General features: G+C 49.2%; 1 long non-coding RNA gene across 24 annotated transcripts; it reads left to right on the top strand.

Annotated features, from left to right (window-relative positions):
- The first annotated feature begins 25,923 nt into the window (after positions 1 to 25,923).
- On the top strand, positions 25,924 to 33,597 carry LOC123044904 (uncharacterized). 24 transcript variants are annotated; one of them, XR_006420712.1, is made up of 11 exons: positions 26,523 to 27,026; positions 27,106 to 27,424; positions 27,526 to 27,622; positions 27,715 to 27,997; positions 28,077 to 28,512; positions 28,935 to 29,025; positions 29,104 to 29,163; positions 29,273 to 29,340; positions 30,209 to 30,286; positions 30,386 to 32,297; positions 33,002 to 33,597. It is a non-coding gene; the product is annotated as an uncharacterized lncRNA (long non-coding RNA). The 24 variants fall into 24 exon arrangements; XR_006420703.1 differs by adding an exon at positions 29,423 to 29,468 and having other exon boundaries at positions 29,559 to 32,297; XR_006420700.1 differs by having other exon boundaries at positions 29,273 to 30,286; positions 30,386 to 30,474; positions 31,990 to 32,297.
- The last annotated feature ends 38,492 nt before the right edge of the window (positions 33,598 to 72,089 follow it).

Genomic DNA, 72,089 nt, shown 5'->3' with positions numbered 1-72,089 from the left:
GGCCTTATCAAGCCAAACTCCACATCGGCAGCCAAGCCATCGGACCCTGTCAAACGAGTCTGGACTACCCCGCAGAATGATAGTCCAGCTCGTCAGGAGCTCGATTAGCAATCCGGCCTCTGTCTTTGCCCCAACCAAGTAGCGGTGTATGTACTGCATGCTCATAACTATGCACTAAAAATACCATGGGCGACGATGGAGGCATATCGAGGATAAATTCCACAATAGGGCTCTACCGTACCTGGACCCCCACCTATATTTTTCTTCACTTCATTTTTCCTTTTCAGGTTCTTTACAACCCACGTCACCCTTTTTATGGTGTCAAGGGCACTTTTTCCGGCCCCTTATGAAAACTTATTCATTAATCCTCTTAAAGGATTACACACCAAGGCGAAAGGCAGCGCAAATGTATGGTGGAGTACTTAAAGGATCCTTCAAGATCACCTCCTCCCCTTTTCTAATACCTGTACACAGCTTTCCCTTTTGCTCGGCATGTAAAATAGCCTCGATGCTTATAGCATTATCTGTACAAATATGTTTTGACGTATCAACCAGACTATAATGGAAACAATTTTTCGCCCAAACTATTCGGTATTGGCTTATTCCCTATTATGTATTCCTTCTTCCTTTTCATCTGATTGTCATGTAGACCTCGGCACGACTTAAATCGCCAGGGGCTCTATTTAGCCGCATACATTTCTTAAAATTTACCATAAGTCCGAACACTTTCATAGTGCAATTCGGCGTCCCGAATCTAGCATTATATGCGTCGGCTCCGAATCATGTCTTTGGTCAATAGTTGGATTGCCCGGCTCCTGTGGTTACTACCTTACGTTCCGATTTTTCGGCTAAGGAAGTAAAGGGATAACTACTGCGATTGTGTTTCTAGTTAGCCAGATAAACACCTCAGTAGAGAAAGCTAAAAACTTATTGTCATGATGCAGCGAGAGTTGGTCAGCTATTCGGCAACTCAGCATAAATCTCTTGCTAACTTTTCGTGCCACACGAAGGACTTGTTTTTACCAGTGTCAGATGTCTACGACACCCGAGTTCGGATCATCGAACAATACCAGGGGCAACACCCACAATCTTATTGTCAAACTCCTATGGCTAAGTGGGAGTGATAAAGCCGCATAGTCTAATTGCTTGGTTAGCCGCACTAGCACCTCCTTCAAGGACTAAGTCGTTGGGTTAAGTGTGTTTTTGTGCTGTTCCGAACACCCTCGTAGTATCTACATGAGGGGCTGAAGCCGAGGACTGGCCAACTCTCAGATTTAATAAACAGCCGCAATGGAGGATAAATAATTTCAGATGAAACAAGACTAAAATTATACGAACACTTTGTTTTCATTACAGAGTTTGGGGATCGCAGATACATTCATTCAAAAATGATGTCCTTCGAACACAGGCCCTCTATAATGCTGGACCTTCAAGGACCTTGTTGAAATACTTCTCCTGCGTATGATGCTCCTTGCCTGCGGGCGGCCCCTCGGCTGAAAGACTGGTGGCATTCATCTTTGCCCACTATGCCTTGACACGAGCGAAGGCCATCCGGGCACCTTCGATACAAACTGACCGCTTTATAGCATCAAGCCGTGGGCAGGCATCGACCAGCCGCTTCACAAGCCCAAAATAGCTACTAGGTATGGGTTCAGCTGGCCAAAGACGGACTATGACATCCTTCATGGCCAGTCCGACCACCCTATGTAGCTCGGTCAATTGTTTCAGCTGATCACTAAGGGGCACAGGATGCTCTGGCGCAAGGTACTGCATCCAGAACAGCTTCTCCATTCCCGGGAGAAATCGGCAGCATCTGCGATACTTCGGGGCAGATCCGCAAACACTCCTAGAGAACTCCAAATGCGTGTCAGTAAGGTGTACTTTCTCCTTACATATTTGCTCTGCATATTAAAAGTCTTACCCACCATGATCTTCTTAGCTTCGCGGATCTCCTGACAGGCGCCTTGGGCTTCAACCTGGACTTCCTTCGCACTTTGGAGTGCTACAGTAAGTTTGGATTCTTGATCCGACACCTTGCGCTCCAAGGACTCACATTTGTTTATGGCATCAGTGAGCTCTTAATGGAGATCCTCCAACCTCGCTTCATTCTTTTGGCGGGCGGTCCATTCCTCGTCCGCCTCCTTCTTGGCCTCGGCCAGTGCACTCTTGAGGGCTTCAACCGCAGACGTGTCAACTATAAGAATAAACATAAAGCTCGGCCAGATAACAAATTGGAACTCATATCAGTTCAGATATGCTTCGATATCACATACATTGTTTTGCCTCCAGCTTTCGCCTTAGTTCGGAGACTTCGACAACATGCGAGGTTGCCTCCAGCTTCGTAGCCTGTTCATCCAAGTAGACATATATGTTAGCTCCTGTGAAGTATTATTCGATCCTCTGTTCGGCTTTTCTTCACGAAACGCCAAACAGAGTATCAGGGGCTACTATCTATATACAGGTATTCCTTTTGTAAATAACCAAAAATATATCACTTCACATACCTCAAATCCCGTTAGAAGGCTGGTATAGGCTTGGTTCAATCCGCTTTTAGAGGACCGAACCTTTTCAACCACCGAACCCATAAGGGCACGGTGTTCCTCCATAATAGAAGCACTTTGAAGCGCTTCCACCAGAGTGTCCGGCGCCTTTGGATTGACATAGGACGCTAGTGGAGAAGGCACAACCACTTCCCTCGAAGAAGGCTACTGGTCCAATTCCGGAGCTATATGGGTCTCCGGAATAATACCCGGCTGGGGGCGGAATTGAGCGTTGCCCCCATCGCTGGTCTCCATGAGGGTAGATTTCCCCCTCTCTTCGGCAATAGAGGTATTACCCTCCGCCGCAACCTTCATGGCCTCCTGTACCTCCCCATGACCTGGAGAGGTTCCTTGGGACAACACTTTGGTGTTATCCGTGGCAATGGGTGGAGAGGTCTGCGGAGGCGACTCGCTCTCCATCGCGTTCGTACCTAGCGAGTTCCCAGATGACGATGATTGTTGGGGGAGATCGCGAGCCCAGCTATAATGCGCAATTCAGTATGTTAAAATAATAAGGAATAAAATCGGATCTGTGTATGGTGTCTTCGGATACCTACGATTCAGCCAAGGGCTTCGGCCTAGGGTGCCGCTCTGGGATGGCATCAACATCCGCTTCGGAATCATCCGAAAGGGAGGGTTTTCCCTTCTTGTTCGCCTCTGCCTCCAGATCTACGGAAGCCACCCTTTTCTTCTCCCCCCCCCCCTTAAGGGGGGAGTTACTCTCTTCCTCCTCTACATCTTCATCATGGGAGGAGGAGGTCTCGGAGCCTTCAGACATGGCGTCTGAAGCACCCTTATGACGAAGGCCACCTCTGGTATCCTTGCCCTTCTTCTTGGCCTTCTTCTCCGGTGCCTGATACGGTGCCGGGACCAACATCTTTGTCAGCAAGGGGGTAGCTTGGTCCTCGGGCAGCGGAGCCGGGCATTTGATATGCTCTGCCTTCTTTGTACAGCAGTGTGGGATTCAGAGAATTCAATATACTCCTTGTAATTACAAAAAAGTTATCATAAAACTTACGGGAGTGGCTGGACATGCGCAGTCAAGGCCACGGTCTTCGGATGTCTCCGGCCACGAGTTTTGAGTCTTGAAGAGCAACTTCCATATGTCTTCGTGCGTCGTGCCAAAGAATCGCTACATGGTTTGAGGACCGGCCGGGTCGCATTCCCACATATATTGCGTCCAGCATTGACAAGGGATAATCCGGCGAAAAAACATCACCTGGATCATGCTGGCTAGGCTGGTGTTCTTGTTTATCTTGCCCTTGACGCGGCTCTCCAGTGTCGTCACCTCGTGAGGCGATTCCCAATCTAGGCCCTTATTGAGCCAGGATGTAAGTCGCATCGGGGGCCCAGATTTGAACTCATGAGTGGCGGCCCATGTGGCGTCGCGGGGTTCCGTGATATAGAACCACCCCTGCTGCCATCCTTTGACGCTCTCCACAAAGGTCCCCTTTGGCTAGGTGACGTTGGGGAGTTTGCTCACCATGGCGCCGCCGCACTCCGCGTTTTGGCCCTCGACCACCTTTGGCTTCACATTGAAGACCCTAAGCCATAGGGTGAGATGGGGAGGGACGCGGAGGAATGCCTCGCACACGACCATAAACACCGACAGGTTGAGGAAGGAATTTGGGGCTAGATCATGAAAATCTAGCCCATAGTAGAACATGAGGCCGCGGACGAAAGGATGAAGGGGAAACCCTAGTCCGCGAAGGAAATGGGGTATGAACACTACCCTTTGGTTAGGCTCCGGAGTGGGAATGATCTGCTTTTTGGCAGGGAGCCGATGGACTATGTCCGTGGCCAAATACCCAGCTTCTTGGAGCTCCTTGATGTTCCACTCTATAATAGAGGAGCCCATCCACTTGCCCTGCGCTCCAGATCCAGACATGGCTGGGAGTGTTTGGTGGCAATGGAAAGGATTGAGACTTGGGCGCCGGAGCTCGAATGGCGGATAGGCTGAGGTGGAAGAAGGCATGGGGTGAAGAGATGGATCTTTGTCTTCTCATAAAGGCAGTGGATATCAAAGTCCCCTACAGAGCGTTAAAATCTCGCCTATTCCCAAGGGGGTGTGTGAACGACATGGTTTGATTACCCAAACCCCTATTAATAAGAATCCCATAATAAGGGGACACAATCTCTGCTTTGACAAGACGTGTCAATGGCCATGCCTCAAAATGCAAAACAGGGCTGTAAAACGGTTCAGAATGCTAACAAGGCTAGGACATAACGCCTCGCCGAAAAAATCCCTATGGACGTGACTTTTTTCGTTTCAAATATTTTTGCCCTTACAGCTCAAGGCTGTAATTGTTAAATAAAGCCGGATACAGCTATTTTGCATGGAGAACTGCGTTGGAGTATTAGAAGAAGGAACCTACCTGGCAATGCCGAAGACAATCTATGCGCCTAATACATCGTCATTGAAGCCCAGTTCAGGGGCAACTAAGGGAGTCCTAGACTATGGGGTCCTCGGGGAACCGGCCTATGTTACATGGGCCAGACTGATGGGCCATGAAGTTACAAGATAGAAGGACCTCCTCGTGTCCGGATGGGCCTCTCCTTTGTGCGGATGGCAAGCTTCGCGTTTGGATCATGTATCTTCCTTTCTCTATAACCGACTCTGTACAACCCTAGTCCCCTTGGTGTCTATATAAACTGGAGGGTTTAGTCTTTAGCGATTATCACAATCATACAGGCTAGATATCTAGGGTTTAGCCATTATGATCTCGAGGTAGATCAACTCTTGTAACCCCTATGCTCATCAAAGTCAATCAAGCAGGAAGTAGGGTATTACCTCCATTAAGAGGGCCCGAACCTGGGTAAACATCGTGTCCCCTGCCTCCTTGTTACCTTCGATCCTCTGACGCATAGTTCGGGACCCCCTACCCGAGATCTACCGGTTTTGACACTGACAACAAGACCCTAAGCTTGGGTATGCCCAAGGAACCCCCAAGGTAATATTCAAGGAAGAACCAAGCAACTAAGCTTGAGGATGCCTCAGAAGGCATCCCCTCTTTTGTCTCCAACATTATCGGTAACCTCACTTGGAGCTATGTTTTCATTCGTCACATGATATGTGTTTTGCTTGGAGCATCAATTTATTTTGTTAGGATTTTCTGGTTGTAATTTAGAATAATGTTTTTCATATTTTATTTCAATAAAATTGACAATGATAGCCTTTGCCATGCTTATTTTTCAAGTATACATGTTGCTGTTTCAAAAAACAAAGTTTACCGATGTTGCAAAAATTCCCTAGAAAATTTAGAATATGATAATTTGTTGAAACTTTTTGCAAAATAAGCTCTAATAAATTTCCTTCAGTATGGTATTTTTCTCATATTTTTTGGAGTTAGGGAAGTATGATGAATCTTGCATTCTTTACAGACTGTACTGTTTTGGCAGATTGCGGTTATGGTTGCATTGTTTGCATATGTTTGCTTGTTTAATGATTCTGTTTGAGAATAGGAGTATTAAATATGCAGAGGCATTTAGTATGCCATGCTAAATAATAATTTTAGTGATTTTCTACAATAGAGAATGATAAGGTTATTGCATTGTTTTATACTAACTTATCTCACGAGTTCTTGTTGAGTTTTGTGTGGATGAAGCTTTTGAGATTTAGGGAAACCGTGATATAAGAGGAATTAAGGCGACACAAAATCTCAAGCTTGGGGATGCCCAAGTCATCCCAAGTTAATATTCAAAGAAGTATCAAGCATCTAAGCTTGGGGATGCCCCGGTAGGCATCCCACCTTTTTTCATCAACAATTATCGATTAGTATTGGTTGAACCTAAGTTTTTGCTTCTTCACATGAGTTGTGCTATTCTTGGAATGTCATTTTATTTTCATTTTGCTTACTGTTTTAATAAAATACTTAGACATGATTTTTTTAAATAAAATAGAGTCCTCAAATAGGAGGCTAGGTAAGCAGCATTCACATCCCGTCAACGAAGCTCTTTTCTACGGAATTGCTCTAGTGCTTCACTTATATCCTATGAGTAAATTGTCAAATGAATTGAATATCATGAAGTTGAAATTACATGTTCATATCTAAGGATGGCAATGGGTCGGGTTTAGATCGGGTTGAACAATATCAAATCCATATCCATATCCATGAAGATAGTCTTTACCCGCCCATGGAAAAATCCATGGGTGGAAATTTGTGTCCATGTCCAAACCCGATGGATATCCATATCCACTAGATATCCATTGGGTCCTCTGGAGACATATAATAAGACATAACATAATGTTAACATAAACTCTTCCATCCTTCACCTCGTGGCAGGCTAGGCCTCACTTATGGTGAACATCAACTTATGGTAAATCAACATCCACTAACAACCTAAGATCATTTAGCATTTTTCTAATAGACGAGAATGATAGTCATTTAGCAAGGTGATAAATTAAGGAGCGCTGGAGTATGTTACGGAGGGGATTAAATGTCAACTAATAAAAGTTACGATGGGGATTGTGCAATTTCTTTTGCATGTTTTAGATAACAAGTGTAGAATTGTGGAGTGACATGTGACTGTGGGGTAGAGGGATAGAATTTTTTTGCCCATTAAGTAATACTATCGGGTCGGGTTTGGGTATACTCACTGGTACAAGATTATATCCATGCCCTACCCATGAATAATTGGGTCGGGTTTGGGTATACCCACTGGTACAAGATTATATCCATGCCCTACCCATGAATAATCGGGTCTGGTTTGGGTGCCGCCCATGGACACAAAAGCATATCCAAACCCTATCCATTTGGGTCGGATATCCATGGGTATCCTTGTCCATGGGTAAAATTGCCATCCTTATTCATATCATGCCTAGTAGTGGCTTCACATTGGGTTTAGGAAGTGAAAGCTTTTGAAGCTTGACAATCACAATATGGGTCATATATACAAGCAATTCATGAATAATTAGTTTAAGAGAACTTTCACATGCAAATGCACTATCTTGGAAATCTTTTGTGATTGTGAGCCCCCATCAAAATATTATATGCCAAAATTGTTGACGTTGGACAAAGAAGACAACATAATGATTTATGTTTGTTCATATTCACATAGAAGTTATATTGTCATAGATCCTTCAACATGTGGTGCTTCACCCCTATCTTTCCTAGCCAAATATTCAACACCAAGTAGAGATACTACTTGTGCATCCAAAAACCCTTAAACCAAAATCTTATTTTGAGAGTCCACCATACCTACCTAAGGATTGAGCAAGATCCTTCAAGTAAGTTGTCATCAGTGCAACAAGGCAATAAAAATTGCTTCTAAAACTGTGATGGCAAGTAATAAAAGTGAAAGACTACATAATAAAGGTTGCTATCATAAGGCGCAATATAACATGATGTTCTTTTGCACTAAGGGGTTGAGCATACAAACAAAAGGCGCATGGCAATCTCTGCTTCCCTCTACGAAGGGCCTATCTTTTACTTTTATGTATTTACTTTCATGCAAGAGTCAAAATTTTTCTCTCTATTCCTTTTTATTTTTCTATTTTGGCAAGCATCATGTGGTGAGGAAAGATCTAGGAACATATATCTAATTGGATATGGGTAGCATGAGTCATTATTGTTGACATCACACCTGAGGTGAATACGTTGGGAGGCAAAATTATAAGCCCCTATCTTTCTATGTGTCCGGTTCAAATGTTTTGCTCATGTGTATGCAGTGAGTGTTAGCAATCATAGAAGATTATATGATGGTTGAGTACGTGGATCTCTTACTTAGACTCTGTTGAATAAGTTGGATAGTGTTGGTGGAAACGACACCTATGGGATCATTGGAATCCCTACTACAGTCGGCGGGTGCGAGGTTGTGGAAAGAGCGGGTCTAGGAGACAGCACAAGGATCGTTTACCCGGGTTCGGGCCGCGAGAATCGCGTAATACCTAGTCCTGCTTTGGTGTATATCTGAATGTTCTTGAGCTAGCTACGATGTGTCACTTGCTCAAAAAAGCTGAATCCTTTTCCCGTATGCCTCGAGCCTCCTTTTATAGGAAAAAGGGGACGCCACAGTGGCATACAGGAGGTGGAAAGTGCATGTGGTGGCTGAGCCTATCCTCTGGCAGCGTCGAACAAACGCATTTAAGGCACTGCCGACATGCCCTTCTTGCTGTCGCCGCTTCACCTTGCTGCGACACGCGTCCGGCCCAGCGCGGTGTGCAGTGTCATGTACGCTGGCAGGCTGCTAAGCTGGTACAGTGGCAGGGTCTTCACGAAGATCTGCAGGCCACCACGCATGTGATTGCTGAGTTGGTCTCGGGACCGCACGTCGCCACACAGGTGCTCGCCTGCCTGGCTGGGCTGGCAGCTGCATGGGAACGGCGGTGGAGCCTTGGTGGGCGCGGTCCTGGACGTGGCCCCGCTGACGTCCTCGGCAAGGGTCTTGTCGGGGCCCCGGCAAGGGTCTTGCCGCGGCACTGTTGTCATCCCTGGCAAGGATCTTGCCGGAGGTCTCGTGGATTTCCTTGGCAAGGATCTTGCTCGGGATCATCGTCTTCTGGTCCTTATCTGATCTTGCGTGTTTATGATCTTCACGAAGATCTGCATGCCACCATGGAGGTGCCTCCCAAGCCTTGGTTCCAATGTGGTTGATGGCGTTGGAATCCTTGGGCTCAAGGGCGGTGCACTATGCTGGCGTTGGACAAGTTGCCCCGGCAAGGCTCTCGCCGGGGCTGCGGTGGCTGCCCCAGCAAGGGTCTTGCCGGGGGAGCCTACCTCGCCCTCTCTGCTCCTTGTGTTTCTGGTCTTGGTGTTGCTTGATTGTCTTGTGGCTTTGGCTTCCCTCTTCTGCCCCGCTAAGTGTGGCCGTGGGCGCGGCTCTGACTGACCGTGCACAAGTAAAGGGGTCCAAAGCAGAGCCCCTACTTTTGTACACCGACAGGAGCCCCCGGGCCTGGGCCACACATAAGCGCGATGCGTTGTTGGGCTAGGCCCAGAATGGTGCGCGGGCAGGCGGGGCGGATTTTTACCACAGTAACTTTTTCGCCCACTCCTCTTCCCCACGACCCGCATTGAATGTGCAACATGGAGGGTTGTGCATGACATGGGGGGCATGCGTGGGGCACCTGCTGCATGCAGGCGTCATGTCGCAGTAAATGGTAAAGAGGCAGCTCGCGTCTTCTCCATAAAAGGAATAACCACAGGCGCGCTGCTCATTTACCCTCTGCGCCTTCTCCAATCTTAAAACTACCGTCCCTATCTTCTTCCTCCTCGAGCTCTCTCTTTTTCTCGTTGCCGCTGCGCCCCCATTTCTTTCGATCCTTCGCCTCCTCCCAGCCGCCATGGCGCCCAAGACTGACAAGGGCAAGGGGCGTCCAAGGATGCCATGGAGAGGGAGGCGCCGGAGAATGAGGGGGCGGTGCGGCGGGCTCAGTTCGCCTACTTCCCCACGTGATGGTGGATGAGATCCACCTCAGAGACTTCTTCAAGCCTCTGTGGGGGGCGGAGACGACGGGGCACCCTGCCACGTGCGTCATCCCCGCCAATTGCGTCAAGGCCGGACCGAATCGGTACCCCTTTTTGGTTGATTTCTTCTCCTGCAGGCTCTGCCCCCCTTTCTCTGATTTCTTCAACGACGTCATGCACACCTTCAGCTTCTATCTTTTGGATCTTACGTGAATGCCCTGGCGTGCATGGCGTTCTTTGCCCACCTCTGTGAGGGCTTTGATGGGGTGCTTCCCAGCATGGCACTCTTCCGCCACTACTTCTACCCTCGCCTCCAACCAGGGGGCGCCCTCTCTGGGAGCATCTCCTGGATTCCAAGGGTCCAAGAGAAAGGAACGTATCCGAAGGGTGCCCACAAGGAGAGGTGGGAGGAGTGGCAGGGGCGGTGGTGCTGGATCAAGGAGAAGAACCCACCGGAGTTCTGCCGGGTTCGTTAGAGCCCGCCGACCCGCGGCAAGGACTGGAGCGACCTCGATGCCAACGACGGGAACCTTTCGATTGCCACCATGGTCGGGCTCAACCTTGAGATGATTGGGGCAGACTTCATCTGCCGCCAAATCGCCCCGTTGCATAACAAGGGGGGGCCGGCCTGGGACTTCAAGAATGCAGCCGACATCATGAGGCTCCGCCCCGGCCTGAAGCATAATTTCACGGTGATGGGACACACCCATTTCTGTCAGAGGCTCTTTCAGCTTGATGTGTTCAGCGACGGCAGGGTGGAGAGGACCGGCAAGGCCGCGAAGGCCGGCAAGGTCATCAAGGGGGACCTGTTTGGGTTGCCACCGGGCGTGTTCCCGCTGAGCAACAACTCTTGCCAGTCTGCCATCCTCGACATGATGCCGGCCTTCAACGCGCACGGCCTCGACCTGTCCTGGGCCGAGCCCCTGGCATGCGAGCTACATGAGTTCTTCGACAACTTGTCGGAGGGCTATGACCACGACGAGCCGCTACTCATCGAGGACACCATCCAGGCGGAGCTGGACTGCATCACCGCCAGTGTGGCGGAGGCGGAGCTCGCCAGGGTGGCGGAGGCGGAGCTCGCCAGGGAGGCCGGCAGCGCTAGCAGCGTGGAGGATGAGGCCAATGCGGTCGCGGAGGAGAGGGAGCTCGCCAAGTGGGTGGGGGCTGTTGGGGACGCCGGCAGCATCCACACCAAGGCCCCCCTTGTTTAGGAGGTGGTCGAGGATTTGATCAAGGAAGAGGCCGAGGTCGCCAACCCTTCGGCCAGGGAGAGGGGCGTGTCCAACGGCGGGCCAACTCTGGCGAGTCGGTCCGGCCCGGCAGGACCGAACCGCGGCAAGGGGCCCAGGGGGAGTCCGTGCGCCAGACGAGGGCCGCGACAGCGAAGAAGGCAGCGAAGACCGTGGTGGCAAAGAAGAAAGCGACCGCCTCTTCTTCGTCCAAGAGTCGCCGGTCCCCTTCCCCTCCTCCTGCCGATGTTGACATGGAGGTCGTCTTCGATTTTGGGTCTCTCGGCCCAAGGAGGAAAAGGAAGGCAGCGGGAGAGGAGGCCGAGGACGAGTAAGCATATTCCCTTCGTCATCTCCGTCCTTTTAGACCGCACCACTTCTCTTGATTTGCTTTCACCTTCGCAGGGCCAGGGATACGCTGGCCCAGAGGGTGGCGAAGAGGCCAGGGCCTCGTCAGCGACCAGCCCCTGGCAGGCGCTTCACGCACGCCGGTGGTGGAGATCATCCCGGACAGTAGCCCCCGACACAGCCCCCAGTGTGCGTTCACCATTCACTCAAACGTCAACGTGCGTTGGGGTATTATCTTTTGGCACTGACCTTTCCATGGCTGCAGGAGAAGGACGGAAGCGGGAGGAGCCACCTAGAGCCACCCCCAACATGTCGTCCCCATCAACCACACCACCCCAAGTGGCGTCCCCGGCAAGGGCGCCAAGCACTGAGCCCATGCGCACAGAGCAGGAGGAGGTCAACTTGGGCGGCGGGGGCTCCGTCTCGGCAACAAATGTTGGCGGGGAGGGGCCGCTTCTTCTCAGCTCGGCACCGGTAAGTCCTCTGCTTTCTGTTCCTTCTTTTCCTTCTTTCTTTTTGAAACTCGGTCTTGGCCCCGCTGTCGGTGTCAAAACTGGCGGATCTCGGGTAGGGGGTCCCGAACTGTGCGTCTAAGGCTAATGGTAACAGGAGGCGGGGGACGCGACGTTTACCCAGGTTCGGTCCCTCTCGATGGAGGTAATACCCTACTTCCTGCTTGATTGATCTTGATGATATGAGTATTACCCAGGTTCGGGCCCTCTACGTATCCGAATATCCAAGCTTGCCTTCCACGCAAAGGAGAGTCCCACCCGGACATGGGACGAAGTCTTCAATCTTGTATCTTCATAGTCCAACAGTCCGGCCAAAGTATATAGTCCGGCTGTCCGAGGACCCCCTAATCCAGGACTCCCTCAGTAGCCCCTGAACCAGGCATCAATGACAATGAGTCCGGCGCGCAGATTGTCTTCGGCATTGCAAGGCGGGTTCCTTCTCCGAATACTCCATAGAAGATATTGAATATGAGGATCGTGTCCAACTCTGTAGAATAATTCCCACATACCATCGTAGAGAGCACAATATTTTACAAATCTAATCTGCTGACAACTTTTCATAGCGTGACATCACGCCACAGCCCAGTCATTATACGAACCATTTTTCTCAACTAGCTACTGCACATATTGCGAGGCGGTTTCCTTGGCACGTCTTGTCGAAGCAGAGATCGTGTCCCCTTATCACGGGATTCTCATCAATACGGGTGTGGGTAACCCAACCTAGCCATCAACGCAGCGCTTGGGGAATAAGCGAGTTTATCAGGCAAGTGGGGAGGCGCATGCTTTCTATCGCCTTTATCAAGAGATAAGGATTAACCTTTTTCCACCCACGCCTTCTTCTTCCCTCGCTCATCCATTCTCACACGCTCGTGCTCCAGCGCCCAAGTTCTCACCTTCTCTGTAAAGCCATTCCAAACATGTCCAGAGCGGGAGGCAAGTGGATGGTCTCCTCCATTACGGAGGAAGACATCACAAAGCTCCGGGAGGCCGGATACCTGGCCGCAGACATCGCGCACCGGCTCCCGGACGCAGGGCAGATCGTCCCTACTCCGGAACCCCAAGAGAGGGTTGTGTTCCTTGAACACTTCGTCTGTGGACTGGGATTTCCCCTCCACCCATTTGTCTACGGTCTCATGTTCTACTACGGGCTAGATTTCCATGATCTGGCCCCCAATTTCATCCTCAACATCTCGGTGTTTATCTCGTGTGCGAGGCCTTCCTCCGCATCAAGCCCCACTTCGGCCTGTGGCTGAAGACTTTCAACATGAAGTCGAAGATAGTAGTTGGCCAACAAGCGGAGTGCAGTGGCGCCATGGTGGGCAAGATGCCCAATGTCACTTGGCTTGAAGGATCCTATGTGGAGACCGTGAAGGGGTGGCAATCAGGGTGGTTCTACATCATTGAGCCGCATGACTCCAAGTGGGCAGCCGCCCTCGAATTTCAATCTGGCATCCCCATGCGGCTCACCTCCTGGAAAAAGAAGGGCTTAGCCTGGGGTGAGCCGGCGGAGCTGACCGGACTCAAGAACTGCGTCAAGAATATGATAAGCAAGAAAATCAAGCTTGTCAACATGGTCCAGGTCATGCTCTTCCGTTGGATCCTCCTGTGTCGAACACAGGCATTAAATATGTGGGAGTTCGACCCGGCCGAACACCAGACGTTGTGGGAGCTCTTCGACACGATGCACAAAAATGTCTGGAAGGTGCTGTTCAAGGCTGCCGAGGTACCTCCTCCCATTAACGAGGATCACGGACTCAGCGCAAAGCGCCGTGCCAATCCGGTAAGTTATCCATATTTTACAAGATGCTCCTTTCCCAGTATATTCGTGGGAGGGATCTAAGCCACCACACCAATTCCACAGGACTGGGTTGCGATAGCGGAGCGGGTCGAGTGTGCAGCCCCACTGCCTGAAGATCCAGCAATGGCTCTCTTAACGGAGATGTTGTTTCCGGCGCTATACGAGGTGCCGGAGAAGAAGGCCAAGAAGAAGGCCACGGGGACTAGAAAAGGTCTCCGGTGCAAGGTTGTGTCGGATTCATCGTCCGAAGACACCGAGGCGCACTCCTCCAATGAAAACAAGGAGGAGGAAGTGGAAAGTCCTCCCCCCAACCCGGGGGACAAGAAAAACAAGTCCGCCCCATCTAGGGAGGCCGAAGGGTCCAAGAAGGGAAAGACCCTCCCTCCGGACTACTCCACAACACCCGCCTACAGCGATGAGGAGTGGCTGCCGAGGGACAAGCCCCTGGTGAAGTCATAAGTATCCGGACGCTATAATACTTCCGGTATGTTTTGCTTTATTGCTTCTTATCATGTTAAATATGATCGTGCAGCCCGTCCAAAGCCCGCATTGACCTATCCTTATCGGATGGGTTTTTGAGCACGTCGGCGATGAACAGCGATTCGCTCCCGACGGCCACCACCCCTGGCCCGCGGACGACACCGAGGTGTTGTCTCAGAGGATACCGAGCCAGGGGGAGACATTTCTGGAGGCGCCCCAAGGTGAAATCCCCGACGCCGGGCACATGGGGAGGAAGACCCCCATGGATTCTGATGAGAGGGGCCGCACCAGGTTTGGCCCCTAGTCAGATACTGCGCTGGAACCTCTAGTGGTTCCAGACTCAGGCAGGCATCCCCTCGCTAAGGGGGGCGAGCCACCTGTGCTGATGACCTCTGTCCATCTAGAGGCATCGGACAACTTGCTGGAAGCACTTCAGGGCGCTTCCATTGATAAAGAAGGTTCAGTCCGCCTAAAGCAGACTGATCGAAGCCTGCGCCAGCCTCCTAACGGGCTTTGAGCTAAGTAATTAAATTATGAGAAAATATCACAGTATAGACAGTAGCCCCTGATGCTTTGTTTGGTGTTCGAAAAGAAAGGCCGAATAGAGGATCAAATAACATTCACAGGAGTCTAATCATATTATGTCTATGTGAATAAGCAGGCGTTGCTGCTAGCCACTGCCGCCCGCACTGCGGAGGTCTCCGGACTGAAGCAGAACCTGGGGCGGGCCTAGGAAGATCTCGTACTCGTGAAGAGGTAGCTCGAGGAGAACAAAGGTAAGTGATACCCCGTCTGTGTGTTATCTAAAGGAAAAATCCTTGATGCTAATAGAAGCATCATGAATTTTAATAGGGGCCATGACCGAAGTGGCGGCCCTTAAGAAGGTGCTGTCCGAGGCCGAAGACAAGGCGACCAAGGAGCACACCGAGCGTGAGAAACAGGAGGCTTGGGTTAATGAGGTCCAGCAAGAGCTCTAGGACTTCGTCAAAAAATTTGAGTCCTTGGAGCGTGACTCCAAGACGCAAGAGTGCGAGCTTGCGAAGGCCCTCCAGAGTGCGCAAGACGCCAAGGCAGAAGCCCAGAAGGCCCTTCAGGAGATTCAGGCGGCCAGGAAGATAGCGGCGGGTAAGGCATTCATAATAAAAAGCAAGCATGTAAAGGAGACTTTCCTTTTTTCCTACCCGAATTCGGAGCTCCCCGGGAGCATTGTCAGATCTGCTGTGCAGCGTCTCTGATGCCGCATAGTTCTACCGAGCTGAGGAAAGGAGCTCGACGAACAAGTTGTTCTGGTCCTAGTATATTGGGGTCGAACACCTGATGCCTTTGAGCGACCAGCTGAAGCAACTGGTCGAACTTCACAAGGCAGCAAAACTAGCCATGAAGGATCTCATAGTCCGGATGTGGCCTGGCGAGTCCCTGCCCGACAGCTACTTCGGCCTGGTAAAGCGGCTTATGAATGCCTGTCCGTGGCTTGAAGTCAGTAAGCGGTCAGTCTGCACTGAAGGTGCGCGTAGAGCCTTCGCCTGTGTAAAAGTGCCCTGGGTGAAGATGGATGCCAAGAAGCTGGTGACAGAGGGGCCGCCGGAGGGCAAGGAGCATCGCCACCCCGAAAAGTATTATGACGATGTCCTGAAGGGTGCCCGCCTTGTGGCGGATGAATGTGCTAAGGAAGTAATGTTTGAATAAATGTACTCATGTGATCCTTGAATATGAAAACGAGTTCATGTGCGCTATATAACGATTGTTGATTTAAAATTACCTTCTGTGCGTCCGTTTATAAAATTTGAGAGTTGGCCAGTCGTCGGCTTCTGCCCCCGTGTAACTAGTACTAGGGTGTTCGGGATAAATCTAAACACTCTTTATCCAAATTTTTGGTCCTTTAAGGAGGTGTTTAGCGCGGCGAACAAGGCAATCGGACTATACGGCTTTATCACCCTCACTTAGCCATAGAAGTCTACAATTTTAAATTTCGGCGAAGCCCCTAGTATTCGGAAGGCCGAACTTGGGGCGCTATACACGCCTAAATCGGGCAAGGCCGATTCCTCGCCCGAAGCAGAAAAATCTTTAAGGATTTGAGACCTCTCGAACAGCGACCAGCTATCGGCGCATCATGATAGTCAGTTTTCGTCTTTCTCTACTGAGGTGCTTGTTCGGAAGAACCGGGACACAATCGCAGTAGTTCTCCATGTGCGACCTTAGTCGATATAGCGGAACGTAAGGTACCAAAACATGGGAGCCAGGCAAACCCAACTATTGACCCAAGACATGATTCGGAGCTGATGCATATAATGCTATAAGTTTGGGGTGCCACACTGTCGAAAGTGTTCGAACTTTTCTTGCCGTGTTATGGGGTACACTGAAGCCCCTGGCGAGGTGAACATACCAAAGTGTATGGTTGCAATTTGTAGTAAATGAGCAGTCATGGAAAAAACATAAAGAAATGTAATAATAAGTTGACGCTGTATATTTTTCAATTGTTATTTAAATAATATGTCAAAGCGTATCTGTACAAGTATTGCGATAAGCAAAATAGGACTATTTGACATGTCCTAGCCAAGGGTAAGCTGCGTGTGGGTATGTAAAATGGGCATAACAATCGTTATCAGAGACCACCTGGGTATTCCCTTATACGTCAAAGCTTCTTGCCTCCTTGTTTTTTCCTTCCCGTGATGAGTCCGATAATCAGGCTATCTGAATGGGCTTCCAGAAAGTAAGGTCCTGAAAGAAAGAAGATGATGAAGGTATACGGGTCCTGGTGCGGTTTAGCCGCATTGTGGACCGCGTCGTAGTCGTGCCTCCGCCTATGCCCATGGTATTTTGAGTGCGTAATTATGTACGCGCGGTGCAAATTTTGCCGCTTGAATGGGACTTGGACGGAGGCCGAATTGCTAGTTGAGATCTGGACATGCCGGACGATCCTGTTGCAGGGTACTCCGGACTCGCTTGACGGTGTCCGGGGGCTTTATCGCCGAGTTGGCGGTCTGCCTAAGAAGGGCGCTTTGTACTTCTGCTACGAGGGCCACAGTGTGCTCCTCCGTACAGAGTGAGTGCTCTGTGTTTCCATTAACTGTTATAACCCCACGAGGTCCTGGCATTTTGAGCTTGAGGTATGCATAATGCGGTACCACATTGAATCTGGCGAATGCGGTTCGTCCGAGTAGTGCGTGATAGCCACTGCAGAAGGGGACGATATCGAAGACTAACTCCTCGCTTCGGAAGTTGTCCGGATATCCGAAGACCACTTCCAGTGTGATTGAGCCCGTGCAACAGGCCTCTACACCTGGTATGACACCTATAAAGGTGTTTTTTGTAGGTTTGATCCTTGAGGGGTTGATGCCCATTTTGTGCACTATATCCTGATAGAGCAGGTTCAGGCTGCTGCCACCGTCCATAAGGACTCGTGTGAGGTGGATTCCGTCAATGATGGGGTCGAGGACCAATGCGTCCGAACCTCCATGACGGATACTAGTGGGATGGTCCCTGCGATCGAAAGTGATTGGACAAGAAGACCATGGGTTGAACTTTGGGGCGACTGGCTCCATCGTATAGACGTCCCTTAGTGCACACTTCCGCTCCCACTTGGGAATATGGGTTGCGTATATCATATTAACCTTTTTCACCTGGGGAGGAAATTTCTTTTGTCCTCCTATGTTCAGCGGCCGGGGCTCCTCATCATCATTGCTATGCAACCCCTTTCCTTGTTTTCGGCGTTCAACTTGCCGACCTGTTTGAACACCCAGCATTCTCTGTTGGTGTGGTTGGCTGGCTTATCGGGGGTGCCGTGAATTTGACATGAGCGATCAAGTATGCGGTCCAGACTGGACGGGTCCAGATTGTTTCTTTTGAATGGCTTTTCCACTGACCGGATTTGGAGCCACTGAATCCGGCATTGACTGCCGTGTCTTCGGCGTTGTCACCATTATTGCGACGCTTGTGTCTATTGCATCTTGGCTTGCCGTTGCTATCTCTGGCATCTGAATTGCCAGAGTTTCTTGATGTGTTGTTGCTACGAGCCAGCCAGCTGTCCTCGCCCGCACAAAAGTGGGTCATGAGTGTCGTGAGGGCTGCCATGGACTTCGGGTTCTCTTGGCCGAGGTGTCGGGCGAGCCACTCGTCGCGGATGTTATGCTTAAAGGCCGCTGGGGCTTCGGCATCCAGACAGCTGACAATTAGGTTCTTTTTAGTGAGGAACCGAGTCCATAATTTCCCGGCTGACTCTCCCGGCTGTTGTGTTATGTGACTTAAGTCATCAGCAGTCGGTGGTCGCACATAAGTGCCCTGGAAGTTGTCAGGCAATGCGTCTTCCAAGTTCTCCCAACTGCCAATGGAGTTTGCCGGCAGGCTATTTAGCCAATTCCGAGCCGGTCCTTTGAGTTTTAGTGGGAGGTACTTGATGGCATGTAGATCATCACCGCGGGCCATGTGAATGTGGAGAAGGAAATCTTCGATCCATACCGCGGGGTCTGTTGTATCATCATATGATTCAATGTTTACGGGTTTAAACCCTTCTGAGAATTCATGATCCATTACTTCATCCGTGATGCATAGGTGGTGTGCGGAGCCTCTATGCCGGGCTACATCACGACGCATCTCAAATGAGTCCGGTCTGTTGTATTCGGCCTGGCTGTTCTTGTTTTTAGTATATCCGGCATGACGGTCGTCATCATGCATTGTGGCGCGCCCCCGTGATCCGTAGATCGATCTGGACTGGCCTGCTTTGTTTTCCAATATGTCTCGTAGGTCCTGCGTGTAGCCTCGGGCCTTAGTGTTTTTGTCTGATTGGCGACGGGGTGCGGGCTGGTGTTTGGGCTCATACACCGCTTTGTCTCGGCCACGAGGTGGCCGGTTAGCCGCATCGTGCGCTGGTAGTGTAGGTTTTGATGCCTCCTCCTCAAGTTGAGGTAGCAACCTGCGCTTTGGGTAAGTTTTGGTTGGGCGCTCGAGTCCGTATTCCTCGGCTGCCAGGACCTTGGTCCATCTATCAGTTAGCAGATCTTGATCAGCTTGAAGCTGCTGATGCTTCTTCTTCAGGCTTTTTGCAGTGGCTATAAGTTGGCGCTTCAAGCACTCCTGCTCGAAGGGGTCCTCAGGCACGATGAATTCTTCATCGCCAAGGCTTACTTGGTCTTCGGAGAGGGGCATGTAATTGTCATCCTCTGATTCTCCATCTGTTGCCTCTTCCTTAGGGCTAGCTTGCCCATCCTCCCGCTTGGCCTGCTCGAAGCCTGGCTGGGCGGGATTGTTTTCGTCTTCGGCACCATCCATATTGCTATTATCTCTTGTGCCGGTATCGCTATTTTTGCTATGGCGGGGCTTAGAGCGGCGCCAATGACGTCGGTGCTTAGATTGCTTCTCCAAGGGATTATCCTTCGTTACCTCATCGCCATTGCTTTCTTTGGGGGTGTCCACCATATATATATCATATGATGAGGTGGCTGTCCAGCGACCTGAGGGCGGTGGTTCCAGTTCTTCTCCTGCATCGTCGTCCATACCATCGATGTCTTCGGAGTTGAAGTCAAGCACGTTAGTTAAGTCATCGACAGTGGCTATTAAGTGGGTGGTGGGTGGGGAACGAATTTCTTCGTCATCCGCTTCCCACTCCAGCCGGACATAGTTCGGCCTAGAGTCTCTAGACGAGGAGAGAGACTTCAATGACTTTAGCACATCGCCCAAGGGCGAGTGTTGAAAGATATCCTCGGAGGTAAACTCCATGATCGGTGCCCAATCAGATTTGATAGGCACCGAAGTACGCGGTTCCGAGCCTATGGCCGGAGATGAGTCCGAGGGTCTGATGACACAGATTTCTTTGGATGTGAAGTCTGTGTTCGGCTCAAGCGCCGATGAGTGTGCGGCCTCCGTGGCGGGGTCCATCCACACGTCCTCAGATGGCACAATCTGCTCCGGATTGATGCCCGGGGCAGCCGCTGGCATCATCTCCCGAATACTGTCCGATGGCAGATCTAGGTCATGCTCGTCGTGACTGTTCGGCGCACCTGACATGGGCTTGAATCCGTCGAAGATCAAGTCTCTGCGGATGTCGGCAATATAGTTAAAGCTTCCAAACCTGACCTGATGGCCAGGGGCGTAGCTATCGATCTGCTCCAGATGGCCGAGCAAGTTGGCCCGCAGTATGAAGCTGCCGAATACGAAGATCTGTCCGGGAAGAAAAACCTCACCCTAGACCGCATCGTTGAAGATGATTGAAGGAGCCATCAAGCCTTATCGTGACGACACAGTGGAACTCTCAATGAAAGCACCAATGTCAGTGTCCAAACCGGCGGATCTCGGGTAGGGGGTCCCGAACTGTGCGTCTAAGCCTAATGGTAACAGGAGGAGGGGGACGCGCCGTTTACCCAGGTTCGGCCCGTCTCGAGGGAGGTAATACCCTACTTCCTGCTTGATTGATCTTGATGATATGAGTATTACAAGAGTTGATCTATCACGAGATCGTAGAGGCTAAACCCTAGAAGCTAGCCTATGATTATGATTGTTCTTGTCCTACGGACTAAACCCTCCGGTTTATATAGACACCGGAGGAGGCTAGTGTCACGCCCAATATGCGATACTATCCTAAAGAGACTCGAAGGTCCCACCAAGGATAGAACCGCATATTGAAACGCTTTTGCAAGGTGGATATCATTACATCAACATTACATAATAGATGGGGATACATACAAGAGGCATACAATGCCACACGAATACAACATCATCATACATAAGAACAACATCCGACTATGGATGAAACACAAACAGAAACTCAAACGACATCCACCCTGCTAGCCTAGGCTGCCGACCTGGAACCTATCCCCTGATTGAAGCAGAAGCAGAAGAAGAACTCCAAAACAAGTAACATCGCTCTCGTGTCATGATCATCGCATAACCTATACCTGCAACAGTTGTTGTAGTAATCTGTGAGCCACGAGGACTCAGCAATCCCATTACCATGGGTATCAAGACTAGCAAAGCTTAATGGGAAAGGAAGGGGTAAAGTGGTGAGGTTGCAGCAGCGACTAAGCATATATGGTGGCTAACATACGCAAATAAGAGCGAGAAGAGAGCAAATGGAACGGTCGTGAAGCTAGCAATGATCAAGAAGTGATCCTGAACTCCTACTTACGTCAAACATAACCCAAAGACCGTGTTCACTTCCCGGACTCCGCCGGAAAGAGACCATCACGGCTACACACGCGGTTGATGCGTTTTAATTCGGATCTGGTGTCAAATTATCTACAACCGGACATTAACAAATTCCCATCTGCCTATAAACGCAGGCACGGCTTTCGAAAGTTTATACCCTGCAGGGGTGTCCCAACTTAGCCCATGATAAACTCTCGCGATCAATGAAGGATATACCTTCTCCCAGGAAGACCCGATCAGACTCGGAATCCCGGTTTACAAGACATTTCGATAATGGTAAAACAAGACCAGCAAAAGCCTCCCGCTGTGCTGACAAATCCCGATAGGAGCTGCACATATCTCGTTCTCAGTGCAACACCGGATGAGACAGGCTACGAGTAAAACCAGACCTCGAGTTTCCCCGAGGGGGCCCCGCAGGCGGCTCGGTTCGGACCAACACTTAGACAAGCACTGGCCCGGGGGGGGCTGAAATAAAGATGACCCTCGAGAGAGCGACTCCCAAGGTAAAAGTAGGTGGTGGTGAGGCAAATGGTAAAACCAAGGTTGGGCCTTGCTGGAGGAGTTTTATTCAAAGCGAACTGTCAAGGGGGTCCCATAAATCACCCAACCGCGTAAGGAACGCAAAATCCGGGAACATAACACCGGTATGACGGAAACTAGGGCGGCAAGAGTGGAACAAAACACCAGGCATAAGGCTGAGTCTTCCACCCTTTACCAAGTATATAGATGCATTAATAATATAAGAGATATTGTGATATCTCAACATAATCCTGTCCACCATGGGGCAATCTTCAACTTCACCTGCAACTAGCAACACTATAAGAGGGCTGAGCAAAGCGGTAACATAGCCAAGCAATGGTTTGCTAGGAAGGGTGTCAAAGGTTAGAGGTTCGTGGCAATTTGGGAGGCTTGAGGAGCAAAAGATAGGTAACGCAGCAAAGCGATAGAACGAAGCAACTAGCATAGGAATGATAGTAGTGAGATTCAGGGTAGCGGTCATCTTGCCTGAAATCCCGCAAGGAAGAAGAACGAGTCCATGAAGAAGACGAACGGATAAAGCCGAACCAAGCGTAGACGAACGAATCCTCACGATCGCAACGAAACAGGAACTATCGAGAAGAAGCACACAACAAAGGTAAACACACCACACATGAACATGACATGATGCACAACAAGCATGATGCATGACAAATCTAGATGAGGCTACTCATGGCAAGAGATGATGCAAACAAGAGCAACACATCAAGGCAAGTTTAAATGAGGTCGGGAACAACATATAACAATTCCGGTAAGTCCTCATATGCAAATTTCGAAATTGGTCCAGATCTGAATAAACCCTATGTTCAAGTTGTTAAACATCAAGTTAAAATTCACCATGATGATCTACACGAGATTCTAGTCAAGTTATATATAAAGTTCATTTAGTTCGAAGCTACGGCCTAGAAGATATGAGCAAAAGAAGTTAAACATGGCATTGATGCAAAATGCATACAAACATCAAGCAAACACCTCAAAACAAGGATGCAACATGATAATATGAAGCTACATGCAAAATCAAGCAAGTTTCATATAGAGCACACTCAAAACGGAGCAATGGTTCAACACACACACACACTATACAAATTATAGCAACTAGGCATATTGCAAGCACCAAAACAACATGCTACAGTACCACAATATGATAACAAAAGGCATGGACATGATGTACATGTAAAGCATAACAAAAACATGAACACTGAGCTATCTCCAGAAATCACTAGAACATGCTCAAACACACATGGCAAGATTGCAAATATTAACAGTTTCAGACATTGCAGAAATAACATCAGGTTGCAATGTTTAGAGCTATCAAAAAACATGTTACAAGAGTTTATCATGACAAACAAAGGCATGGTATGCTACTACAAAATGCATAGAACAAAAGTCCTTTACTGACCATGAGCCGAAAAGGATCAGAAGATATGATGGCACCCATGCAAACATGGTAAGTTTCGTTAACAGATTCAGCAAACAGGGCATGGCAGAAACAACGATAAGTAGGCATGTTGGTGAGCTTGTACAGCTGACCACAGAGCAATACATGGCATGGCAAGGCAACCAACAGTAAGAAGACATGTTTGTGAATCTAAGCATGGCAAGAGCAAGTTCATAGGGTGCATGGATCACTAACAACAATCGTGGCAACAACTGAACTTAATGTTAACAGGCTGACAGCAACATTATTTAGCAAATTTGGAGCAAGTTTACAACAAGCTACATCAGGCTATAATTGCAACCAGGGGCATGGATGGATAGGGCATAACATCTAGAACAAAACACCCTTAGTGAACATTTTCAGATTATGCATATAATGATTTGTAGCAGCAGGTTTACATAGCATCACGAAATAACAGATTCAGCCTAGCAAAACAGCAACAACGAGTACACTACTTAACAAGCTTGATTCACTCACCACAAGTCATTGCATGACAAGATAAGCATAGCATCAGCAAGAAGACATGTTTATGAAACAAACCAAGGCAAGAACAAGTTCATAGCATGCAAGGATCAACTACAACAACCTTGGCAAAATTGAATAACATGTAAATAATCTGCCAGGAAATATTTTAGAGCAAAAATAGAGCACGAAAATGACATGCTAGACTACTCCATAATTTCAAAAAGGGGTATGAGTGGATAGAGCATAACCATATGTTCAAAACATCCTTACTTAAGTATCTCAAAATAAGCATGGATCACTCTATAGCATCATGTTTACATGGCATCAAAATAACAGCAGAACAGGGACTAAAATCAGCAACATCACGAAGCCTAGTTTACATGCTTGTTTTAGTCACCACATTGATCACAAAAATACATGGCATACACCACTGTAAATATGGCATGTCATATTTCAAAACACATGTAGACATCAACCTCATAGGATGCACACATCAATCATGGCAAAAATGACAAATGAGCATGTTATAACAGTTCCAGCAGATTAACATCACATAGCACTCTTGCAACGATGATTCAGTCCTCAAGATGAGCTCAAATGAACATGATGCAATTGAATGAAATGAATAGAATCTCATGACGAACAATTTGACATATTATGCACAGAAAATGGAGCATCACACTAGAAGTTACAGCAGGTCAAAGTATGCATCAAGGATGATTTTTCCCAGGGACTTGGTCATTTCTGAAGAAAAAAAACGAGCGGGCGCACGAAAACTAAAGGACGCACAGGGCGGGGAATAGGGGCTGCTCACCCTGGGCCGCGGGGAGCTGGGCCTGGATCTGGGCCGGACGGGGAGGCGCGGATCGGGCTCCTCCCGATCCCGCACGACGGCGGCGGCGCGGTCGCCGGATCCGGGCGAGGGGTGGCGGCCTCGCCGGATCCCTGCGCGGGGCGACGAAGGGACGAGGCAGCGGGGTCAACGGGGCGGCGCGGCGCCAGAGCACACCTGCGGTGGCGCGGGGCGGAGCCCGGCGGGGAGAGATGGGCTTTGGGCGCGGTCAGCGGCGAGGTTTGACGCGGCGACGGGGAGGCGAGCGAGATCCTGGGCGGCGGCGCGATTCCCAGACGGCGGCGGCGGAGATCCCGGGCGGCGGGCGGCGATGCTGGGCCCGCGGGGGCCGGATGCGGGCCTGGCGGGCCGCGGGGGCCCGCGTCGGGCTTCGGCGGGCCATGGCGCGGAACGGGCGGCGATGCGGGCGCCGGCCACGTGTCAGCGGCTGATTCGTCGGGCGGCGGCGGGCGGACGTGTCCGGCTCGGTCCGGACGCGTCCGGCGGCGGCTGGGAGGGGTTTTTAGGGTTAGGGGTGGATTTCGTCTGCGAATTTCGGGGGAGAGGGCATCTCTACTCCTAATGCAGCAGTTGGTGAATAGTCCACGCGGTTTATTTTCGCTGTTTTTTTCGTCATCCTCCCACCTCCGTTTTATTTTCGTTGGTTATTTTTTTGTCTGGTTTTCTTACCTCCCCACGGTCAATGCGCTCACAGGCAGCCCGCTCCCACAATCCATCGCCACCCACCCACGACTCCCTCACCCTCGCTAGGGTTCCTAGCCACTCCTCAGCCACCGCTGCATGTTCCTCGCTGGCCTCGCCCGGGCGCCTCCCGGACCTCGCCGGGGAAGCCAGCCAGCGCCGTTCCGACCTCCTCCTTAAGTCCTCGCCCCCATCCTCCTACTCAAGACGTCACCGTCGCCTCCCTCGCCTGCGGCCATGATGACCAATCTGGCAGTGGCGCCACAGATCACCCTCTGGTCCATGGCCTCGACGGCGACGACGTAGCCCGCGCCCGCGTTCTTCCTCCCCCATCTCATCTCCTCTTCGGTCGCTGCAGAGGAGCCCCGTTTCGCGCCACCACCATGGTTGCCTACAGCGAGCAGAAGAGGACCTAGCCGTCGCGTCCGACCGCAACCGCCGCTTGAAACCCTAGCCCCTCCTTCCAACTGCAGGTCAAGCCAGCAGGATCCCTTCCAAGAAGAGCATTTGATGCGTGAGTGCATCCCCTTCTCTTCTTCTTCTTCTTCTTCTTCTCGATTTGATGTGTGCGTGTGTGCTGTTGTGTGCAGGCCCGACTCATCTCTGCTTGTGCACAACAAGGAAGGCCATGGACCGCGGACCTGCTCGACCTGCTCGACCTCCTCCTCACGCCGCCTCGGCCTCCCGGCCCTTGTCGCCGTTGGTCGCCCTCCACGGGTTCTGACGTGCCGTCGCCAACCGCCAGAGATGCCACCTCCTCAACACACGATATAACCACATTTACGTGCAATATGCAACAGCTGTTTTCTCTGCTTCAGTATTTTTGTGTCTCTGGCAAAGTTAATCATCGTATTCATGTCATTTATTTAGGAGGGATCCCAATTACTGACTGCATCAGGCGACCAATCTGTGAGTACAGCATGATCCATCAATTCATTTAATTTCTCATAATCTCTACTCCTAACGGAGCAGTTGGTGAATAGTCCGCGCGGTTTTATTTTCGCTGGTTTTTTTCATCATCCTCCCACCTCCGTTTTATTTTCGTTGGTTATTTTTTCGTCTGGTTTTTTACCTCCCCACGGTCGATGCGCTCATAGGCAGCCCGCTCCCACAATCCATCGCCACCCACCCATGACTCCCTCACCCTGGCTAGGGTTCCTAGCCCCTCCTCCTCAGCCGCCGCTGCATGTTCCTCGCTGGCCTCGCCCGGGCGCCTCCCGGACCTCGCCGGGAGAAGCCAGCCAGCGCCGTTCCGACCTCCTCCTTAAGCCCTCGCCCCCATCCTCCTACTCAAGACGTCACCGTCGCCTCCCTCGCCCGCGGCCATGATGACCGATCTGGCGGTGGCGCCGCAGATCACCCTCTGGTCCATGGCCTCGACGGCGACGACGTAGCCCGCGCCCGCGTTCTTCCTCCCCCATCTCATCTCCTCTCCGGTCGCTGCAGAGGAGCCCCGTTTCGCGCCACCACCATGGTTGCCTGCAGAGAGCAGCAGAGGACCTAGCCCTCGCGTCCGACCGCAACCGCCGCCTGAAACCCTAGCCCCTCCTTCCAACTGCAGGTCAAGCCAGCAGGATCCCCTCCAAGAAGAGCATTTGATGCGTGAGTGCATCCCCTTCTCTTCTTCTTCTTCTTCTTCTTCTTCTCGATTTGATGTGTGTGTGCGTGCTGTTGTGTGCAGGCCCGACTCATCTCTGCTTGTGCACAACAAGGAAGGCCATGGACCGCGAACCTGCTCGACCTGCTCGACCTCCTCCTCACGCCGCCTCGGCCTCCCGGCCCTTGTCGCCGTTGGTCGCCCTCCACGGGTTCTGACGTGCCGTCGCCAACCGCCAGAGATGCCACCTCCTCAACGCACGATATAACCACATTTACGTGCAATATGCAACAGCTGTTTTCTCTGCTTCAGTATTTTTGTGTCTCTGGCAAAGTTAATCATCTTATTCATGTCATTTATTTAGGAGGGATCCCAATTACTGACTGCATCAGGCGACCAATCTGTGAGTACAGCATGATCCATCAATTCATTTAATTTCTCATAACACCAATTATTCTCGGTTTTTTTTGCATAATCTCACTGTAGTTGCTTGTACTGTATCAGGTAAAGATATGGAGCGTGGAGAATAAGAAATGCCTTGGTGTGCTGTCAGGGCACACTAGAAGTGTGAAGTCACTGACATGCCATTCTTCAAACCCTGGTCAGTTGTATATCAGCACTTGTTTAGCTTAGCTTGGGACATGTCTGCATAAGCTCGTGAACTCAAATTCAAGTAGGTTATTGTTTATGCAGATCTTATTATTTCTGGTTCAAGAGATGGTTCTTTTCCACTTTGGGATCTAAGATGTGACCCCCAAACCCCAAATGGTCATGGTGAAGCATGACTCATGTATGTTATCTAATGGCTACTGCAATCTAAATGCTCCTTTTAATTGCAATCATCAAATATTCGTAACAATATAGCATCTTTAACTGAATTCGTAGCAATATAGCATCTTTACATGTTAGATCTTCTGGTTTTGTCAAAGAAGAGCACAGTCCCACTCGAAGGAATCGGATAAGGTCTTGAGCAAAGGTATTGAATCTACATAGAATCCTTTTGCTGGTGACTGTACACTCCCTTGGGTTCATTTGCTTATATTGGTCATCTTTAGGGAGCTTCGACGAGCATCACATCAGTTCTGTATCTGAAAGATGACCTCTCCATTGCTACTTCTGGAGTGCGAGCTGTTGGTGTTTGTCGTGTTAGGAAGATGGGTGTATAACTCGTGGATCTTGGGGACAAGCGGATGGATCTTGGGTCTTGGGGACAAGCGGATGGTGTTCGTCGTGTTAGGAAGATGGGTGTATAACTCGTGGAGTGCGAGCTGTTGCGTGGCGACACTCGACTGCATTCGTTGATCTGACTGTCTGTCATCGTGCAGGTGTCGAATTGTTGATGGAGGCTTCAGGTCGTCCTTCTCAAGGAGATGAGGCTGGCCATTAAGGATCTGGGGTGAAGGTCATGTCATCTCTTCTCGTGGCTCTACTGCCCACTGCTTCCACTGCTGATATTTTGAGCTCTTTGATCAGAGCAAGCACCATGGGAAGGTGAAGTTTGAACTAACTTGATATATTACCCCTTCAGTTCTTCTATACTTTGTACGACAATGCAATTTAGTCCTTACATGTAAACAATGTTACCCCTTACAGATGAAATTGTAGCAAACCAAGCCAACATAATCTATGTCCCTTTAGGAGGATAGTGGATGCCGGTATAATATCTATGTAGTGCATTTTTGGATTATGTAGAAACTTCCAATTATTTACAATGAGTACGGGACACAAACCGATGTGCTTGGTCTGTGCTTTGTGTTTCTATCACAACCTATTTTAGAAGGCGCCATGATGAATGTTAATTTATTAGAGGAGAATCAATCAAGCGATTTTACGTGCGAAATAAGTTTTTAACAACCATATTCCACTTAATGATGATTTGATAACCGATTTATGGTTTCTTCTACTTTAATTAGGAAAGATGTTGGGGGCGTGAACTGTCCCGACAACGACATTGTTGCCTGCTGACTATGTGCAGGACTACCTGGCTCGACCTCTATCTCAATGGTAAGTTTCTCTCTTTTTCTATCTTCTGGTCTCCTTGTGCATTGGCATGGCAACTTCTGACATGGGATTCATGTGTAGTCAGAAAATTAGGAACCTGAAGGGAAAATGGAAGGCGCCTTTGATGGACATTCAGCCCGGGTAACCTCATCTTGCCCACAACTGTACATTCATACTTCTTTTCATTTATCTATTCTCCCCAATACAGGGGAACATCAAATCTCATATGATTTTGCCCTTGTTTGTGCAGAGTACAAGGATGATCCCTACATCTATACTTTTGATATGCTGAAGCACATTGGCATTGAGCTAAGGCAGGTTAGTGCTGCACAAATTCTGTTAAGTGTAGTTGGCACATCTATAACTCGTTCCCCGTCCCTCTTGCGCGGCGGCGGCACAGATGTAGGGCAGCGGTGGCGGGTGCATATGTAGGGAAGCAGCAGCGGGTAAAACCGTCTTAGGGAGATCCTCTTCTCATATCATGCCCAGTTGTTACTCCTCCATTCGCTCGCCTCTCACCATATGTTGTACAATAGTGCGGTGGTGGCGGGTACAGGCGCAGCGCGATGACCTGTGGGCGCACCAGCTCTAGGATGACCAGGGGCTTGGTAGTTGGGTCCGACATCCCTGTGGTGGACAGAGATGATGGCGTATGGAAGTGTCCGGTGGTGGGCAGGGAACAATGTGGCCCTTTCGTCGTCCTCTTCGTTCAGCTTGACATGACCGTCGTTCAGCTGAAGACAAGATTACATGGGGACGATTAAAACTGGGGCATGAATGCACAATACATATGTGATGTGATTTTTCTAAATGGAATTAATTTTGTATAGCTTGCATCCCTTTCTTCTGTTAGTAATTTGTAAATAACATGAATCCAGTTTTATACATAAGCAAGTGGTAGCCAAGTGGTCTGGTTATACATTTGTGAAGAACCTGCTTGAATGCATATGGCCTGGATGCCTAGGTGTACTTCACCCTAACTTCACCACAAATCTGGAGAACTCACGTACCCAAATTTCCATCATGCCATGAATGTTAGATGCCTATAATGCTTTGGGAGCTGGGCGGATATGTGTTTCATGATTTGTTTTTTTTTCTGGAAGGAAGATCTTGTAAGTTATTCTGTCTTTCAACCTGTGCGTAGCATTTTGATGTAAGTGGTCTGGTTCTCTCAATCTATGTGTAGCGCGTTGTGTTTGTACTTCAAGCTGGCAGAGTATAGATCACTTTCATGGTCCAAATTACTAGCATCAATCGAATCATGGTTAGTCATTCCAGTTTTCGCATCTCGGTGCCTAATTACTCTCTAATATTATTTATTTTATCATATATGATGAGTAATATTTCCTTACTTTTTTTGTAGGACACAAGATTTCAGTACCCTGTAATAATCTCTTAGGTGACTTTTGGACAAGTACACGCCCAGATTTTTGGGATTAATAACACTGCTGAGTTAATATGATAGTATTGACATTTTTGGTACCTGTCTAAGTTTCTGGAAGATTAGTCTGCTTTTAAAAATATATGATATCGCATACAAAATTGTTTACTCTTGTTTAGGGAAGCAGGGATATATAATACACACATCATATTTAAGAACTATGCTTTGCTCAGGTCTCTTGATATTTTCTAAACACAAAAATTAATTGCTCGGCACCGAGCACGATAGTATATAATAAGGTAGGCAAGTTTCTTATCAGTCTATCAGTCATTTGCAAATCTGGACATGATCGGCATTCACTTCAGTTGTAGGCAATAGTTACCATTTAGTTCCGTTCTGGGTTCCATTAGTTCAATTATGGGCAATGGTGGCTATTTAGTTCAGTTCATGTTCAGTTCTGGGTTCCATTAGTTCAATTATGGGCAATAGTGGCCATTTAGTTCAGTTCATGTTTAGTTCTGGGTGCCAGCAATAGTTGTCATCTATTTTAGGTCAAGTTTAGTTTTTGGTGCCATTTAGTTTAGTTCAGTTAGGAGCAACAATTGACATTCAGTTCAGTTAAGAGTTCTGCATATGTACTTCTGTCGAATTCTGCACTTGCACAAAGCTTACTGGAACACTCGTTTGGTCATAACATTCAAGCAAAAAAAAAAATCCATTACATCTCTTTCCACACATGTACAAGTAGTAACTGCAATTCCTTTTCAGTCATAAGGTCCAGTCATAACAACAATAGTTAGTGATCACAATTTTGCATGTCATACTAAATTCAACTAACATCAATGACTTAGTTGGACGCTTTTTGCACTTTAAACATTTTAGAATGGTTGTTTACGATCAGCAACTCATTAGGCGGCGGTGGCATAGGCGGTGGCATAGTTGGACGCTTTGGAATTAGCTGTTCGACTGAGATGTGTTGGACAAAGATATTGCCAGTTCCTCTGAGTATACTTGACTTGTATAATGTGATTTTCATTTATTTAGAGTGAATTACATAATATATAGATATGCATTATTATAGCTTTAGTAACTGATTTTCTGATGTTTAGAAACATGCGAGGTGTGTGTGTGGGGGGGGGAGGGGGTGTCTTTGCTTTACTTTGATTTTATATACCTCAATATTTTTTTACATATGTTGCGATCGCAAAAATATTATCAACAAAAAATATTGAAATACTCAAAAATAAAATTACTACTTCCAGATATTTGACTGATTAGTCACCAAAAAAAGAAGATCGAAAGCATATTTCTAATTAATAAGGTTGACAAGATATGCATTGCTACGCAGTTAGTAACTAATATGTGAATGGTAATTGGGAGCCGGATGCGCCCTTGACGTGGAGATAGTCGGTACCACAAGAATAAATAATTCACTGGTAAAGACGGTCGGTATCGTTGCGTGTTGTGCATGACCAGTGTTAAACCTCTAAAATATGTATGCCCCCTTGGAACGCACGGGCAATTAACAAGACCACTACTATAGCAGATTGTATCTGGAATTTTAAGAAGCCTTCTTCTATTTGCAGGACACCAGACTCTAAACATGGGTCAAGCTGGAGCGACTCAAGATGCAGCTTGACTTCTGGTACACTATATGAGTGATTCAAATTTGCTCAAGGTGAACAATAGCTGGCATGGAGCCAACCGGAGGAAGGACTCTTGATTCTAAAGTTTACAATCCTCCCAACAACCAGTTCTTGCCACGGACACTGAATGTTGTGACGTCAATTTGGAAGCCACGGGATGGATCCCTTTCAGAGCGATCTAGACGCCCTCGATGCCTCGACAACTTCACGAGTGTCTGAAGTGTAAACTGACATCATACTTATAACTGGTCAGTTTAGCGATAAACCCTACATTTTAGTTTTTTGCTAGGTGTCCTATATGCACTTTTAATTTTTTATAGGTGTGGATAACTTCTTGAAAGCTAAACCTGCCCATATTGTATGTGATTTTCCGCGAGGCAGACTAAATTGGCATCTTGAGGATTCATGCTTCATGTATCATACAAGTGATCCATTCATAGATTCATCTGTTGCGCTCTTACATATTGTATTCTGCTATAGAGTATAAATAGTACTCTTCCTTGGAGTTGAATCCATGTATCATGATTTTTGGTCGATACAGTCCTATAGTTCCCCACAAGAAAAGGACTTTGGTTGTGGCTAACTGGGTTCTCTCTGCCTCTCACAAGTTTTGTTTATTACTATACTACTATTATTTAGTTAGATAACTTGGACTGTCTAATAGGAGTTCTTACTCACTGCTAGAGATGCTAACTGATTCTCTCCGGCTCTCACAAGTTTTTCCTTGTGTTATCTCTTATTCAGGGTAAAAATAATGCCCAGAACAAAGAAACTATGTATTGTACTATACTCATTATTGTAATTAAAGATTATCTTCAAAATTGGTCATCACTTGGGATGCTACCAACTTGCAGGGTTGATGACACATTAAATTGCCATATTTCATTTCCCTCTTCTTCACATGTTACAAATATATCTTTAACAATAGAGTTTAATATTTGTGTTTTCACAGGTAGGAGGAGACAGGTAAGATCAGTCACCAGTGATGGAGTCATGAGTTTGTTGACGTCGTGCTAAACGTTGGTGTAGGGCCAAAGGAGAAGACATGGTGCAAAATTCTTGAGCTTGACATTATGGTACAATATAAATTTGAGTATTCTTTCCTGTCATAGCAGTCTATAGCCTATATCACATTGCAAAATTCCATGAACAATTGGTCCACATTATTTGTTTGTTATATTGTTCATGCCCAAGCATGGATGCAGCTGGATGTGGGTGCCAGGGCCGCCACCAAGGATGTAGGGGTCGCGCCACAATGGGCGAGGATGCATTGGTCATGCCGAAACTGACGAGGACACGTGAGCCGCACTCCAGCCTTAGTGTTTTTCCTAATTTCTTTAGGTACGCGAGGTTGATTTAATATTCACATGTATGCTGAAATTATGACACCAAAGAACCAGCAATGGAGTTATATGAAATTTCTCCCGAGAGCTATACTACCATTCTTTTTAGTATTGACTAATTCCCATGAGTTGCCCCAAAATTGTAAATATGAATTTGGATGATTCATTGGTCCTCATTAAAATAGCAGCATGAAATAACCCTCCATATATTTGTTGGATTTTAAATTGACCCTTTCAACTCAACTGAATTTTTTATTTCTACAGTATTTATTGACTTTTACATCCTGTTTTGCACGCTATGGGGAATGATTGTAGGTATTTATGAAGTAGTCCTCATTAGGTGGACTGGGTGAAAATCGAGAAGCATGATTGTATTTAAGCTCTTAGCAATTTAGAATGTCAATATTTTCGGGCTGCCTTGCAATATTTCAGAAAATAATATTTTTAGGGACATTTTATATTGCCTCACCTTGGATTAGGCTTATTGTTCTACTGATGAGACTTGAAAGTTCTCACAATGTGCCACCCTCACATTTCAGTTTATTCACCCTTAAATTTCTATAACGAGAGCTTAAATGCATTATTTTCTTTGGTTTTACCATGAAAGGAAAAAAAAGAAAGAGAAAAGGTTGTCCGCCCTGACGTGCCAAGTTGTCCGGACATGTCTTGACCCAATTCCCTCCCTACATATGGTCTAGGTTGGGGGTTTGCGAATAGCCTGGACATATGACGATAATTTGAGGGTCCAATTAGGTGGTGTTATAGACTTCTCTTCTCCTTAATCCAACTGTATATTTTTCAAGTTTGCTAACATGGAAAAAATGTTGTAAACTTGTGACCACATATTCTCTGGGCACGTTGTAGCCTTGTTATTCACAATTGATGTTGCTCATGATTCACCCTTATATTTGAGCTTAAAGTCTCCGCTTGGATTATGTTTGGTCCCTAAATACCCTCGTAAAATGATACAGACTCTAGCCGTCGTTTTTTTTGCATGGTAATACGTGTCTCTTTATATCATAAGGATCATAGTACAAGGCACGTACAAACAGAACTGGCAAAACTGAAAAGACAGAAAATTGCTAGCCTTTGCACAAAGGAACAACAACCAAGAAGTAAAATTACAATCAAGACTAAACAAACCTCAGAACTTGACACCAACGTCCGTCACCAGCCTCTGGAACCACCATAGCAGCCACCAAAGGAAAAAATGATGAATCACCTTCACACCCGAGCTCGAAGCGGCTCCATTGCGAATATGCAGCTTTGCGTACCTCTAAGGTGGCGTTGCGGCCGGTATTATACATGTGTATACTGAATCTGGATGAAAAATCTTACACCGATTCCAACCGGGCCCCGAGTGTGCTGAATTAGGCTTTTTCTTTAGTTGACAGTGGAATAGGAGGTTGTTTTCTTCCTTTTTATGTCACAATTTATACTACAACACACATTTCCTTTTGAGTATTATGCGAGTTCCTTTTGAGCCAACACACCAAATCTGAAGTTACACAACTCCAACCAAACTGAAGAAAATCATCAATGCAATTTTTGTACCACCTTTATTTTTGTGCATCAGACATGATGCATTTTCGTACCACCTTCTTTGTTTTGTGCATCAGATATGATAAGTCTTTCTATGTACATGATTGAATTATTATATTTATCAACATACAATGCAAATTATTTTTTAATCTGTGTTACCGACTACCTTTTTTATCCATGTAAAATTTGCCATGCAACCAGTATAAAATTTAAAAAGCCCGTGGCAACGCACGGGCGGTCTACTAGTATTTATAGTTTCTGGAAGCTAGGAGATTTCAAATGAGGAGCGGTTTTCGCCCACACGATCGTGATCGAACGACCGAGAGCATGGAGGGGAGTTAAATGGGTTTTGGGCCAGTTTGGAAGGGTGTTGGGCTGCAAAGAGAAAGGAGGGTTTGCGGGCTACGCAGTTAACCGTTGGAGTATCAAACGGACTCCAAATGGCACGAAACTTGACAGGCGGTCTACCGGTGCTATACCAAGGCCACTTGGCAAGACTCGGTCCATTCCGAGAACGTTTAACACCCGCTCACAACGAGAGACAAAAGGGGAACGCCGAAGGACATAGGAGTGCCGGATTGCAAAACGGACAACGGGGAAAAAGCTCGGATGCAAGAGACGAACACATATGCAAAATGAGATGCACATGATGACATGGCAAAGTGCAACACGCAAGCAAATGATATGACAATGATGGCGAATAACTGACAGACACCTGGCGCATCGGATCCAGGGCGTTACAGCTAGGGTTACACAGAGTCGGTTACAGAGAACGAAATCTACATAACCGAATTGCTAAGCTTGCCTTCCACGCAAAGGAGACACCCGAACACGGGATGGAGTCTTCAATCTTGTATCTTTATAGTCCAACAGTCTGGCCAAAGTATATAGTCCGGCTGTGCGAGGACCTCTTAATCCAGGACTCCCTCACCCGCCTCACTCCCCTTTTCGGTATCCAGACCCCCCTCGGCGGACCGGGAGGACATTGACGCCATCATTGAGGAGGTTGCCAAGGATGCCAAGGCTGAGGCTGACAAGATCACCGCCGAGGAGGCCGCCGAGCCCGCGACCGAGGATGCCGCCAAGGGGCCTGCCGGAGGGACCGGCGAGGCTGCTGCCGAGGAGGCCGGCAAGGGGCCTGCCGGGGAGGACGTCAAGGCCGCTGCCGAAGAGGGGGTGGTCGACGACCATCCCTCCTCCTTCGCCGCCTCTGGTTTTGGCAGGTACTTGAAGGTGGGCGACAACCTATTCGTCCACCTTCCAGGGACGGCGGGCACCAGGGTGCCTGCCGAGGGGGAGGTGTTTGACGATGACGTGCTCGCCACCGTTGGGCTCGAGGTTGTCGATGAACCGAGCGCTGGTGGCGGCGGTACCCAAGAGGAGTAGCTTTTTCGGGCCATGGCTGCCACCTTCTGGAAGCTCCAGGCGCTCCACTGCGCCCGTCTGGACAAGGCGAAGTCCAGGGGGCGGCGGCGGACAAGGCAGAGGAGGATCTCGAGGAGCGCATCGCCGAGACGCAGGCCTGGTTCTGCCAGGCCCATGAAGTGCTGAAGGCTGCCCAAGACCAGCTGCCCGAGCGTAAGCAAGAGCTCATCTTGAAGTAGGTCGACGTCGAGAAGGCCCAGGAGGCGGCGAAGGAACAAGCCGCCAAGGTCGACGCCGCCCGGCACTAGCACCATGCTGAGCTGAGCTCCCAGGGGAGGACCTCGCCTCTCATGAGGCGGCGATCACCGCCACACTCCGAGGCAAGGACGAGGAGGTCGAGAAGCTCGTCGCGCTGCGAACCCGGGAGCTGGAGCAGAAGCACAAGGAAGCGCTCAATGCTCAAGCTCTGGTCCATGGCGACAAGGTGAAGGAGCTGGAGGTGGAGCGGGACAGCCTGTAGAATGAGGCCTAGGAGCTGGCGAAGACGAAGGACACGATCAGCTGCGCCTTGACGGAGGCACATGCCTAAGTCCTCGGCAAGGCCGAGCTACTCACCGCGCCAACGACTCCATCAATGACCTAAAGCTGAAGCTGGAGGGTCTTGAGGGGACGCTTTCGGAGGTCAAGGCCCGGGAGGAGACCCTGACCAAGAGTCTGGAGACAGAGAGGAGGCTGCGGAAGAATGACGCCGCCAACCACGAGGATTTCGTGAAGGGCGAGAACCTCTGGATCAGCCGCCTCGCCAACGTCGCCTACAGTATCACCAAGAAGCTGGCTGCCATGGAGATGTCGAACCTGAGGTACGCCCCAGAGCCAAACGTGAGCCCCAATGCCAAGCTGCCCCTGTTCTTCGAGGGCGTTCTTGGAGCCTTGGAGCAGTTTCGCTCTAATAGAGCAGGCTCTCTGGCCAATGAGGCCCGCCAGCTTTGCCGGGGTCCCACCAAGGTGGCGTACTGGAACCCCAACCTCGACTTCGCATCCGCGCTAGAGAGCTTGCTGGAGGATGTGGACCTCGCGCCGCTCGAGGAGCGTATCAAGCCCATCATCACCCGCGTCGACGAGATTGAGAGGATTGAAGGCTAACGCCGGGACTAGGCACCCCGTTTCTCATCACTGCTGCAGGTTCACGACCAAGACAATTTATATCTTTAGTTAGAACCGCAGCAACAATTGATGTAATATAAGTCTGCAGTACTTTGAAATGATGCATGTTATTTTCCAATTCAATCTCTCTCTGTATGTCCACCCTACGTTGATTGGGTAGGCTTGTCGGCGCGTAAACCCAAGCTGCGGCGCCTCGAGGACTAATCCCCAATAGCCTGCCGGGTGTGTTTGCTGCCAGGCGAACCACCTTACCGTTCTCAGCGCGGCCACTCGAATTGTCGAGCGGACTCGAGATAGAATGAGAGCATCGCCAATAGCGGGGGGCCGCTCTGCCATTCTCGACGCAGCCGCTTGGACTGTTGAGCGGAATTGAAACAGAACAAGGGCGTTGCCGATAGTGGAAGGGCCCCATTGCATGCAAGTTTCTCATACAGAGGTAAGGATCTCCAGGGAGAATAATCTTATATAAAAAGAATCTTACATTCCTAAGAAGTTGATCCCCACTACTACCAATTCTCTCAACATGCACACCATCCACATCAGCTTTATGCCACATCAACGTTCAGTTCCCAATTTTGTGCATCCACCTCAACAAAGTTACCACGTCACTGCCTATTTTTTGTAAAAAATTAAAATGTTTCGGTCGCTTATATATGAAGGAAGAAGAAGAAACCTTGGATCTCCTCATCATTGCAGCCCCGTCTCCTCAATTCCCCACGTGGCCCGCCAATTAATTTCATGCCTCTCTTAATTGTAGGCAACAGATGCTCTTCGTCTTTATCATATCCACCAAAAACTGATGGAAGAGTAACAGATAGACCTAATCCTCCTTTTAAACAACCAATCTCCTAGCTGCTGCAGGCACGAGGTCGAGGCTGTCGACTCTTGATGCTCCTCGGTGCTGCAGAAGTCTGCCCTTTTCTTGCTAGCTCATCTGGGTAGATCAACATCGTCAGGTAATGTGTATACTTTGAGATGATCCGATTCGATCTTGATGGATCAATCAACTATATGAATCCGTTAATTATCTTCATCCTACTCCTCTTGGTACTTTGATTAATTTGTTGATCGTAGATAACACAACCATGTAACATAGCATGTATGTTCATGACAATCCGAACAGATGTGTGGAATTGTAGACCAATTGACGATAATACAACTAGTGCATGCAAATCCACATGCACGCGATGAATTTCAAGGATGGAGTTTCTCTGCTGCAAGCCGCCGCCCCCATGGATCCAGACGCACTGGTGTGATCCACCCTCAAGATGAGAAGCACATGCCTCGGGACAGCGCCGCTACCATGCAGCCTCGATGCGCCCAACCCCGAGCACCACCATCACGACCCTGCTGCCCAGAAGCAACGACGCCGCAGACTCTGGGCGACTTCCCCCGCCTCACTAAATTCCACCTCTAAATGGTGGAGGCGCATCATGTCGTCTCCAATATCAGATTGGTATCTCTTGCAATCTCTTTTTCATTATTGACATCAAAAGTCATCCTCGCCATCGCCCCCAGCAACGAAACTACATTTGCATCTCCTCCTCTGCCCGACTGACTCCACCGAAGAAAAAATTGTGTTGACTAATTTCAGTCAGTTTTTCACCATGTCTGGCTATCCAAGCCCATAGTACCACGAAATCAATCTAGAACAATTAGCAGTAGTGTCACAACCCTAGAATTGTTTGCAGATAGTTGCATCAGTGAGCATCATGCATCCTGTTAATTTCAAGAAACTTGAAATGGGGATGACCAAACCCTAGCACCAATTTAATTCAAACAAGATCAACCTAAAATAATTCTCAATGTTTCCAAAGAGCCCTTCAAAAATGTTCATGATTTATGGGAAGTGATTAAAAGCTCCTCCATAAATATTGTACATTTTTCCATGACATTTGTGGACTTTGAGCTAACTCCTAAATATTTGAATTGGGTTTATAAATTCCTGTATATTTATAACTCCAATAATTATGAAAAATAATGCGGGGCTTTGGATTAGTTCATCTCACACCCACAAGAATTTCCAGAAGTAATTAAAATGATTTAGTGCTGGAACTAAATCAAAACAAACAAAACAAAATAGAAAATAGAAACAAAATTGGAAAAGAGGGAAAGCTTACCTAGCTTACCTGTGTGGCCAAGCACTGCCGCTGGCCAGCCCAGCTGGTGGCCTAGCCCACTGGCCGAAGCGGTCGTCTTCAACATCTGCGAGTAGGCAAAGGCGTGTTGATGCACGCGCGCACGAGGCCTCCACCTCTGGCCTGCCTGTCGCTTCCCCGACGCATCTGGATGACCCCACGCACCCCCTGATCCTCTTCCTCGAGCTCTCCCCCTCCCCGGCTCTCTCTTCCTCCCTTCGCTGTGAGCACCGAGAGTGCATCGTCGACGAAGCCATGGCTACAGGCCACCACTCGCTCAACCAGCATGAACACGACCTCCGCCACGACGCCTTGGAGCTACACGCCAATGCACGTGACCGCGGGAGCCCTGCAGCATCATCCCCGACCTCATCTTCAATCTCCGACCGCTCACTACCTCACCGTCGATTCGCGCAACCAACGCGTCCCCGGCCCCGCCATCTGCACCATCCTCCTCATCGTGAGCCTCGCTCTGTTTCCCCCCTGTTCCCCTCCTCGCGTTCAACCACTAGCTTACCTCCCCGTCGCACCAACAAGCTCCTTGCCACCGGTGATGTCGCCGACGTGGCCAGTGCTCATTCCCGTCGCATCTAGGTGTTTAGTCGAACTCCTGGAGTTCCTAGGAGCCCATAGAGCACTTCATCCGGTGTCCTCGTGGCTCGCAGCCTCGCCTGCCTCATCCCCGTGCTCTGGCCGTGGCGGATGAGCTCGCCGCCGGTGAACTAGGCCACCCCACGCCCAGCCGCGTGCCCCTAGATGCAGGTGAGCAAGGGCTCCCCCCTGGTGCCCTCCGCCGCGCTTTTTGCCACCAGAGTAGCAACCCCGCAGCGCTTCGGTGCGTTTGCCGTCACCGGCATCAAGCCGCCGGTGGCATTGACCCTTTCGACCGGGGGTTTGACCACCCCAGGTCACTGACATGTGGGCCCCGCCCCTGACTAGTTTAGTTTAGGACTAATTACCCCCTGCTGACACTAATAGTGGGCCCAGTGCCTACTAATTTGATTAGTTAAATTTAATTAATCATGTTATATAACAGTGTCACTGACGTGTGGACTCCACACGTCATGTTTGACCTGGACCCGCCCTTTGACCATCTGACGCAAGCATGATACACTGCTGATGTCATAAATACATTTACTAGGATTTTCTTATTTAGAAATAAATTAGGAAATTCCAGAAAATGTTCAAAACTTCTAAAATTCATAGAAAATCAACCTTAAGTCTAAATGAAATAATTTATATATGAAAAATTATCAGAACAATCCAAAGAATCTGTTTATGGCATTTTCATGCATGTTAAACAACTTATGGCTACTGTTTAGGAAAAATCAATTAAAGGGCATTTAATCCATCACACATGGAGTTTGATTTTGAACCTTGGGTTCAAACCAACTTCATTTAAATTGTTGCTAGTTGCATTAGCTCAAAACACAGCATATTGACATGTCATGATCATGCATCATATTGTTGCATTGCATTGATTGTGTTCCTTCTCCGTAGCCGTTAATTGTCCCCTCTCGGTAGATGTGGTTCCGATGATGAGTTCTATGACACCTATGAAGAGCTATACTATCTTCAGAAGTGCTAGGCAAGCAAAAACCCCTTGTTCATTCCGATACAATCCCACTCTCTCGCTCCTGCACTCTTTTACTGCATTAGGACAACAACGATTCATCTGTTACTTGTTGCGGTAGTTGAACCGCTAATCCTCTGCATGACCTGTCATTGCCATAGTAAATAAATGAAACCCACTAGCATGAGTAGGAGTTGTTTGAGCCCTGATGTGCCTACTCATTCATGCTTGTTTGTCATGCCTTCTATTTCTTTGAGTTGAGTCAGGTCTGATTCATCGGGGATGAATTGGAATGTTGTGAAACATGTCCTACTGTGTGTGAGCTAAGTGTGTGAACACGATTTGGTAAAGGTAGCGGTGAGAGGCCATGTAGGAGTACATGGTGGGTTGTCTCATTGCAGCCGTCCTCGGGAACTGAGTTATGTGTTTGTGATCCATGAACAGTTACTACCACACATTGGGCTCCGGGCGCTCCAAGCTCTCTCGACTTATTAATCAACCTGATCTCTTTCCAGGAGTTGCAACTAGTTTCCATTGTGTGTAGGTAGTGTGAGTAGTCTACCAAGTGGCACCCGGTGCAGGTGGGCTTGGGACAGACTAGGCACAGTGGCACGGTGTACCAAGTGGCACCCAGATGGTGGGCTTGGGAACCCTGCTCACATCGTTTGGGGCCGTGAGCGACACCCCGGCTGGATCTCCTTGCGGATGGAACCCGAATAGGCGATAAACCTGTACTAGAGACTTGTGTGGTTAGTCAGGTCATGGCCGACTCCCTCGCCAGTCTTCCGCTTGAAGGTTGCCAAGATACACGACGTGTACATGGTGGTAAGTGGCGAGAGCGTGTGTGAAGAAGTACACTCCTGCTGGATTAACATCATCAATTCGAATAGCCATGTCCGCGGTAAAGGACTTGTGGGTTGCTTGTACAGTTCATAGACAAGTGAAAGTGGATACTCTAAAATACGCAAGATAAGCGTGAGTGCTGTGGATGGCGTTCTCGTAGGGAGACGGGAGCGGATCCATAGTGGTGTATTGATATGGTGAATATGTGGACTCGTGTGCGCCACCTCAAAAGAGTTGCTTGCAGGCGTAGTTCAGGATAGCCACCGAGTCAAAGCTGGCTTGCTGTAGTTAAAACCCACCATCCCCTTTGTTGATCCTGATGCATATGCAGTTAGTTCTGATGTAAGTCTTGCTGGGTACATTTGTACTCACGTTTGCTTAATTTATGTTTTTGCAGAGAGACTCCAGTCTCACTAGTACTTTCGTGTGGACTCCGACGTTTAGCTTGTTACCTCAGCTACGATCTTGTGCCCTTGGCAGGATCTGGTAGTTAGTCGGGCTTCTCAGCCCTTTTCATTTGTAGTTGTCTGTACTCAGACATGTTAAGCTTCCGCTTGTGCTTTGACTTGTATGCTCTGAATGTTGAGTCATGAGACCCATGTTTGTGATATCTCGCTCCTCGGAGCCTATTGAATAAATACTTGAGTCATAGAGTTATGTTGTGATGCCATGTTGTATTTGCACATATCGAGCATATTGTGTGTATGATTTGAAATGTTTGGTATGTGTGGGATCCGACAACCTAGTTGTTTATTCTTGGTAGCCTCTCTTATGGGGAAATGTCTCCTAGTGCTTCCACTGAGCCATGGTAGCTTGCTACTGCTCCGGAACACTTAGGCTGGCCGGCATGTGTCCTTCTTCATTCCCGTGTCTGTCCCTACGGGGAAATGTCACGCGGTGTCAACCGGAGTCCTATTAGCCCAGCTGCTACAACCAGGATTCACTCGCTGATGACCGACACATTCGTTGCTCGGTCATGTATGCCTGTCCCTGTAAGTCAGTGCCACTTTGGGTTTACGACTAGTCATGTCGGCCCGGGTTCTTTGTCATATGAATGCTAGCGACACTATCATATACGTGAGCCAAAAGGCGCAAACAGTCCCGGGCCAGGTAAGGTGGCACCCGTGGGAATACCGTGCGTGAGGCCGCAAAGCGATATGATGTGTTACATGCTAGGTCGGTGTGGCCTAGGATCGAGGTCATAACAGCTTTGGTATCAGAGCTTGACTACCTGTAGGATTACCAAGCCAAACTGGTCGAAGTTGAGTCTAGAAATGCTTTAGTTATATAAGGGAATTGATTGTGGATGGGAATGTAAGGCTCTTTTTACTCCTTTACCTTATGCCCTTCATATTCGAGTCATCCTATCTTTCCTATGGGGTTAAGGAACTAGGCTTTCTCTTCTTTCTATTAGGATCGCGTGTTACTAATCCGTAGACTTATAGGATTGATGGTTTCAAGCCTCAGTTCAGTTCTTACTACTTCCATGTGTTCATAGCTAGTTTCAGAACCTTGATATTGTGATGATCGAGTGGTTATGCCACCATCTTGTAGGATGTCTCAAATCTTTTTGAGCATTTACAACCGTTATGCTATCCGAGTCATCCCAGGTTTCTAAATAGTCTGATGCATTTGTAAATCCCTTCCCACCGTTCCGAAGTTCCTTTGTTCTAGATCAACCACACTAACTAGTGTGTTGAGGTACTCTATTGCCTCGACATATATGTTGGAGCTATTATTATGACCGTATGTGTCTTAAAGAACCACCTAGTAATCCATCCATGTGTTGTGTTCACAGTGTGATGATTCTGGCCATCATTCTCGAAAGCATCCCGTGATGCCATTTAGTTAGTAGGTATTCTATTTCCGGGTTCTGAACCCGAAATTCACCCTACTCACTTCATGTTGATAGTGTTTGCTTGTTCCTTTAGGTTATTAGTAACCTTTGTAATAGTCCTCGAGGTTCGTGGTATATCCTTCTTCCAAGTACCATGAACTACTTATGGCAGAAGTTCTTTGAACCAAAAGATCACAACTAGAGTGATCTCGATGAGTTCTCCTTTCTTTATTGTGACTCTGCCAGTTCTACCCTTCTGCATGGGTTATCCGGAAGAAATGTTGAGCTTTGCTCAACATACTAATCTATGCAGCCACAACTCACAAAATTGTATGTTCCATTGAGTTGTCCCTCTTTAGTTGTATTAGGGCCTTCATCTATCAGTTGATAGTCAAGAGCATGTGTGCATTCATGTTCATCGATGCCTTTTACTCTTGTGGTCCGTCAAACCGTTCTAGTTCAGAATGACTAGGAGAAACAAACTCCAGTACCTCATCCATTTCTAGGATTCGGTCAAAGTAGCTGTATCCCGCAGATCAAAATGCCAATCCAGCTTTTGCTCTGTTCTACCTCGGAGTATCACCCTCTTTCATAACAAGAGTATCGTGAGAATTGCACACCCTCTTATGAATTGTAGATACAGTGATACTTCTTACCCTCATTATTCATTTCTCGGCTCCCGTGTTGTTGCAACCGAAATGCCGACAAGTGAACCGTGATGTGTGAAATCAATACTTCTAGCAACTCCGTTGCTTGGTAGTTAAATGGACAATAACCTCATTCTTAGCGTGTTGATTATTGAATCATCACCCTAAGGCTAATCGTGCTACCTAGTCCTTATTTCCTGTGCACTCTCCGATCAATGAGTTAGGATTGAGTCAATCCCTCGCTCTATTGATCATATCGTCTTGCCCTGAAAAGCAAGATTGTTCTCGAGCTTAGTAACATGTCGGTGGTTCGTGATATTCGGGTTATCTTCTCGGAAGTATTACCAGGTTGCTCCCTGACTGTTACATTGAGCTCGTGATCAAGTTGTTTTCTTACAACCCACCCATTCTCCAAGAATCTGTGTTGGATACCCCTGAGCTAGTTGGTTAAGCTAAACAACAACTTGGAGAGTTGAAATATAAGAGCTTGTCCGACTTATTTCATTTGTAGGGATATCTTGTATGTGTGTTGAAGAAAGATGGTATTTTCATCGACTAACCCTCGTGATCCGTTGTTGGACCTATTGTCTTGTCCAAACCTTGATTTGAGTGTGGGCTATCCTCAAATCAAATCAGAACCAAGGATGCTCGTAATGTTGTCTTACTCGTGGTTGATTCCTCGAGCATACACCGTTATATCTTTTGGGTCTGACCAACGCTATCACCGTGTTCACTTAATTGTGGAATTCTACCTATATGGAAGCCTGGATGGATTGTTGTTGAGCCCATTGACAACACTTTCATCTTGTCCATGGTTCATGTTGAACATCCAAGTTAGCATTGGAAACTTTTATAAGCATTATCTTCATGTCCCGTGCATGAAGCGTATGCCCGGATGAAAGAAGTGACTTCCTCTAATTCATGTGCATTTGATGCTAGTTGCCGTCTTGAACTCGAGAAAGTTTGTTTTTGCTTCCTCTGGAATAATCCCAAGTCAGTCATGCATATGTGCGAAGTATTCTGTGGTCTGGAGACTTGCAACCTTTAGTCCATATGCATTCCTAGCACACCAAGCCACTGATTGATTTGTTCCAGGAAAAGAAGTTAATTGCTAATCCATGGTAATGCACAAGACTTCGATATCCTCGTTGATGGTTCCCCACCTGAACTCGGTAGTGTTTTACTATAAGACTACTATGTGGTCATGCTTGTCTGGGATAGCGTGTTCACATGTATGTAGCAGAACCAACTCATGTTTTGGAGCTTGCTATCGCAATTCATTCCCTGAGAATCTCGCTACGTCATCTTGTCGATTTGTGTTGCAAACTTTAATTTTTCTTTCTAGACTTGATGGGTCTGGAATACCCTGACACCAACCAGATCTGAATCTCAGGCAGATATCATGGTTGGAACGTTTCCCAAGGACTATAATATTGGTCTCTTTGTAACGGTGAAGTGGATGCCGTGGCCAACACACCCAGCCGGAAGACCTATTATTGTAGTATCTTGATTGAGGAAGTTGGCTACCTCCCCATAAGTATTTCGTAGGATTTACTCCAATAATTGTTCCTTATGGATCCTTGAGCTCTCGAAGTCCAACCTTTTATTTGATGTTCTAGATATCAAACTATATCTATGAATAGATTGCGCTAGCACATCAAGGAGAACATTAGAAGCGGAGTGCTAAATGTCTCTCGGTCGATCGTCCAGATTTTGTTTCCTTGGCCTCGCTAAGGTGAAACCTAAGAAAGTGTTATCTTCCTTTGCATCTGCATCCTCCGTCACTATTCATCATGGTAGTATGTTGTGGCCAGGATCCTTGGCACGGATGCTGGTAAGACCTTGATGAATATGGAAATGCTCAAGTTCTTGAGAGCATGCTCAGTCACTGGGTTATATCCTCGGTAACAATCGAATGTGCCTTCCATTGCCGAGTTGTCTCAAAACACTAGCTCTCTTTTGAAACTAGGTATGCCATTTCTTAGAACTCCTTCAATTGATCGTTTGTGTATTGCCTTAGCCTGGTATGAAGAGTTTCAATGATCCTTTCCGATAGAGTTTCTCTCTGACGTCATCGTGTTGGATGAAGATCTCGAAAGCAAAGACGTCGAGACCAAGATGATGCAATGAATCAACATCCTCGAGAAGGGCATTTGGATCAAGAAGATTGTGTTAGCTTTGTGTCCCCTCTGTCTTCTTACCTCACGTCTTGAATCTCGGGACGAGATTCTTGTTTAGTGGGGGTGAGTTGTCACAGCCCTAGAATTGTTTGCAGATAGTTGCATCAGTGAGCATCATGCATCCTGTTAATTTCAAGAAACTTGAAATGGCGATGACCAAACCCTAGCACCAATTTAATTCAAACAAGATTAACCTAAAATAATTCTCAATGTTTCCAAAGTGCCCTTCAAATTTTTTCATGATTTACGGGAAGTGATTAAAAGCTCCTCCATAAATATTGTACATTTGTCCATGACATTCGTGGACTTTGAGTTAACTCCTAAATATTTGAATTGGGGTTATAAATTCCTATAAATATATTTATAACTCCAATAATTCTGAAAAATAATGTGGGGCTTTGGATTAGTTCATCTCACACCCACAAGAATTTCCAGAAGTAATTAAAATGATTTAGTGCTGGAACTAAATCAAAACAAACAGAACAAAATAGAAAACATAAACTAAATAGGAAAAGAGGGAAAGCTTACCTGGCTTTCCTGTGCGGCCCAGCACTGCCGCTGGCCGGCCCAGCTAGTGGCCTAGAGCACTGGTGGAAGTTGTCATCTTCAACCTCCGCCAGTAGGCAGAGGCGTGTCGACGCGCGCGCGCTCGAGGCCTCCACCTTGTGCCTGCCTGCTGCCTCCCCAACGCGTCTAGACGACGCCACACACCCCCTGGTCCTCTCCCACGAGCTCTCCCCCCTCCCCGGCTCTCTCTTCCTCCCTTCGCTATGAGCACCAAGAGCGTGCCGTCGCCGTAGCCATGGCTACAGGCCACCCCTCGCTCAACTAGCATGACCAAGACCTCCACCATGACAACGCACGCGACCGCGGGAGCCCTGCAGCATCGTCCCCGACCTCATCTTCAACCTCCGACCGCCGGCTACCTCACCGTTGATTCACGGCAACCAACGCGTCCCCGGCCCCGCCGTCTGCACCATCCTCCTCGCCGTGAGCCTCTCTCCGTTTCCCCCCTGTTCCCTTCCTCGCGCTCAACCCCTAGCTTACCTCCCCGTCGCACCCACAAGCTCCTTGCCGCCGGTGATGTTGCCGACGCGGCCAAGGCTCGTTCCTGTTGCATCTGGGTGCGTAGTCGAACTCCTGGAGTTCCTAGGAGCCCTTAGAGCACTTCATCCGGCGTCCCCGTGCCTCGCAGCCTCGCCTGCCTCACCCTCGTGCTCCGGCCATGGCGGGTGAGTACGCCGCTGGTGAACCAGGCCACCCCACGCTCAGCCGCGTGCTCCCGTTGATGCGGGTGAGCAAGGGCTCCCCCCTGGTGCCCTCCGCCACGCTTTTAGCCACCGGAGGAGCAACCCCGCAGCGTTTCGCCGCGTTTGCCGTCGTCGGTGTCAAACCGCCGGTGGCGTTGACCCTTTCGACTGGGGGTTTGACCACCCTAGGCCACTAACATGTGGGCCTTGCACCTGACTAGTTTAGTTTATGACTAATTACTCCCCTACTGACACTAACAGTGGGCCCAATGCCTGCTAATTTGATTTGTTAAATTTAATTAATCATGTTATATAACTGTGTCACTGACGTGTGGACCCCACACGTCAAGTTTGACCTGGACCCGCCCTTTGACCAGCTGACGCAAGCATGATACACCGCTGATGTCATAAATACATTCACTGGGATTTTCTTATTTAGAAATAAATTAGTAAATTCCAGAAAATGTTCAAAACTTCTAAAATTCATAGAAAATCAACCTTAAGTCTAAATGAAATAATTTATATATGAAAAATTATCAGAACAATCCAAAGAATCTGTTTATGGCATTTTCATGCATGTTAAACAACTTATGGCTACTGTTTAGGAAAAATCAATTAAAGGGCATTTAATCCATCACACATGGAGTTTGATTTTGAACCTTGGGTTCAAACCAACTTCATTTAAATTGTTGCTAGTTGCATTAGCTCAAAACACAGCATATTGACATGTCATGATCATGCATCATATTGTTGCATTGCATTGATTGTGTTCCTTCTCCGTAGCCGTTAATTGTCCCCTCTCGGTAGATGTGGTTCCGATGATGAGTTCTATGACACCTATGAAGAGCTATACTATCTTCAGAAGTGCTAGGCAAGCAAAAACCCCTTGTTCATTCCGATACAATCCCACTCTCTCGCTCCTGCACTCTTTTACCGCATTAGGACAACAACGATTCATCTGTTACTTGCTACGGTAGTTGAACCGCTAATCCTCTGCATGACCTGTCATTGCCATAGTAAATAAATGAAACCCACTAGCATGAGTAGGAGTTGTTTGAGCCCTGATGTGCCTACTCATTCATGCTTGTTTGTCATGCCTTCTATTTCTTTGAGTTGAGTCAGGTCTGATTCATCGGGGATGAATTGGAATGTTGTGAAACATGTCCTACTGTGTGTGAGCTAAGTGTGTGAACACGATTTGGTAAAGGTAGCGGTGAGAGGCCATGTAGGAGTACATGGTGGGTTGTCTCATTGCAGCCGTCCTCGGGAACTGAGTTATGTGTTTGTGATCCATGAACAGTTACTACCACACATTGGGCTCCGGGCGCTCCAAGCTCTCTCGACTTATTAATCAACCTGATCTCTTTCCAGGAGTTGCAACTAGTTTCCATTGTGTGTAGGTAGTGTGAGTAGTCTACCAAGTGGCACCCGGTGCAGGTGGGCTTGGGACAGACTAGGCACAGTGGCACGGTGTACCAAGTGGCACCCAGATGGTGGGCTTGGGAACCCTGCTCACATCGTTTGGGGCCGTGAGCGACACCCCGGCTGGATCTCCTTGCGGATGGAACCCGAATAGGCGATAAACCTGTACTAGAGACTTGTGTGGTTAGTCAGGTCATGGCCGACTCCCTCGCCAGTCTTCCGCTTGAAGGTTGCCAAGATACACGACGTGTACATGGTGGTAAGTGGCGAGAGCGTGTGTGAAGAAGTACACTCCTGCTGGATTAACATCATCAATTCGAATAGCCATGTCCGCGGTAAAGGACTTGTGGGTTGCTTGTACAGTTCATAGACAAGTGAAAGTGGATACTCTAAAATACGCAAGATAAGCGTGAGTGCTGTGGATGGCGTTCTCGTAGGGAGACGGGAGCGGATCCATAGTGGTGTATTGATATGGTGAATATGTGGACTCGTGTGCGCCACCTCAAAAGAGTTGCTTGCAGGCGTAGTTCAGGATAGCCACCGAGTCAAAGCTGGCTTGCTGTAGTTAAAACCCACCATCCCCTTTGTTGATCCTGATGCATATGCAGTTAGTTCTGATGTAAGTCTTGCTGGGTACATTTGTACTCACGTTTGCTTAATTTATGTTTTTGCAGAGAGACTCCAGTCTCACTAGTACTTTCGTGTGGACTCCGACGTTTAGCTTGTTACCTCAGCTACGATCTTGTGCCCTTGGCAGGATCTGGTAGTTAGTCGGGCTTCTCAGCCCTTTTCATTTGTAGTTGTCTGTACTCAGACATGTTAAGCTTCCGCTTGTGCTTTGACTTGTATGCTCTGAATGTTGAGTCATGAGACCCATGTTTGTGATATCTCGCTCCTCGGAGCCTATTGAATAAATACTTGAGTCATAGAGTTATGTTGTGATGCCATGTTGTATTTGCACATATCGAGCATATTGTGTGTATGATTTGAAATGTTTGGTATGTGTGGGATCCGACAACCTAGTTGTTTATTCTTGGTAGCCTCTCTTATGGGGAAATGTCTCCTAGTGCTTCCACTGAGCCATGGTAGCTTGCTACTGCTCCGGAACACTTAGGCTGGCCGGCATGTGTCCTTCTTCATTCCCGTGTCTGTCCCTACGGGGAAATGTCACGCGGTGTCAACCGGAGTCCTATTAGCCCAGCTGCTACAACCAGGATTCACTCGCTGATGACCGACACGTTCATTGCTGGGTCATGTATGCCTGTCCCTGTAAGTCAGTGCCACTTTGGGTTTACGACTAGTCATGTCGGCCTGGGTTCTTTGTCATATGGATGCTAGCGACACTATCATATACGTGAGCCAAAAGGCGCAAATGGTCCCGGGCCAGGTAAGGTGGCACCCGTGGGTATACCGTGCGTGAGGCTGCAAAGCGATATGACGTGTTACATGCTAGATCGGTGTGGCTTAGGATCGGGGTCCTGACAAGTAGATCGTCACTGAGGTAAAATATTTTACTTCCTTGTAACCTTCATCCACCGATGGAGTGATTGACAGCGTACTTTCTATTTAGATGCATGAGTCTGAATGATAAGTGAAAGTTCCCAGAACTATTTTCCCTTGTGTGTCAGCAAGACTAACATGTAGGTTGTAGTACTACAACTAAACTTTCCATGCCCTTTTTCTTTTTATATATAGCAGAGATTGAAAAAGAGTATGTTGGAAGAATTTTTTTAATAAGAGATCTTCATCCTCCTCTTCGTATTTTGATTAATTTGTTGATCTTCATCCTCCACCTAATTATTCCATGGCTCCATATTAACCCTTCGCTACAATCTTGCTACTTTAGACCGAGTTTATCTCACATGATTTGTTTATTATTTTTTCACATGTATTCTGTAGTTTCATTCATAGGCGTTCATACTCTTTGCCATCCCAACTTCCCAAGGATCCATCATCCATGTCTATTGGTTCCCACATGCATGATTTGTTCATTATTTTTTGACATGCCTTCTGTAATTATGTTCATACATGAATGGACTTTCATATTACTTGCCATCCCAACTTCCCAAGGATACATGTTTATTAGTTAGTTTATTAGATTGTTGTCCAATTCTGCTGCCTATCTCATGTCCTATATTAAAACAATATGGTTATGGTATAAGGAGGGTTGAAATTTCATAATTTAGTGTGGACCATATTGAATAAGGAAAAAGGATCACATTAGATTGTTGAGTAATTATCGGACATTGCATATTGTTTTCCCTATGAGACACCATTGATATATAATTCATGTTTAAAAGTTTCCTTCCAATTTTACAATCACATCAGATTTACCTAATCATCATCTCTCAGTTTGACCAGGAAATCTTGCAACCTCGCCTACCCATCGAGGATCTTGATGGAGTGGTTATGAACCAAACTATGAAGACTCCATTCTCTAGTTGTTTACGGTTATTTCCCCCCAATGTTTGTTTTAATTTCAATTTTTTCAAGCGAACCTGAAGGAATGCTTGCATGTTAGTGCTAAATCTGCATATGGTGGTGAACAATTTTTTTAATATTTTGAATGTAAAAAAAATCCAAATCAGATCTTCATTTTCATTTTTAATTCATATTATGTGTGTTCTTTCTTTGAAGTTGCATATAAAAGCCTGAAAGTCCCACCGCAACGCGCAGGGCATCATCTAGTTACTCAAGGTTTTGCGTGACTTAGCTTTTCTGTTGCTGCACGAGCGTTCACTGCACCAGCAAGTGATGCCGCCCGTTCGGTTGCCTTCTTCCTTGGAAGCCATGGCGACGAAGAACTACTAGACTAGCTGCTAGACCGGATTTTGGTGGTCGCCTTCTCCCTACCTCGTGCGCCAAAGATGTCGGTGGAAACGACACCTCTGGGATCACTATAATCCCTACTACGGTCGGCGGGCGCGAGGTTATGGAAAGTGCGGGTCTAGGAGTCAGCGCAAGGATAGTTTACCCAGGTTCGGGCCGCGAGAATCACGTAATACCCTAGTCCTGCTTTGGTGTATACCTGAATGTTCTTGAGCTAGCTATAGTGTGTCACTTGCTCAAAAGAGTCGAATCCTTTCCCGTATGCCTCAGTCCTCCTTTTATAGGAAAAAGGGGATGCCACAATGGCTTACAGGAGGTGGAAAGTGCATGTAGGTGGCTGAGCCTATCCTCTGGCAGCGTCAGACAAACGCATTTAAGGGGCTGCCGATGTGCCCTTCTTGCTGTCGCCGCTTCACCTTGCTGCGATACACGTCCGGTCCAGCGCGGTGTGCAGTGCCATGTAGGCTGGCAGGCTGCTAAGCTGGTGCGGTGGCAGGGTCTTCATGAAAATCTGCATGCCACCACGTAGGTGATTGCTGAGTTGGTCTCTGGGCCGCACGTCGCCACACAGGTGTTCGCCTGCCTGGCTGGGCTGGCAGCTGCATTGGAACGACGATGGAGCCTTGGTGGGCGCGGTCCTGGATGTGGCCCCGTTGACGTCCTCGGCAAGGGTCTTGTCGGGGCCCCGACAAGGGTCTTGCCACGGCACTGTGGTCGTCCCCGACAAGGATCTGGCCGGAGGTCTCGTGGATTTCCTTGGCAAGGACCTTCCCCAGGATCGTCGTCTTCTGGTCCTTATCTGATCTTGCGTATTTATGACCATCACGAATATCTCCATGCCACCTTGGAGGTACCGCCCGAGCCTATGTTCCAATGTGGTTGATGGCGTTGGAACCCTTGGGCTCAAGGGTGGTGCACTCTGCTGGCGTTGGGCAAGTTTCCCCGACAAGGCTCTTGCCAGGGGAGCCTACCTTGCCCTCTCTGCTCCTTCTGTTTCTGGTCTTGGCGTTGATTGATTGTCTTGTGGCTTTGGCTTCCCTCTTCTGCCCTGCTAAGTGTGGCCATGGGCGGGGCTCTGACTGCCCGTGCACAAGTACAGGGGTACAAAGCAGAGCCCCTACTTTTGTACAACGACAAATTGCAATTGTTTGGTGACTAAGAATATAGGCTGTTGAGTTTCAAGGGAATTCATTGTTTGAACCTTAACATGTGAATTGGTTGCTACTTTGTGATGATAAGTTTTATGAGAAAGAGTTGATGTTATGATGCTAGGAAAAGTGATTGAAATTATCATTGATCAAAATTATGCACTTTGCTAGCATTCACACTTCATAAATTATTTTTTTATCATTTACCTACTCGAGGAAGACCATTAATTAAGCTTGGGGATGCTGATACGTCTCCAACGTATCTATAGTTTATGAAGTATTCATGCCATGTTTACAACAAGTTTATATGGTTTTGGTATGATTTGCATGGAACTAACCCGGACTGATGCTGTTTTCAACAGAACTACCGTGGTGTTGTTTTTTGTGCAGACATGAAAGTTCTCCAAATGATGTGAAACTTTTTGATGATTTTTTTGAACAAAAGAGACCCCCAAAGCTTCGTGGGAGGGCCAAAAGAGCCACGAGGAGGGCACAACCCACCAAGGCGCGCCTAGGCCCTTGCCCGTGCCCCGGTGTATCGTGCTCACCTCGAGGCCCATCTGGACGTGAGACCGACGCCAAAAATTCCTATAAATAGAGAAACCATCAGAAATAGCCCTAGACCAGAAGTTCCACTGCCGCAAGGCTCTGTAGCCACTAAAAACCAATCTAGACCGTGTTCCCGCACCCTGCCGGAGGGGGGAATCATCATCGGTGGCCATCTTCATCATCTAGGCGGCCACCACGATGTGGAGGGAGTAGTCCACCCTCGGGGCTGAGGGTTTGTACCAATAGCTATGTGTTTAATCTCTCTATCTCGCACGATCTTGAGATGTCATGATCTTCATGTATCATGGGCTTTGTTAACGTCGATCGATCATATGTTGTTTCTCGCCTCTCTACACTTGTCATGATGAGTTGAGTCTTTACCCTTTGAAGTTTTGTCTTGTCGGATTGAATGTTTAGATCTGAGAACACATGACATATGTCTTGCATATGAATACCCGTGGTGACAATGGGGTAAAAGGATGAGTAAGGGAAAGGCTCAAGGTTTTCGTGAGGATGAGCACGGAAATTTATGGTTTGTGGATCACATCTATGTGCCCAATGACCCCGAGATCAGGAAGTTAATTCTTCAGGATGCTCAAGATGTATTTGGACTTGAAGGAGAGTTTCAGGTGGATAAGAATGAAGAAGGACATTGAAGAGTATGTAGCATTATGTGACGTATGCCAGAGAGTTAACGCAGAGCATCAGAAACCAGCAGGGTTACTTCAGCCTTTGCCGATACCGAATGGAAGTGGGATAAACTTGGCATGGATTTCATCATCGGGTTACCCAGGACTCGTTCATGCTATGATTCTATCTAGGTTGTGGTTGATCGCTTGACCAAGGTAGCCCATTTCATCCCCGTGAAAACAACTTATACAAGCGCTAAGTTTGCAAAGATATACATGACCATGATCCTATGTCTGCATGGAGTTCCGACGACCATCATATCAGATAGAGGAACACAATTTACATCAAAGTTTTGGAATCAGTTGCAAGAAACTTTGGGTAGCAAGCTAGAGTTTAGTACAACCTTTCATCCGCAGACTGACGGACAGACTGAGAGAGTCAACCAGATTGTGGAGGACAAGTTGAGAGCTTGTGCGCTAGATTATGGATCTAATTGGGATGATAATTTACCTTATGCAGAGTTCTCATATAACAACAGCTATCAAGCCAATTTGAAGATGGCCCTTTTCGAAGCTTTCTACAGAAGGAGGTGCAGGAAACCATTGTTGTGGGATGAAGTTGGAGATCGACAGTAGTTCGGACCAAATTTAATTAGAGATTCTGAGGAGAAGGTCAAGTTGATTCATGATAGACTCAAAATAGCCCAGTCCAGGCAGAAGAGTTATGCAGATACTAAATGTAAGGAGGTAACCTATGAAGTCGGGGACACAACATATCTTCGTGTATCCCCACTTCGAGGAGTTAAGAGATTTGGAGTCAAAGGAAAGTTAGCACCCCAATTTGTGTGATCATACTGAGTTTTAGAACGTATGGGAGAAGTTCCCTACAAGTTGGAATTACCCGAAGGCTTGTCGGGAGTTCATGATGTGTTTCCCGTTTCCTAGTTGAAGAAGTGCCATGCAGAGATGGCCGATATTACGCTATGAGATACAGTGCCACTAGAAGCGATCCAGTTGGATAGTGATCTGACCTATGAGGAGAAACCCGTGAAGATTCTCGAGTTTGCCAGCCGAGTTACTCGCAACAGAGTCATCAAGTTCTACAAGGTTCAGTGGAGTCACCATACCGGGGAGGAAGCCACCTGGGAGCGTGAAGAAGACCTCCGCAAGGACCACCCACACCTTTTTGCTGACCGACCTGAATCTCGAGGGTGAGATTCATCTTAAGGGGGGTAGGTTTGTAACATCCCTATTTTCAATTTGGTTGTTATTTATAAGTCATTCATATGCATCCATGATTTATGCATTTTGTTGCTTTTGTTTTGGTTGCATTTTGATCCAAGAGACCTTAAGCAACTCAAGGACCAATTTGAGAGAGTTGGAGGTTTCACAAAAAAGTCTAATTTTGTTTTATCAAAATTTGGAAAATCGGATCAACTTGTTTTTCAAAATTCTTTTCTAATTATTTTAAAATAAGGAGAGAAGATAAAAAGACTTCTTGAAAATCAGCAAAGAAATATTGGAAATTCAATTTTAAATTTTTGGATATTTTATTGGATTTTATTTGCTAGTTTATTTATTTATTTGCAGAGTAATTAGTACTATAATGTTTGTTTTTATATTTGGCATTTAGGCCCAGAAAAATGTTCACTAGGTCACTATTAAGGTCATATTATTATGTGAATTTTTCTAGTATTTTTAGACATTTATTTATTTAAGTTTTGTGTGTTTTAGTCTCTCCAGAAAAATGTTTAAAAAAACTTCCCGCCGAACTGGGCCGGCCCAGCACCCACCAAGTCGCGGCCCAGCCCGGCTAGCCGCCTCGCCCGTGACCGACTCCGGCTAGGAGTTCGGCCGGCGCAGGCCTCGCCGCCGCTGCGAGTCCGGATTGGCCTATGTGCCCCGCCGCCTTGCCCTACACTCCAGGACACCTCCCAGCCTTCTTAAATACCCGACCACCCCGGCCCCTCGTCTCCACATCGAGTCGCCGCCGCCGCCGCAGCCGCTGCTCGCACCGCCGCCGCAAGCTGTCGCTACCGCTGTCGTTAGCCACCGCCGCCGCTCGCCGACGACGTCGCTCCGCATATCGCCGCCGCCGTCGGAGCCGCCGCCGCCGTCCGCTTCGCCGCCATTGACCGCCGTCGACCGCCGCCGCCACCGATAGCCCCCGATCTCAGCTCGACCTTCAGATCTTGATCCGACGGGTTAGATCTTGTTTGGGTTTTTTGTTTTCGTTATTTAGTGAACGTTCATCGCTTAAGCTTCTGTAACGAACGGTTTTCGTTCTGTTAGGTTCTGTAGCAAACGTTCATTCGATAGATTTTTCCTTTTTATTTTAATTTTCTGCTAGGGACCTATTCATAGTTTTTTATTACAAATTAGTCCCTAGTAATCTCATTTGTTCAAATTCAACGAAACCAATGCCAAAATCTTCAGAGCAATCTCATCTACCCAGTAAACCAACTTGAACATTTTTTGAAAATTTAAAATTTGAGTTTAGTTCAGATTTGAATTTGAACTTCTTTTGTTCGTACCTTGAGTTTCGTAGCTCCGTTTTAGTTGATTCTTTTTGCAAATCATAGATAATCAAATGTACCTTTTGTTAATATCTAATCCACATATTATAATGCCGTTAAATTTTGTTTTCTGTTTAGTTTAGTTATTTGCTTATTTTTTAGTTTTCTGGATCTTTTCTTTGTTTTCTTTTTTGCATCGTTTGCTTGAGTGCTTATTGATACGTATCCAATGTATCTATAATTTTTGATTCTTCCATGCTTTTTTATTATCAATCTTGAATGTTTTATAATCATTATATAGTCATTTTATCATTTTTTGGTAGTAACCTATTAACATAGTACCAAGTACCAGTTGTTTGTTTTCTGCATGTTTTTTACATGACAGGAAATCAATATCAGAAGGAGTCCAATTGCCACGCCAACTTATGATGATTTTTATGGGCCAGAAGGAACACAACGGGACCTGGTTGCACCTAGGGGGAGTCCCGAGGAGGGGACAACCCACCAGAGCATGCCAGGAGGCCCAGGCGCGCCCTGGTGGGTTGTGCCCACCTCGGGTGCCCCCTGGACCGACTCTTTGCTCAATAAATACCCCAATATTGCAGAAACCCTAGGGGAGTCGATGAAATTTTCATCCAGCCGCCGCAAAGTCCAGAACCATGATATCCAATCTAGACACCATTACGGAGGGGTTCACCACTTCCATTGGTGCCTCTTCGATGATGCGTGAGTAGTTCTTTGTAGACCTTCGAGTCCGTAGTTAGTAGCTAGATGGCTTCCTCTCTCTCTTGATTATTAATACAATGGTCTCTTGGAGATCCATATAATGTGAGTCTTTTGGCGGTGTGTTTGTTTGGATCTGATGAACTTCGATTTTATGATCAGTTATATCTTTTTATATCCATGAAAGTTATTTGAGTTCTTTTATCTCTTATATGTGTGATCTCTTATAGCCTCGTATTTCTTCTCCGATATTTGGGTTTTGTTTGGAGAACTTGATCTATTTATCTTGCAATGGGAAGAGGTGCGTGGTAGTGGGTTCGATCTTACGGTGCTTGATCCTAGTGACAGAAAGGGAACTGACACGTATGTATCATTGCTACTAAGGATAAAAAGATGGGATCCATATCTGTCGCAATAGATAAATGGATCTTGTCTACATCATGTCATCGTTCTTATTGCATTACTCCGTTTTCTCATGAACTTAATACACTAGATGCCTGCTGGATAGCGGTCGATGTGTGGAGTAATAGTAGTAGATGCAGGTAGGAGTCGGTATACTAATCTTGGACGTGATGCGTATGTAATGATCATTGCCTAGGTATCGTCATGATTATTTGAAGTTCTATCAATTGCCCAACAGTAATTTGTTCACCCACTGTCGGGGAAGCTGATCCACGGACACCTATGGGGCCGGCGGACCGTGGCCCCTTTCGGTTCAGCGGGGGGCGGAGGTCGCACGAAGAGCGGATCGAGGCGAAGCACACGAGCAGTTTACCCAGCTTCGGAGCTCTCCGGAGAGATAATACTCCTACTGCTGCTTGTCTGATTATATTGTGTTCTTGCTCGAGAGAGCTAAGTGTTTTTCTGGCTTCCGAATGAGTCGAACCCCCTCTACGTTGCGCATGGGCCTCCTTTTATATGTTCAAGGGGTCACCGACAGGTGGCAACGCAGAGAAGGGTAAAAGCGTAAAAAGTGTTGCGGTTGGTTCACCTACTTGCACAGTGTATCCTACCTAACCCTGACGGCAGGGGACAAAGGCATTAAATGGCCATTTGTGTCGCCCAAACAGTGCAGAAAGGGACCGTCGAGGACGCCACCGTTCGCCACGATGGCGATCTTGTCAGCGTCGCATGCCACCGCGCACCGCTGGCTGCACAGCCTCACGCATGCCTGGAAAGGCCCCCAGAGTGACACGTTAGCGGATGTGCTGGAGCGTGGGTACAGAGTGGTTACTTGCCACGGCAAGCGCCTTGCCGCGGTCGTCATCTTGTCGCGCCCGGAAGCTTGTCGCTCACTAGGCCTTGGGATGCCTTGGTTGGCCTTCCCGGCAAGCTCCTCTTACCGGGGCCTTGTCTCCTTGGCTTGAATACTTTGTTCTTGAATGGCTCCAAGGGAACCACAGAGGACCTTGGCGGTCGCCCGGCAAGCCTTGCCGCAGGGTGCTACAACTGCCCGTGCACAAGTTCGGGATACTAGGGTACCCCTACTCTAGTACACCGACAGGAGCCCCCGGGCCTGGGCCACACACGGTGCCGAGCGCTGTTGGGCCAGGCCCAAAACAGGGCACGGGCACACGCGGCCTGGGTCACGCCGTATCCTGCTCCGTATCCACCGCGCCCTCCCCGAACGGCACGCGTTGAATGCGGCATTGTGGGAGGGATCGTGGGTGGTTTCTTTATTCGGAAGGGCGAATTGTCCGCCCCTCCCTCTTTATAAGCAGGGGAAACAGGGGCAGTTTGCCCACTTCGCCGGTTGCTACTCCATTCTCCAAAATCTCCGCCGCTCTCCTTCTTCTTCTCAAAGTCGAAAGAGAGCAGCGCTCCGCCCCCCCCATTGCCACCAGCATCACCGACGCCGCTGATCTCCCCCACCACCTCCGCCATGGCTCCAAAAGCCGACAAGGGGAAGGGCGTGAAGTCGGCCGAGGCGCAGCGGCTCACGGCACTGCGGAAGGAGCGGGCCCTCTTCCCCCCTCAGCTCGGTGCGCAGGAGCTGAGGGAGTACTACTATCTCTTCTGGTCGACGGAGACGCGTGCGCATCCGCGCACGAGGGTACTCCCGGCTGCAGCATCGGAACTGGCTCCAAGCGGGTACCCCTTCTTCGCGTTGTTCTTCTACTGCGGGCTCTACCCGCCTTTTTCTGATTTCTTCTGCGACATTATGAACACCTATGGGTTCCGCCTCCTTGACTTCACCCCCAACGCCATTCTGACCATGGCAGTTTTCGCACATCTGTGCGAAAACTTTGTCGGAGTCCACCCAAACGTGGCCCTTTTCCACCACTTCTTCATGCCTCGGGTTGAGAGAGGAGAGCCTCTTGCCGGCGGGATTGCTTGGATCTCGAGAGTCGGCAAGAAGGAAGCGTATCTGGAGGGTGAGCTCCGTAGCAAGTGGGAGGAGTGGAGAGCAGAGTGGTGCTGGATCGTCGAGGAGAACCCGCAGCCATTCACTGCCGTGCGCCAAGCCCCAATAGTACGCGGCAATGATTGGAGCAACGTGGCCCCGGAAGATGACAGGCTGAAGATTGCCGTCACCCACATCCTTCGCCTCAGGCTTGCCGGGCTCACTGTAGGCTCCGTTGGCGCAGATTTCCTTCGCCGCCGCATCGTCCCCCTGCAGGAGAGGGGGAGACCCGCCTGGGAGTTCAAGAACTCGACGGATATCATGAGGCTGCGCCCGGGCCTCAATTTCAACTTTACGGTCTTGGAATTGGACGCGATGCTTCTGGAGCTGTTCAAGCGCGACCCTCAGCACCCATTTATGTTGCCGCGGAATGTCGTTCCGCTGTGCAACAATTCTTCACTTGACCGCATCCGCATGATGATGCCGTTGTGTGACTCTCACGGAATCGCCCCAACTTGGCAAGAACCTGCGGATGACGTCGTGCGAGCGTTCTTCGACGACTTGGTAGAAGTGCCGGTCCGTGCTGACGAATAGAAGAGCCTCACCCGCGACACCACCAATGCGGAGATGCAGCACATCACCACCAGGCTGGAAGAGGTGGCAGCAGCTGCTACCGCGGGCGTGTTCGGGTTCACCGTGGAGGAGGCAGAGGCAGCAGAGGCGGCAAGCCTTGCCGAGCGCGAGGAGTTTGCCGGCGAGGAAGATCTTGCCGGCCTTGAAGCTGAGCCGAGCGAGCCCGGCGAGGAAGAGCCTGAACCTTCAGACGGCCTGCCGCAGGCGGAGCCCCCAGCTCCGGCAAGGAGGCGTCTTCGCAAGGCCGCGGATGTAGCGGGGCGGCCGACAGGTCAACAGCCTCCGGGCCGCGTGACACGCTCTACCGCGGCAAGCACCGTTGCCGCGGGAACGCCTCACGCTGCTGCGGCAACTGGAGCGGGGTCTTCTCGGTCCACCGCTGCTGCTCCTGCCAAGCGGGCGAGGGAGCCTACTCCTCCGCCTCGCCGCACCGGAGGCGAGCCGGACTTCGATCTCTCTGCGCTCAGCTCCAACGACGAAGAAGAAGAGTAAGATCCCCTTGCTGTCCTCGTAGTTCTTCAATTCTTGCTATCTTCTTGCTTTCGTCTTGTATCTGACTTGCTTCGATCTGAATCCATTCCTTTTCAGGACGCTGGCCCAGAGAGCTGCGAAGAGAGCCAAGGCCCCGGTGATTGTCATCGAAGATGATCTCACCGTGTCAGCAGGGGGTGTGTCTGAGACCACCTTGACGGACCCGGCAACTACTCCCCAAAGCAGCCCAAGCGCAGCCCCCAGCGTAAGTTTATAGTTTACTTCCTGCTGTCAGGTGCGCATGGGTGCTCTTTTCTCTACTGATATCTTGTCTGTTGGATTGTGTAGGAGCAGAACAACCTCACCAGGAGTGCCTGGAAGCTGCTCCCGAAGCGCCATCTGCTTCGACTACGCCAGCAAGGAAGGAATCCTCGGCAAGGGAGCACTCTCCGGCAAGGGAGAACTCTCCGGCAAGGGGCAGTTCTCCGGCAAAGGACAGCGCCAGCGATCCTCCGGTGGTTGAGACCACGACTGCAGATCCAAGCACAGGTAACCCTTTTGCCTGAAAAACTCCCCTTGGGTTCTTCTTCTTCTGATTTTCTTCTTGAACATTTACTTGACCTTTCTCCCCCCTTCGGTCGTCAGATCTACCCGCCACAGATCCGATGGAGACAGAGGCCGCCGGCGAGGAGGACGCGCGCGGTAACAATGACGACGCCGCCGCCACCGAAGAAGAGGCCGGTGCTGACGATCCCGCCGGCGAAGAGGCCGCCAAGGCTGCCGCCGCAGAAGCGGGCGAGGGATCCGGCGATCGCATTGATGGCCCCGAGGCCGCAGGAGCGCCAGGCGCTACGCCGACCGCCAATCCCTCCGCCGATGCTGCAGCGCCAGGCTCCGAAGAGCACCAGTCCGGCGCCTACTTGAAGGCCGGCGACGGTATCTTCATCAAGCTCCCCTGGGCGTCAAGCTCCAGGGCACCGGTCGAGGGAGAAATCCTGGACGGAGAGGTGCTCGCCTCCGCAGGGTTGACGGTAGTCGACGCGCCAAGCAGCAGCAGCGACGAGCCTGAAGAGGAGCGGCTGCTGCGGAAGCTGACGTCGCTCTACCGTGCCCGACAAGCCAAGCTGGCCTCCCGAGAAGCGCTTGTCGCGAAGGCGGGAGTTGATATTGAGAAGCGCGCGGAGGAGCTCCGAGGCCTCAGGCAGGAAGCTCTCCGGTCCTTGGCAGAGGAGCGGGAGCAACTTCTCGAGGAGCGGAAAGCCTTCCTCCTCGAGAAGGCTGAAGCTGAAGAGAAGCAACGGCTTGTTGCCGAAAACTTATTCGCACATGAAGGAGAGTTGGCGCAGCGCAAGGTGAACCTTGACAGCCACGAGGAGGAACTTGCCGCGAGGGAGCAAGCAATTGGCGGGGCTATCAAGGAAGCGAGGGATGCTGCCGAAGCTGCCGAGGCCGCCAAGAAGGAGCTGGAGACGAAGGTAGCGCAGCTGGAGGCTGATCTCAGGGCGAGCGGCGAGGAGCTTGCCGCTCTCAAGCGTGAGCGCGGGAAGGATGCTGCCGCTCATGGTGAGCTACAGGGCCTTCTCGCAGAGAGGAGCAAGGAGCTCAACGCCGCCAAGGACTCCAACGCAGATCTCAAGCTGAAGCTGGCCACGTTGACTCAGACGCTGGACGGCGCCAGGGAGCGGGAGGTGGTCTTGTCGGAGAAGATCAAGGCTGACGAGGCGCTGCTGGCGAATGCTGCTGCCGCCCACGACGCCTTCAGGGAGACTGTGGAGCACTGGACTGAAGGTCTTGTGGATGCTGCCGCCGCCATCGACGGGGAGTTGGCGCAGCTGGGGATGGAGGATTTTGGGTATCCCTCCGACGAGCATCTCCAACCCAGCGCCAAGCTCAGCCTGTTCTTCAAAGGCGCGGCGACGGCCCTCCAGCGACTCCGGGAGAGGATCCCTAAGCAGCTGGCCGATGAGTCGCGCAAGATTTGTGCGGGGGCTCTCCAGAAGGTGCTGATGAAGGTGGCCTTCCGCAATCCAGGCCTCAACTTCACCAACGTCCTCAAATCCTTGCCGCCGGATGCTGATCGGGATGCGCTCAAGGCCCTTGTCGCACCCATTGTGGACAAGGTGAGCGAGATCAAGAGGGTTGAGGGCGACCGCGTAGATTAGGCCGCCCTTCTTTTCTTTTTCTTTGTCGCCACTGGTCATGTCATGAGAACATTCTGTTAGAGCTGCGACAAGTCATTTTGTAATATAACTCTATTTTGGGTAGAGATTTGCTATGTTATTTCCTTTACTTGATTCCCTGCTTTGTATGTTTTTACCCTACGCCTTTAGGGAACTTGTCGGTGCAGGCACCTTTGCCGCGAGCGCTGAGTGCGGGACATCAGCAGCCTGCTGGCGATGCCGCTTCCGACAAGAAACCTTGTCGTAACTAGTCGCAGCTCACTTAAGTTGTTGAGCGGACTGGAAACAAAGTAAGGGTGCAACTAGCTACGAGTTGGTTCCTCCGCGCACAGGTTTTCCATACAAAGCACGGTCGTTCAAGGAAGATAACTTAAAAATTTAAAACTGATTGCTCAAACTTTGGCAACTTAGCTTTTCTGTCGTTTGTTTTCCGGTAAGGCGAAAACTTGCTTGAACGGCGCCTGATCCACACAATTATCTTCTCCTTCCCCCCCGGGAAACTTGTGGGCGAGGGAACCTTCCTTTCCTTTTTGAGAAAAAGAAAGAAGAGAAAATAAAGGCATGGAGCCTTATAGCTCGTTATTGCTTACCGGGGTTAGGTGTTGCACAAAGTGTCAGATAACGCTTGCAAATATAAAGTAAAAAGCATGAAATTGACAAGATGTGCGGAGCACATGAGCTTTACTTATGCACGGGATCTGCGCCCGGCTTTGTACAAAGGATTACATGCAACATCGGCAAGATTTGTACAAAAGGTGGTTGCCGGAACGGGTTCCGGCAACCGCGCCCTACGGGTAAAACTTACGAAGATGCTTAATGTTCCAGGAGTTGCTCACCGGAGTGCCATCTTCGGTCTCAAGGCGGACAGCGCCAGGCCTAGTGACTCGTTTCACCCGATAAGGGCCTTCCCACTTTGGCGTCAACTTGTTGGAATTCTTGGCGGACTGAACGCGCCGAAGAACAAGGTCGCCTTCCTCGAAGCTTCTGGCTTTAACTTTGCGGCTATGGTAGCGACACAAAGCTTGCTGGTATCGAGCAGCTCGTACAGCAGCCTGAAGACGGTCCTCCTCAAGGAGCAGCGCGTCAACTTGTCGCAGCTGCTCTTGCTCAAGCTCATCATAAGCGAGCACTCGAGGCGACCCGTATACGAGTTCCGTGGGGAGAACTGCCTCTGCTCCATAGACTAGAGCGAAAGGTGTCTGGCCAGTGGCTCGATTTGGTGTCGTCCTGACCGACCAAAGAACCACCGGCAGCTCCTCAATCCAGTTTCTTCTGCACTTGCGTAGCCTGTCGAAAGTCCTAGTCTTGAGCCCGCGCAGCACTTCAGCATTTGCCCTCTCTGCTTGACCGTTGCTTCTCGGATGAGCAACAGAAGCGAAGCAGACCTTGGCGCCAAGATCTTGGACGTACTGCATGAAGGTGCGGCTCATGAATTGCATGCCGTTGTCGGTGATGATCCTGTTAGGGATCCCGAAACGGCAAACAATCGACCTGAAGAACTTGACTGCTGACTGTGCTGTCACCTTCCTCACTGGTTCCACTTCTGGCCACTTTGTGAACTTGTCGATCGCAACGTACAAGTACTCAAAGGCCCCGACAGCTCGGGGAAAGGGGCCGAGGATGTCGAGCCCCCAGACCGAAAATGGCCAGGATAAAGGGATTGTCTGGAGAGCTTGAGCTGGCTGGTGTATCTGTTTGGAGTGGAACTGGCACGCTTCACACTTGGTTACTTGTGCAGTTGCATCCTGGAGGGCTGTCGGCCAAAAGAAACCTTGCCAGAAAGCTTTGCCGGCAAGTGCTCTTGCGCCAATGTGGTGACCACATATGCCTCCATGTATCTCTGCCAACAGCTTTTGTCCGTCTTCCCGGCAAATGCACTTCAATTTCACACCGTTGAGTCTTCTTCTGTACAGTGTGCTGTCGACAAACTGGTACATACTTGACTGCCGGGCTACTTTTTCCGCTTCTTCTTGCTCTTCGGGAAGTTCTCCTGTCTGGAGGAAATGGACAATGTGCTGTGCCCATGCTGGAGCTTGTGGCTCGACAACAAGGACTAAAGGCACATCTGCTGCTGCGGGAACATCCGCTTCTACGGTGAGAACCTGTGGCTCAGCCGGAGCTTGATGTTCCCCGGCAAGCTTGCCGGAGCAAAGCTTGTCAGGAGCGTCTGCTACGACAGAACAAACCATAAGGCTTGCCGGAGCAGACCGGTCCTCAGCACCCTTGGTGTTGATCTTGGGGACTTTCTTGGCGGTGGCTTCAGGGAGCTCTGCCGGAGAATAGTCACTAGAAATCAACTTCCTCTTCTTGCTCTGTCCAGTTGATGGCGTTACAGACGGTTGAGTCAGCTTGAGCACAAAGATCCCCGGTTCCACGGGCAACTTTAGTGCGGCGCACTTCGACAGGCCATCAGCTATGTCATTCTGAGCTCTTGGAACATGTTCCATTTGCAGGCCGTCAAAGTGCTCTTCTAGCTTCCTCACTTCATCAACATATGCTTCCATCAACGGACTCTGATAGTTCTTGTTCACTTGGCGGACGACAAGCTGTGAGTCACCCCTGACAATGAGCTTCTTGATCCCAAGGTCTGCTGCGATCCTGAGACCGGCAAGCAATCCTTCATACTCTGCAGTATTGTTGGTTGCTTGCTCCTTGGGAAAGTGCATCTGGACTACGTACTTGAGGTGCTCTCCGGTGGGTGCGACAAGTAGCACGCCCGCACCGGCGCCTTGCAGCGAGAAGGCACCATCAAAGTACATCAGCCACTCTTTGCTCGCTTCCTTGACGGGGATGCTCGTCTCTGGAATTTCTTCATCTTGTGTTGGCGTCCACTCTGCTATGAACTCTGCCAATGCTCTGCTTTGGATAGTTGAAGTGCTCTCAAACTTGAGGCCAAAGCTTGACAGTTCTAATGCCCACTCGACAATCCTGCCTGTTGCTTCTGGATTTTGCAGTATCCTCTTCAGCGGAAAACGAGTGACGACTGTGATCTCATGTGCTTGGAAGTAATGGCGCAGCTTTCTCGAGGCCATGAGAAGGCCGAAAAGCAATTTCTGCACACCAGAGTACCTTGACCTAGCCCCCTGCAGAAGGGAACTGACAAAGTAAACTGGGCGCTGCACCATTCTCTTCTGCATCTTATCATGCTCCTGCGCAGATCCATCCTTGTCGGGACCAGAGCTTGTCGGCGAAGCCCCCTGCTTGTCGCTGGATGCATCTGCCGTGGTTGCTGGCTCATCATCTGCCTCCCTCTCCGCCACTAACGCAGCACTAACCACTTGATTGGTTGCCGCTATATATAGCAGCAACTTCTCTTGTGGCTTAGGTGCGACAAGTGTTGGAGTGGAGGACAGGTATCTCTTCAAGTCCTGCAGCGCAGCCTCCGCTTCCGGAGTCCATTTCATTGGACCTGCCTTTTTCAATATTTTGAAAAATGGCAGGGCTCGCTCAGCAGACCTAGAGATAAACCTGCTGAGAGCAGCCACGCAACCGGCAAGCCTTCGTACATCCTTGACGCGCTTTGGTGCTTCGATCTGCTCAATGGCCTTGATCTTGTCGGGATTGGCTTCAATTCCCCGCTGAGACACAAAGAACCCGAGAAGCTTGCCGGAGGGTACTCCAAACACGCACTTCTCGGGGTTAAGCTTGAGGTTGATCTTGCGCAGATTTGCAAATGTTTCGTCCAAATCTTGAATCAGGGTCGCCCTGTCCTTGCTCTTGACCACTATGTCATCCATGTAGGCTTCCACATTTCTGTGCATCTGCGGCTCAAAAGCGTGGTGGACTACCCTTGCAAATGTTGAACCAGCATTCTTCAAACCGAAAGGCATCCGTATGAAACAGTACGTGCCACACGGGGTGATGAATGCGGTCTTCTCCTCATCCTCTTCTGCCATGAAGATCTGATGGTATCCTGAGTATGCATCAAGAAATGAAAGCAAATCACATCCGGCCGTGGAGTCAACAATCTGGTCGATGCGCGGCAAAGGAAATGGGTCTTTGGGACAAGCTTTATTAACATCGGTAAAGTCGATACAAAGCCTCCATTTCCCGTTTGCCTTGCGCACGACTACAGGATTGGCCAACCACGTAGGATGGAGCACTCCTCTGACAAGGCCTGCTGCTTCCAACTTCTTGATTTCTTCTACCATGAATTCTTGGCACTCCACTGCCTGTTTCCTGACTTTCTGCTTGACGGGCCGCGCATGAGGACAGACGGCAAGGTGGTGCTCAATTACTTTCTTGGGAACATCGGGGATGTCGGACGGTTGCCACGCAAACACGTCGACGTTTGCCCGCAGGAAAGCAACGAGCGCGCTTTCCTATTTAGGGTCGAGAGTGGCACTGATGGTGAAGGTACCACCAGTGCCGTCCTCCTTGGCGGACACCTTCTTGGTCTCTGGTGGAGCTGCCATTGTCTTCTTACACTTGCCGGTGGAGCTCGATGGTGCGTCCTCGACGGTAGCGCAGCACTCCGAAGAGGTGCGCTTGCCGGAGTGGGCATCAGAGCTCTTGCCGGACTTGGTCTTCTTCTTCGCCCCGGGAGCTTCAGCGGCAAGTGATTTGCGATCTGTTGTGGCTGCTGTTTCCCGGTAGATCTTGTCGGCGCAGATAAGAGCATCCTTCTTGTCGCCAGGGATAGAGATGACACTTATCGGGCCTGGCATCTTCAGTACGTTGTATGCATAATGAGAGGCTTCCATGAATTTGGCGAGTGTTGGACGGCCAAGTATCCCATTGTAAGGCAATGGAAAGTCAGCAACGTCAAAAGTGACCCTCTCAGTCCTGAAGTTCAACTCGCTGCCAAATGTTACCGGCAACGTGATCTTTCCCTTCGGCTTGCTCCTTCCCGGATTGATTCCTTGGAACGTGCCGGTCTCTTCGAGCTCGCTATCAGGGATCTGGAGTTTCTGGAGTACCGCGGAGGAGATCAAGTTCAAGCCGGCCCCGCCGTCAACTAGCATCTTGGTGACCTTGAGGTTGCGGATAGTTGGTGAAACCAACATCGGCAAGCACCCGACCGCAATTATGCGGTCAGGGTGATCCTCAATATCAAAGATGATAGGCGTGCTGGACCATTTCAGAGGCCTGCGTGACTCGACGGGTGGTTCTGCCGCATTGACTTCCCGCACCCACTGCTTGAGCTGGCGGTGTGAAGTATGCAGAGAAGCACCGCCGTCAACGCACAGGACCTCTGTGGCTTTCTGGAACTCCTGCTCATCGGCCTCATCTTCATCCATATCTTCATCGTCGTCGTCATCTTCATCCTTGTCGCGGCCGCGGGGAGGTCTGTCTCCTTGCCGCTGCTTGGCCTTGCCGCGGCGTCCTCCTCGGCTTGGACGTTTCTTGCCAGCTCCTCCAGCACCTTCCTGAGCTTTCTCCTTGTCGCGCCGCTCGTATTCAGCCTTTTGCTGCTTGACAAGCTGCTCGACCTTCTTGCAGCTCTGGAGGTCATGGCCCTTGGTGCGGTGGATCTTGCAGTATTGCTTGTTGGTGCTGTCCTGCTTGTCGGCGACCGCCACAGCTGCGGCAACCTCTTTGCCGGAGCTACCAGCTTCGGCTTTCTTGCCGGACTGCTCAACAACTAGCACATCTTTGCCTTTCTTCTTCCTGTTGTTCCGCCGCCGGTTCTTCTTGCCGGGGCAGTGTCCTCACTATCAGATCCTCCTGCTCCTGTGTTCTCTCCGGGGAGTTTCCTCCCTTCCTCAGCACGTGCGCACTTGTCGGCCAGGGCATATAGCTCACTAACATCTCTGATCTTGCACATCACCATCTCCTCCCGCATCCCGCGATTCCGCACGTTCTGATGGAACGCGTTGATTACCGCGGCAGGGTGGACATCTGGGATGTTGTGCTGTACGCGGCTGAACCTCTGAATGTACTTGCGCAGGGGCTCTCCTTCCTTCTGGGCGAGCAGATGAAGATCGCTCTCTTGGCCATGAGGCTTGTGGCCGCCTGTAAAGGCGCCGACAAACTGATGGCACAAATCAGCCCAGGAGGATATGGAGTTGTCCGGCAAGTGCATGAGCCAGGATCTGACATTGGGTTTGAGCACCAGTGGGAAGTAGTTGGCAAGGATCTTGTCGTCCCGTCCTCCGGCAGCATGCACCGCGATGGTGTAGATGCTGAGGAACTCCGACGGATGCGTCTTGCCGTCGTACTTCTCTGGTACATCTGGCTTGAAATTCTTGGTACTGGGCCACTGGACTTGCCGCAGCTCACGAGTGAACGCAGGGCAACCTACCGTGTACGGCAAGTCGCCTGGTTCACCTGGCGCATGCACGTCAACAGAGGGCCCGGTGCGCTTGTCGGATTGACGTCGCGCTTCTCTCTGGCGCTCGATGCGAGTACGAGCGTCTTCTTGCTGTCGTTCTTGAAGAACTTGGCGCTGATCGCGATGAGCTCGTGGATCTGACGATGCGGTGGAGTCGCTGTCGAGGTGGATCCGACGAGTCGGCGATCTTGGCCTTCGGGATGGAGAGTGCATGATCGTTGCACCCCCACCGGTTTCGTCGCCACCGGCTCGTGCCTGGCAGTCTTGCCGCGGCTGCGATGCACTTGGCTGCCGCGGAGTGTCGCCGTTGGCAAAGCCGATGAGACTCTGAATGGTGGCCCTCCATTGGTCGATCTTGTCTTCCACTGGAGGGTAATCCAGGAGCAGTTGAGCTCGCGCCAAAGCTTCTGCTGGAGTGGTGGGCGGCAATGGCGAACGGTGCGAGGAGCGGGATATGCTCGGACTCCTAACTATGTTAGAAGGAGCAGTATCCCGTCCAGGCGACCGTGCCTCGCTCGTGCCAGCATGTTGGCGTGCATGCTGGTCTTGAGCACCCTGAGATCCACCAGCTCGATCTTGGCCCAACAAACGTATGGTACTGCGAGTACCATGACGCTGTTGGTCCCGCGCCTCCTGAGACGGGCGCGGTACATGTACGGTCACCGAGGTTTCTGCAGCCTTGTCCTTGGACCTGGCAGCATCGTGAGCTCCCTCGTCGATGTCCGTTCTTCCGCCAGCGTCCTCCCCACCACCTGTTTGCTCCAGTGGTGGTGGAGGTGACGTGGACGGAGCTGCTGCCGCCGAAGTCTTCTTCTTCGATGGCATGTCGATGAAGAGAATGAAGATCTAGCTCGCGTGGACGCCTGATCAGGTTCACACAATCTCGACGCCCCCTACCTGGCGCGCCAAAGATGTCAGGGAAGCTGATCCACGGACACCTATGGGGCCGGCGGACCGTGGCCCCTTTCGGTTCGGTGGGGGGCGGAGGTCGCACGAAGAGCGGATCGAGGCGAAGCACACGAGCAGTTTACCCAGCTTCGGAGTTCTCCGGAGAGATAATACTCCTACTGTTGCTTGTCTGATTATATTGTGTTCTTGCTCGAGAGAGCTAAGTGTTTTTCTGGCTTCCGAATGAGTCGAACCCCCCTCTACGTTGCGCATGGGCCTCCTTTTATATGTTCAAGGGGTCACCGACAGGTGGCAACACAGAGAAGGGTAAAAGCGTAAAAAGTGTGGCGGTTGGTACACCTACTTGCACAGTGTATCCTACCTAACCCTGATGGCAGGGGACAAAGGCATTAAATGCCCGTCTGTGTTGCCCAAATAGTGCAGAAAGGGACCGTCGGGGACGCCACCGTTCGCCACGATGGCGATCTTGTCAGCGTCGCATGCCACCGCGCACCGCTGGCTGCACAGCCTCACGCCACGCGTGCCTGGAAAGGCCCCCAGAGCGACACATTAGCGGATGTGCTGGAGCGTGGGTACAGAGTGGTTACTTGCCACGGCAAGCGCCTTGCCGCGGTCGTCGTCTTGTCGCGCCCGGAAGCTTGTCGCTCACCAGGCCTTGGGATGCCTTGGTTGGCCTTCCCGGCAAGCTCCTCTTGCCGGGGCCTTGTCTCCTTGGCTTGAATACTTTGTTCTTGAATGGCTCCAAGGGAACCACGGAGGACCTTGGCGGTCGCCCGGCAAGCCTTGCCGCGGGGTGCTGCAACTGCCCGTGCACAAGTTCGGGATACTAGGGTACCCCTACTCTAGTACACCGACATCCACTGTTTGATATTTTTCTCGAGAGAAACCACTAGTGAAACCTACGACCCCCGGATCTTCTTTCTCATATATTTTCCTTGTGATCTACTTTTTCCTTGCGTTTATTTTCAGATCTATTAAACCCAAAAATACAAAAATACCTTGCTGCAATTTATTTGTTCCGCGTTCTATTTATCACATCTACAAATTTACCTAACGTCCTTTGCCAATCTTGAGGTGCCGTACCCCGAAAGGGGTTGACAACCCCTTTAACATGTCGGGTTGCGAGGTGTTGTTCTTTGTGTGCAGGGGTTGTTTACGTTGTGTTGCTTGGTTCTCCTACTGGTTTGATAACCTTGGTTTCATATCTGAGGGAAATACCTACCACTGCTATGCTGTATCATCCCTTCCTCTTTGGGGAAATACCAAAATAGCTTCAAGCGACATCAAAAGGAATTGCTGGCGCCGTTGCCGGGGAGGATCTTCAACATAACCAGGGTCGTAATCACAAATCTCATATCCTTGCAATTTACATTATTTACCTCTCGTTTTCCTCTCCCCCACTTCACAAAAATTTGACGTTTTACTCGCCTCTCCTTTTCCGTTTGCTGTTTTCTTGTCGGATTTGTTTTTGAGTGCAATCTTGTTGTGTGGTCATCATGACTCAAGAGAACACCAAACTATCCGACTTCTC

The sequence above is a fragment of the Triticum aestivum genome, chromosome 2B, assembly GCF_018294505.1.
Source record: "Triticum aestivum cultivar Chinese Spring chromosome 2B, IWGSC CS RefSeq v2.1, whole genome shotgun sequence".
NCBI classification, from domain to species: Eukaryota; Viridiplantae; Streptophyta; class Magnoliopsida; order Poales; family Poaceae; genus Triticum; species Triticum aestivum.
The sequence above is the reverse complement of the archived record's forward strand: the minus strand, read 5'-3'. Positions and strand labels throughout refer to the sequence as shown.